The 69865-nt window shown below is 49.9% G+C and overlaps 3 protein-coding genes and 1 non-coding gene across 9 annotated transcripts in view; 3 read left to right on the top strand and 1 right to left on the bottom strand.

Annotated features, from left to right (window-relative positions):
* Positions 1-18958, bottom strand: part of Hdac5 (histone deacetylase 5) — a 34902-nt gene extending 15944 nt beyond the window's left edge. Inside the window, exons 1-3 of one of the 6 annotated variants that reach the window (XM_038325053.1) lie at positions 18807-18958; positions 12846-13059; positions 6245-6319 (exon numbers count right to left, since the gene is read on the bottom strand). In XM_038325053.1, the coding sequence (XP_038180981.1) occupies positions 6245-6319; positions 12846-12867 (97 nt within the window). In that variant the 5' untranslated portion in view covers positions 12868-13059; positions 18807-18958. Of the gene's footprint in view, positions 1-1810; positions 1928-5372; positions 5478-6244; positions 6788-12845; positions 13060-18806 lie in introns of those variants that run through there. The other 5 variants (XM_038325054.1, XM_038325055.1, XM_038325057.1 and 2 more) reach the window with 5 other exon arrangements.
* An 841-nt stretch (positions 18959-19799) lies between these two features.
* LOC119813849 lies at positions 19800-19931 on the top strand. Its single transcript, XR_005285294.1, has one exon. It is a non-coding gene; the product is annotated as a small nucleolar RNA SNORA33 (small nucleolar RNA).
* Positions 19932-38618: 18687 nt separating this feature from the next.
* Positions 38619-55533, top strand: Hrob (homologous recombination factor with OB-fold). The gene is made up of 10 exons (XM_038328299.1): positions 38619-38805; positions 40394-40444; positions 44377-45438; positions 47292-47375; positions 48930-49070; positions 49537-49645; positions 50183-50268; positions 50612-50737; positions 52151-52265; positions 55007-55533. The coding sequence occupies exons 1-10, from the start codon at positions 38803-38805 to the stop codon at positions 55093-55095; spliced, it is 1866 nt and encodes a 621-aa protein (XP_038184227.1). The 5' UTR covers positions 38619-38802; the 3' UTR covers positions 55096-55533.
* Positions 55534-60250: 4717 nt separating this feature from the next.
* Asb16 (ankyrin repeat and SOCS box containing 16) lies at positions 60251-69577 on the top strand. The gene is made up of 5 exons (XM_038328701.1): positions 60251-60551; positions 63850-64117; positions 67611-68103; positions 68376-68489; positions 68843-69577. Exons 1-5 carry the CDS (start codon positions 60251-60253, stop codon positions 69026-69028), a joined length of 1362 nt encoding a protein of 453 aa, XP_038184629.1. The 3' UTR covers positions 69029-69577.
* Positions 69578-69865: the final 288 nt, after the last annotated feature.

The following is a 69865-nucleotide window of genomic DNA, read 5'->3' as shown; positions in this document are numbered from 1 at the left end:
GCCCATGACGCCGATGACCCCTCCCCACCAGGGACTGTTTCCCATGATCTATTTCTGTGCTCTTACGTGACTAGAGAGGCCAATTGAGGCTCAACAGGTTCTACCACAATTCAGACAGCATTTCCACATGTGCAGGCCGGGTATGACTCTCACCTAGCAATTTACACAACTCATCGAGCAATGCAAGCGAACACTGTCACGTGATGGTTAAGAGTGAGGGCTTTGGAAGAGGTGGCCCAGGCTCAAGGCTGTGCCACTTGTTAGTCAAGGCTCCAGGCGCCTCCCCATGCTTCCTGCAAGCATCTGCAAAATGGCAGCAGAGTACCTACCTCCCAGGCTGCCAAGCCCAAGAGAATGCTAGGGAGCTTGGCACAAGGCCTTGGAAGATCTCAGAAGAACTAGTCAGGGCTATTATTATTAATGGCTCCTGGCATGTGTGTGCGCACGCGTGTATGTGTTCCTCACTTTGGCAATCTAGCAAAGCCTATAGATTACTACTCAGAGTGTTTCTATGAGCTCAGAATGGGCCATGGTGATAAAGTACTTGCCTAATACATGAGGCTCTGTATATGATCACCAGTACCAAGATAGTAACCATCATCATCATCATCACAAGTAAGTTTCTAAAGTTCAGAAAATAGCCAGGTGTGCGAGTATATGCCTAATCCTAGTACTCAGGGTAGGAGTGGGGCCAACATGAGCTATATTGCCAAACTGTGTCTCAAAAGATCAAAAATATCTCTGTGAGTTCAAAGCCAGTCTTGTCTACATAGTAAGTTTTAGGACAAACAGAACTACATAGTCAGACCCTGTCTAGGAAATAAAACGAAAAAAAAAAAAAAAAACAGTAAATATGATGGCATATACCAACACTCAGAAGGTTGAGGTAGGAGAATCCCTGAGCAACAAAGGTAAGTTCAAGGTCAACCTGGACTACATAGACATTCTCTCTGTCTCTCTCTCTCTGTCTCTCTCTCTCTCTCTCTCTCTCTCTCTCTCTCTCTCTCTCTCTCTCTCTCTCACACACACACACACACACACACAGAGGACTGGAGAGATGGCTCAGTTAGGATCACTAGTTGCTTTTCTAGAGAACCCAGGTTCAAGTCCCAGCACTCACACGGCGGTTCATAACCATCTGTAATTCCAGTCCTGGGAGATCCAGTGCCTTCTTCTGACCTCCTCAGGCACCAGACATGCACATGGTACATAGACATACAAAGCAGGCAAAACAATTATACACATAGGTAAATTAAAATAAATAATGTTTTGTTTTGTTTTGATTTCTCAACAACAACAAAAAAGCACACAAAATAAAATGTAAGGCCAACTTGACAGATCACTTGGGCTGCATGAATACTAGGCTCAGACTTCGGCCACAGTAAGGCCTTAGCTCTCATCCAGGTTGTCTGAAGGTTACTCTGTGGTCTTGTTCCATCAGAGCCCTTCCTACAAACCAGCAGCTAGGTGCCATTGAAAGAGACGAGGTTCTGGGAGCTGTGTCCCCTCAACTCTAAGCATTTCAGGGCTATTTCCTTGGCTTCAGTGCCTGCTTTTTGCAGCTCAGATCTCAGCAGGTGGGATCCTATCCATCCCCCCAAAACATCACCTGGAACAATGAACACAAACTCTGGATCCTGCTTTCAAACCCCGACACTCTGAAGCAGCCTGAAATCCTCCCATCCTTGACCTTACTGTGTCCCACTATATGTGACACCTCTTCCCAAGTCTATTCTCTATCCTCCTGGGGCAAGATGCTGGGAGACCCTCAGCCCTTCCTCCAGCAAGGCAGAAGCAACACGAAACTGACCTCAGAGACCCTCAGAATGTCAGTAAGGAAAAGGCCCAGGAGCTCGGCAACTCAACGCCCCCAGCTGCAGGAGGAGGAAAGTGAGACCACAGAGGGAACAGGCTTGTCCAAGGTCACCTGAAAAGGAGGCAGAGGAGCCAGCGCTTAATCTAGACTCTCCTGGCTCTCTCTGCCCCGCTCCCTACAAAGCAAAAAGGGAAAAGCCTGGAGGCTGGTGCCAAATTTAGTGAGAGATCCAACAAGGAGCCCTAAGGATCAAGCAACCCAGACGAAGGTTACCAGAGCCCAAAGGTAGAAGAGAGAGGAGGACAAATGGAGGGAAAGCTGGAGGCAGGTTGAGACTCTGAACGACCTCACAGGGATGTGGAATCCAAGTGGAGGACACAAGGTATCCCTGGAGGCAGCGCTGATCTTAGGAGGCTATCTAGAAAAGAGGATTCCCACCTCCCCACCATCCCCAAAAATATCTGGGCACAGAAGCTGCAGGCAATTAAAAGGCACAGTAACCATGCAAAACCTGCAGCTGTTGCTGGGACTGTTGGCTCCTACCTGGAGGGAATGGTGGCGGTAGGGGCCCCAGGGCAGGCCTGCCTGCATTCTCCGTGCACAACCCAGGCTTGAGCATCCAGCAAGGCACCCTGTCCACCTGGCTGCTTGCCATCATTCCCCGACCCTGCTCAAGTTCAGATACTTGTTCTTGGCATCTCAAAACATCCCTCTCCAGACTGCCAGGCTGCTGGGAATTGTATTTGCCTGTCTAGGGTAACAGCCAGCCTCCCTCTACATAGGCCCTTCTCCCACCAGGGCCTGCCACTGGACATGAGAGACAGCCCAGACTCCAACCCGCTCTACATCAGAGCCGCCAGAGGAGGAATTTAAATGCTGCCTCCTGAGCTGTGCACAGACTCAGAGCCTGCATCCGAACACATCCCCTTGGCGAATCTGTTGCAATTCAAAGATCCACTGTCTCATAGCTTCCCTGGATTGCCTGCGCTCTCTCCTGTTGACAGTCTGACAGCTGTTACAGCTGTGTGCGGACACGGTTAATTTGATTTCCTGTCTGGCAGCTGTGCAGAAGGGAAGGGACAGCTGAGGGTCTCAAAAACAAGATGAGGTAGGAGGGCATGGGGGCAGGAGAAGGCTGTCTGTACGAGTGGGTGTTTTATTCTGTTCCCAAGCCCTCATCTTCCTTTGAGTCAAAGTGCCTGCAGGGAGAGAGATAATTGGCTAAGTGGTTCCAAGCATTTATAGGGAGAGGAAAAAAAAACAACTCTACTCTTAGACACCCCAGGAGTGGGGCCAGAATGGGCCCTACTCTCTAGGAGCACAATCTTTGGAGGCACACAGCCAGGCCTACCACATAAGATTGTCAAGATTGTATACTGCAGATGGGCACCCAGCTGAAGGGACGAACTGGAGTTAAAACCTAGCCCATGCTCTGGTTGCTAAGTCATAGGCACTAGGTACATGGACACACCCACCCAGACAAAGGACCATTCTTGAGAGAAACGTGAGTAAAAGTTTTTGTGTGGATTTACAATAGCCCCACACAGACAGACCTGAATTCAAATCTCAATGCCTAATGCCTACTTATTCTGTGATCTTGGGTAAGTTCTTTGACTTCTCTGGTCCTTCTCAATTATGGAATGTGGGTTATTAATGTCCTTCTTAAAAGAAACCAGCGAGGAAAGTCCCGGGTGTCCTCGTCACCTCGTGTGTTACAATATTAGTTCCACTCAAGTCCTGCCCTTCCTACCTTCCTGGCATCCCCACACCTACACATTCCTGACACACAGCCATGCTCGGAATGGCCTCAAGAGCCTAAATAAGAACAGCCAGGGAAAGCCCCAGTTTCCCATGGGACTTCCCAACATCCACAGCATTCCTTCCTTCCTGGCATACGCCAGATCCATACCTTCCTCAGTGGGCTGAGAAGTTCCCTCTTCTGCCACTCCTTCTCATAGTGTCCAGGACTCAGCTCAACCAGAAAGGGACGGGAAAATCAGAGCCCAACTCTGGGTCATTGGGAATCCCACAGTGGAGCTAAAGATCCCAGGATCCTCAAGCTAGGGACAAGTGGAGGTGCCCATTGTGCACGGGGCAGTGGCAGGGTGGCTAGACAGACACTCTTCTGTCAAGAGAGGCCGCCAGTCACCAGCAGTGGAGGCAGAAATTGTCTCCTCATCCCTTCCTTAAGCAGGAAGAGCAGAGTGTGTCTGGCCCTCTTGAACTGATTTACCCTTAGGTGCCCACCGTAGCTGTCTCTATTCAGCCACCAGGTCAAGACCCAGAATAGCGCCCGGGCATCCTGCCAAAAGGTTGGGCCTCCGCCCCCTCACGCAACACTCATTCATCTAGGTGCCACCCACTGTGCTGGGTGCTGGGTGTTGGCAGCCAACAAGACAGCACAGGGAGCAAAAGCTGCCCCCAAATAAGAATTCCCAGGACTTGCTGCTACAAGGGACAGAGAGGCAGCAACTTGGAAGAGTTATTTCTCCAGTCCCTTGGGCTGGGGAAACCAGAAACACCATCCAAGAAAGCACCCTTGGAAACCAGCTTTTCAGTCTTAGGTTTTTGCATCTTGTCTGGAGGCTGCTCAAGAAATCGGAAGAAGAGGGTGTAAGAAGGGACAAGGGACAGAAGGGAAACACCAGGATTCTGGGCCCTCATGGCCATGTTTATCTAGGGTGGATTTTTTTTTTCTTAACCCAAAGGTTAAAGTGTTTCTATTTGAAATGTCTATTTACATTCCAGAGTCCAAAAAAAAAAAAAACAGCCAAGCTCCAGGCCTATATCTGTCCCCAGCAGCGTCACAGACACAGCATCAGAGCTGCTCAGGGGGAACATTCTCAGCCCTCTCCCTGAGCTGCCTGGGTGACTCACACCTCCCTCCTGCCAGCAGGGACTGTGCCATGGCTCAGAAGGCAGGTTGGGGATCTGGAGAGAGGGATTGGCTGGGGTATACTCAGGGACAGAAAGAACATGGTCCTAAACTTTCAGGATTTCTGGGGTCCAATTCAAAGACAAGTAAATAAGAGGGAACTTGGGGTCATCTGGTAGCTCAATGCAGAATGGGTGGACAATTAGTGGCTACCCTAGGTGATGCTCTACAGACATTCCTTCACCTCCCAGCAGCCCACCTTAAATTAACACCTACAGGCCCAGGTTTGGGCGCTGAGGACAGGGGCTGTAGCTCAATCAGCCCTGGGCAAGAACCAGCCTTTGGAGCACCATCCCAGAGGCCTGGTGGGCACACTGCTGGGCTGGTCTCCACAACTATGCCCTAGAAGAGGAGACTAAGTGGACATCCCTACCCCATGTCCAGGCAGACAGCAAATCATGTCCCAAGGAGTTTCCGAATCTTCTCAAAACATCCTGACATTTCCCAAACCTTCTGCAACCTTATCCCTGGATAGCTGAGAGCCAAATCATCCAAATCACAGGTACCCAGAGAGGCATACAGCTCCCACCTTCTAATTGGACCCTTCAGATCCACACCCACATATCCAGAGTCAAGGGCTCTAACACTCAGACACATATATTCTCTCTCTCACACAAGTACCAAGCCAGTCAATGCCAGGAGGGGCCAAGCGGGCATGGGTCCAGCAGGTCCCTCCCTGGAGGAAGCATCTTGTGGTGCCAGCCTGGTGGGGAGGCTGTACCAGAAGGGCCTGATGCTGCCAACAGGTTCCTGGGAGTGAAAGAAGGAGTGGCCAGCTCTGGGGTGACTCCACCTCCCACCAAGGATCAAAAAAGTTTCCCCAGAGAAGGTGGCAGGGCTAGGAATCCCCAAGCTTACGTTAGGGCATCTTCAAGCACACCTGAGTCAAAGTACTACTTTTCTGTCCTCAGGAACTGGACGAGACAGGAGGGAGCTAGGAACTACGGCAGCCACAATCCTTCAACATCCCAACTGCTAGTCTCTGCTCTATCCTATCCCATTGAGCCTCCTCCTTAAAGGTCCAATCGCAGAAGTCTCCTGACCAAAAACTTGCCAAAGTCACTGTACCCTGACCAGGTCAAACCAAGCCACAAAAGCCAGGACATTTCTGATTCCTATAGGTACCCCCAGGTGCATGCTTCTTCTGCTGCTCAATTGTGGGGAGCAGACAGCCTGAACATAGGTCACTGACCCACTTCCTCCCCTCTGACCATAATGCCAACTAGGCCAGAATCCTCTAGGAAGCCCCAGCCCCTCACAGCTGAGCTGATCTGGCTGGAGGCGAAGGCACCGGAGGGACGCAGCAGAGGTGGCTAGGAGGCAGGGTGAAAAGGAGGGGAGAAACTGCCCTATAAGCACAGCTCTTCCAATCCATGAACTCTCAAGAAAGTCTGAAGCAAGACCCCAGTGGAGCAAGACTCATGGTAAGATCCTCAATCCAGGTAGACGGATGCCCGAGAGCTGAGGACAGGTGGGGACACAGAGCCACTTACCTGCCACAGGGATGCTGTGCAGAGGAGTCCGTGGCAGGATTTCCAAGGATGGTTCCCGGCCTGACATGCCATCTGCTGAGAAACAGGACTCGGTCTCATAGATGGTTTGCAGCATCTCCACGAGCCCCTGTGCCTTGGGCACCAGCAGCATGCCAGGGAGGGGCCGCCCGAGGCGGAAGCCGGTGAGGGGAAGGTGGTCAGCCGGGCCAGCTGGCTGCTCAAGGACTCCCTCAGGCCACTGCCGCTGGGACCCACAAGGCAAGGAGGCGCCTCATCCGGCCTGGGCGCTCTGGAGGCAGCAGAGGCAGGGAGGCTAATGAGGCTGTAGGCGGGCTCTCTACTACAGGGGAATGGACCAAGGCCCGTCCAAAGGTTCCAGGAGTTGGGCTATGGCTGGGTGCTCAGGGGACAGGAAGGGGAGCTCAGTGGGCAGGCAGGCTCTCTGTGTTCCCTCCCAGCGCCACCGGTGACAGCTCTGGGCCTGGCTCCCTGCTCCTCCTCCCCGAATGAGCCGCCGGCAGCTGGCAGGAGACTGAAATAGCAGTTGGGGGAGGGCCCTGTCTATAAATAGGTGGAGCATGCTCAGGGAGCCGCCGGCTGGCTGCCAGGAGCCCAGGCCTGGCGGAGGCCCCATGGGGGGGAGGCGCGTTCCACCCCAGGAGGAAGCGCCAGTCAAGGGGGAGGGGGGACTGGGGTGGCCTGCACTCAGGGCCAAGGCCACAGACCTGGGTGGCCAGTGGCTGGACTGGTGAAGGGTGCAGGCAGGGAACCCAGCATCTGGGATCAGCTCTGGTTACTGCTGTGGGCAAACAATGGACCGGACACCAAGAAGCCAGCCTGGATCTGCTACTGTCCCCCTTTCTGTGCAGAGCAAGGAAAGGAATCAAAAAGACTAGGGAGAGGTGACAGACAACCAACCACCTGGTCTAACCTCACACCTCCTCCTAACAGCCTGTGGAGTTTGTTTAACTGCTGCCTTCCCACAGAGCTGGGAGATGCCTCCCTACACTCTTACTATCAGGGGGACCCTAAATAGCAGGAGGGTGGCAGCTCTCTCCCACCCATTCTAGAGTGCCACCTCTGGTAGTCCGTTGGGCTTTCTGGGCTTCCATTCAGAGAGCCGAGAGACTCTCTGGGCAGGCCTTGCTCAGCCCTGGCAGGGGGCTGGACAGCACCTGCCCATTCTCAGCTCAATCAATGTTTTCCTGGCAGGGTACCCAGTGCCCGTTCTGAGGGCATCACAAACACCATTGCCTTCAAGCTAACAATGACTTCCAGAAAGAGGCCAAGATGGGGGAAACTGAGGTACAGCAAGATGAAAGTCACTCCAGTCATAGAGATGCTCCCATGAGAGGGATGGTGTTCTGAGGTTCTGACCACCATACCTGACAGGCAAAGGCATACACAAGTCTGCCCCAGGGACAAGGATCTCCAGAGCCCAAATAGGAAGCCTTGGGGTTGGAGGCCTTCCAGTTAGTCATAAAACTGTTAGCATCCTGGCCTGGTGGAGTAGCCCCAGCTCTTTGGGCCTTCGTGAGCCATGGAGCCACTGTGCCAAAGTTGGTGCCACCTGCCAGCACTCCCCGCTGCTGACCTGCCCCTTCTCCCCAGGTTGTGCCTCCTACTGACTTGGCCCCCTGACCTCACTGGAACCTTTTAATAGACTGGTTATTCCTGGGTCTATATCCTCCTCCCCTTGTCTGACGTCACAGTTGCTATTTTGGACCCCTCTTGGCCCCTCCTTGCCCCCCACTCCAGGCACGGAGCCAGGGACACCTGTCCTCTCTCTGGACTGGATGACCTCACCCTACTGTCAGGAGCCTGGGAGAAGCTGTCTAACCAAGGACACGGTGGCTGTGGCTCCCAAGCTTCTGCCAGGATAGCAAGGGCCTCCTCCCTCAGGTAGGAAGATCATAGATGAGGATGGTAGAGGCAAGCTTTCCCAAGCAGGGTGAGAGGCAGATGCTGCTGGGGACAGGGTTTGGTTCCCAGAGGTAGACCAGGAACCAAACTGGGAGGGGTCTGATGCTACAGCCAAGGCAGATTCTAGAAGAAAAGGCAGTAGAGCTGAGCAACCCAGGTGCTTGGCGCTGGAAGACATCGCCTGTGGACCACCCGTTCCCCAACTGCATCCTGGCCAACTAGGTCCTCTCAAGAACAGGAGGGAAGACCAGGGTTTCCTCCAAGAAAGCCACAGGCAGCAGACACAAGGGAGCCCAGAAAGCCAGGGGCAGCAGCCCCTCCCAGCCGGCACTCCACCCACCCACGCTGGGAACAACCAGAAGGGCTGGCTAGCCCTGTCCTGGCTCCCTCTACCTGCCCCAGGCACAGGAGAGAAGCAGGGAGTCCTGCTCAAGGGAGGTCAGCAGCCATGACAACCTGAGAGCAAGGCCCTCAGACTCTAGATTAGCCTGATGTCAAAAATCAAAGAGGACTCCCTTTCTTCTTCCTTCTGGAGGCAGGGTCTCACTCAGTAGCCGAGGCTAGCCTCAAACTCACACCGATCCTCCTGACTCAGCCTTAACCCCTGCCGGGACTCCAGGTTTAATCTATTGAACCTGGTAACAAGGATTCTCTTCTTTACCACATGTGGGCTCAGGGACAACAGTCAGCACCACCGTGACTTCTGTTAGGAAGAGAAATGTCTTCAATGCAATACCCAAAATCCTCCAAGGAAACATGAGACAGGTCTAGCGGGAGGGAAGACAGGCATCTTTCTTCTTCCAAGATGGAGACAATGTAACAAAGTCTTCCTAATAGTTAACCTCAACCTTCATTGCTACAATGCCCCTCTTTCTGCTTACATCTCCATTCCTATCTCCAGCTCCGAAGTCCTAGCCCACAAATCTCACCAAGTACTCAACTAAAGATGTGGTCCATGAAACATATCCAAGCCGAGTTTGGGCTATAGAACCAGCTCTATCCTCCCCAACAGCACTACCTCCACCCCCTCCCTCTAAGGCTACACTATGGTCTCCAAATCCTCTAAAGCTGGGGCAGAGGGGAGAGCCCAATGCTACCTTCTTGGGCTCTTCCAGCTCACTCCCTTGGCCCAAAAGCTGGCATGGAGCCCTGACTGAATAGGCAGAGAAGTACTGCTTCGTGCAGTCCAAAAGCCTAAGGCTGGCCCTGAGACATGTCCCGGAAACATCAACCCTGCCTACTACCCTCTAGTTTTATCCTTTGAGCCCAGTCATGCTGGGACCTGTCATTATGGCCTAGGAACTACCGTGAGCCAGGTCCATGGTTAGGTACTGGAAGAATCTTCTCATTTAAAACCAACTGCAAGAAAAATGTGGATATCTGCTTTGGCATCTACTGCCCCTCTGGGTTGATCCTGTCTCCTCTCACCATCCAGTCCTAAGCCTTCAATACCTCTGGGTATTGAAGCAAGGCAGACAAAGAAAGAACAGATTCCAACCTGTCAAGGCACCTCAGGAGAGAAGGGAGACCAAGGGTCTTTTCCCCAGACCTCTGCCCAGGCCAGCACTGACCCACTTTCTCCTTCTGGCTGGCTGGCTGCCCTCCCAGGGGCTCAGAAGCAGAGCCTGAGGCAGGGAGACAGGACGCCAAGGTTTCTGGCTCCACCCCACACCCATGCCCCAGTTTCTCTGGTCACCCCAAAGGGAGGGGGCAGCCGCCCTCCCTCCTGGGAAAGGGAAGGAGAGAAAGTGTAGAGGGTGCGAGGAGGTGCTGGGCAGACAGGTGTTATCGTGAGGCTCATCTCCCTCCCACGCTGGGCATCGGGAACCTGGATGCCTCCTCCAGGGCCCCACCAACAAACACCCAGACAGGATCACATGGCAGGCCACATTCTTGTCCCTCTCTGAGCAATGGCACTGAGAACAGGGTATGGCCAGGGCAGTCGAGGTCCTAGGTCCCAGGGAAGCTCCTTCAAGCCAGTGAGGCCAAATCAGACTGCTACGGATTCGATCAGTCTTTAACCCCATGGAAGAGAATGTATAGACAGCACTGGGTCCAGAAAAATAAAGAATGCCTGACCACAAAAAGAAAAGGTGGGGGGGAGGAAGGAAAGCTGGGCAGCGATGGCGCACGCCTTTAATCCCAGCACTCAAAGGCAGAGGCAGGAGATCTCTGTGAGTTCAAGACTAGTCTGATCTACAGAGTGAGTTTTGGGACAGCCAGGACTACACAGAGAAACACTACCTAAAAAAAGAAAAAGGAGAGAATGCCTCAGCCTTTGCACCCTCCTCTGCCAAAAAAGAAAGGTAGAAAGGTAGACAGGAGCAGAGCGGCCTCTTCTGGGAAGCAGAATCCTCAGATGAACAGAGAGGTAGATGAGGTCAAGCGTTGGCATGCAGCCCAGCCCAGGAGTATACAAATTGAGTGCCCACTGCCTGAAGTGGTGGGCCCAGAAGCAGATCACTTAATCTCCACCTGCTACCCCTCAGCAGTAACTTGCATGCTGACTTACAGGCTGGGATGACAGGGATGGACTATTTCCTGGCTTCTTGCTCTGTTCCACCACAGTCCAGCCTCGTTGGTGATGCCAAGCAAGGACTTGTCAAACCAAAAGTTCTTATGGTGAGAGAAAGCAGAGGACAGAGAGAAAGCAAACTGCTGTACCCTACCCTGCATCTGACTGCCCTAGGGAGAGGAGAGCAAGTAAGGCCAGGCTGTAGGGAGCGATGGGTCACACTCATCACTCCTTCCTGTCTGCTGCCTGTCCTGGGGCTCCAAATCTCTCTTTCTTGGGGGGGGGGGGGACTTCTGCAAGATGTCCACAGGGAACTGGACACCTAGGGGCTCTGGTTACAAATTGGGGTTTCACTTTATTTCTGTGGAATTCCAAGGCATGTATTCTCAGCTTCTGCCAGCCTCTGGGCATCAGCAGCCCCAATCCAGATGCCAGTTGAACTCAGAGAACAGATACTGAGCCCCTCAAAGAGGAAAAGCTGTGCACAGACTGGCTGTCTCCGTGGCAGAGGGCAGCTGGAGCCCACTAGAGTAGCCAGCCCCGGAACTGTAGGAAAAACTATGGGAAGGGCCACAGCAGTTTACCTCTTGCCGTAAGCGAAGACCCCTGTTTTGATGCCTCTCACCGGTCCTAAAAAGAAGTTCTATATTCTGTGTGTCCCCCCCTTCTCTCCCTCCCTCCCATACATGGAAAAGACAGCATCTCCCCCTGCTGGGGGCAGCTGGAAAGCCAGCCAGGAGGCATGTCACCAAGAATGCCTATCCTGCCAGAGCTGGTGCACACCTGCCAGCTCTGGGAGGATGGCAGGAGGAGAACCTGGACCATCAGTGTCTAGAATACAGCCTGGTAAATATCTCACCCTGAGTGGATTACGATAACCTTCCACTGCTAGAGAACAAAACCCTACTTACTGCTAAGAAATGTCCTTCCCGAGCCACCAACAGATGTCCCCGGGCAGCTTCTGTGCCCCTGGTCAAGGGTCAGCTCGCAACCCCCATGTGAAGCAGATATGAAAGTGGCTCAGAGAAAGGAAGCAAGCAGCATTATTGCCAGTCACGCCTGACGTGCAAAGAGCAGAACTGAGGGACCGGTGAACAGTCATCGGGCCTCTTCCATCCCTCTCACCATCCAGCCCAAAAGGATGAGACAGGAAGCCAGAGCTCTAGAGCCTGCCTGGTGCAACTCCTAGGAGCTGAACAAAGGCAAGAACAGGTTGACCCCAGGAGGAACCACAAACACAGAAAGAAGGTGGTTAGAGATCGAATCTGGGGTAGGATTCCTCCCTTCTTCTTACAGTTCGGTTTTTATCCAATGCCCTTAACTTCCCTTAACTTCTAAGAGGGAAAATATTCATCTATCCATGCTTGCAGAAAACGATACAGGGACAGGGTGTGCTGGGAAGGACTGAAGCTGGACAGGATAGATGCAGGACTTGTCACACTGCAGGAAGAGATAGCTGAGGACAAAAGGCAGCTACTACTCTGACCACACTAACCTGTAACCTCCTGGGAAACTCTGGAGGGTCCAGCTCAAGACATCTGGATATATCCTCATGGGCACATGTCCGGACACACCCAAACATAAAGCTACCTAGAGTCCCACCCATAGACTATTCCTGGAAGCACTGAGCAGGGTCCCAACAGAGAGGAAAGGGAGCCATGAGAAGAGGGTGATCTATTTTGCACTCAGCAGAAGGCCAAGACTTCCCCACAATGTATACCCAAGCCTAAGGCATAAGGCCCTGAAAGGCTCCACCAGAAAAAAGGTATGGAACAAGAGACACTCCAGCAAGGGAAAAAGCCACCACCACAAGAAGTAGCATGAACATTCAGCTGGATCCAGGGAAATGCTTCTAACACTGTCCCAGGCTACCCAGAGAGATTCACATCACCATCTCAGGTACCCAAAGCTCTCATGTTGAAGGCAGGCATGGGGGCAGAGAGAGACCCAGGCCCTTCCAGAGCCCAGAGCCATCGATTCCCAGGTCTGCCTCACAGTTGGCCTCTGGCCTTTTTTTATTTTTTTGTGAGTTCTCCACTCTTGACCCCTTCAATCCTTGACAGCTCAGACACTGGCAGTCAGCTAGCCTGGGCAGGAAACCCACACAGCCCATTGTATCCAAAACTGCCCCAGGAGGCTCCTCTCCAACCTCACAGCTCTTACCAGACTTGTTGGGAGAGTTCATGCCGGCTCTGGGCCTGCAGGAAGCTGGCGTTGGGGGCTGGGACGGGAGGGGGTGGAGCTGCGGTGATGTCAAGAGAGACAGACGATAACAGACAGACGGACGGACGGGACAGGAGCCCGGGCCGCAATGCCTCTAATGCCCATCCAAGGCCATCCTTCGGGGTGAGGCAGTCAGGCACTCAGAACGGCATCCCTGGGGAGAGACGGAGCAGGGTTAGCAGTCCCTAACTCGGGACTCTGAGAGCCAAGGGAGACCTTGGAGCGGTCAGCTTGTACCTGGGAAGAAAGGGAGGGCCACCTGACCAGGGCACACAGGAAAAACAGAACTGGACTAGACTCTTATTTCTTGTCTTCCTAATTGATACCCAAGGGACAGGAAATGGCCACATCAATCTCTGCAGGCATCATAGTCCAGTGCCAGGTGTGGAGCCCTTACAGACTCCGGAAGGTGCCTAAGTCACCAATAATGTATAGGAAGATTCTGGCCACAATTTGTGGCAATGGGAAAGAATGAGATGACCTGGGATCCCTCACAGAAGCTCAGGGAGAGAGCTACTGGGTACCTTGGCATATGCCTTTAGTCCCAGAACTTGGGAGGATCAGAAGTTCAAGGTTAAACTTGACTACGTAAACTTAATACTAGCCAGGGCTACTGGAGATCCTACCTCCAAAAAACACCAGGCAGGGCCAGTGAGCAGGCTCAGCAGGTAAAGGTGCTTGCTGCCAAGCCTGATGACCAGAGTTCAATCCTACCCACATGGTAGAAGGAAAGAATCAACTCATAAAAGTTGTCCTCTGACCGCCATGTATTCATTGTGCCATCTACGCACCCACACATACACATCTACACATTACAAATAAATGTAATTAAAAAATATTAATAAGCTGGGTGGTGGTGGTGTACACCTTTAATCCCAGCAGAGGCAGGTGGATCTCTGAGTTTGATGCCAGCCTGGTCTACAGAGCTAGTTCACAAAGAAACCCTGTCTCAAAACAACAACAACAACAACAATAAGAGTAATAGTAATAATAAAATGTTTAAAATTCAGCTGGGTGGTAGTGGTGCACGCCTTTAATCCCAGCACTCGAGAGGGAGAGGCAGGCAGATCTCTGTGAGTTCGAGGCCAGTCTGGTCTACAGAACTAGTTCTAAGACAGCCAAGGCTACACAAAGAAACCCTTTCTTCAAAAACAAAAACAAACAAACAAACAAACAATTTTTTAAGTACAGGAAGGAACTGACACCCAGACCAGCAGTTCTGGGACTCTCAGGCCAGGCATCTTCTCCATGTGTTCAAAGCCTTTGCCACCCATCTCTGGAAATAAAACATACTTTCTTGTCTTCCCAACACCAGAATGAGTCAGGGCACAAGAGTGTGTCTTATGAACTGGGAAAGTCAAACAGGCCCAGCACTCGCTGTACATGTGCTAAAGTTTCTGGGCCCCAACCCAGGGCTTTGTGTATTGCTTGGGTTGTGCTCTGTGGAAGCAACCATGAAATCCAGCCTGTGTACTGCCTGTCAAACAATGACCTTACATGTACTGACTATCCCAGAACAAGGGACACCTTTTCCCAGTTTAGACAAAGGCACCAAAAGGCCCAGAGGTAACCAAAGTCAACGGAGTAATGGAGAATGGAGTAAAGAGCCATGAGTCCACACCCTAGCCCCATAGTTAATCTTCAAGCCTTAGACACTAGGCAGCACCCACCTGGACCAATCCCTAAACAGCCCTCAATGAACCCAGACATGATCTCATTCATTTGCTTCCAAAAGAAGCCAGGCTCTCCAATGCCCTATGAGAGCAAGTGTCAGGAAGCGACCAGAGCTGCCAACCTTAAAGCCCTAACTCTGCTCCCCAACCCCAAGCAGGCAATCAGCTCTATCTCCCAGACAGCCTCTCCTCCTGCCAGTATTAAATCTCTATAAACCCTCCATCCTCATCAAAGATTCCCAAGGGTAAGGTCCAGTTGGAGCCTAGAAGCCCCCAACCTTCTTTGACAGGGCCACAAGAATGCAGGCAAAGACGCAGGGCTCCTGGGCCCACTGCTCCCTGCTGTTTGGGACTCTGTGGCTACAGAAAGGTATATTCGGATCAGGATTCAGGACTGAAAGATGGAAGGTGAAGACAGAAGAACCTGCACAGCTCTGGGACCAAGTTCAGGAATGCAGCAGGTGGGGCTGCTGGTATCCTGGCAGGGCCCGCGTGGGCAGGCCAGCTCAGCCCGAGCCCACACCAGGGCTGGCGCCCAGTCCCGCTCACACCCTTTCCCGTGGGTTGAGGAGCACAGGTTCAGAAATTCCCACGAATGGCAGTAGCCTAAGTAGCACAGCCCATCTATTTAGTGAGAGAAACCTCCAAGGCAGGACACTCAAGAGGAATAGCTCCCTAGGGGCCCATTACTGGTGACGCTCAGCCCTTAACCCCCTCATCCTCACCTAGCACCACTGTGGAAGGAGACAACCCCTTGGACTCACACAGTGGGCTCAGGGTGGACTTATGTTCTATTGCTCCTCACAGCGTGGGACCCAGGGGCCCTATCCACCTGCAAAGGGCATCACCCCAGTTCACAGGTCTTCCAAGTGAACAAGAACCACCAGCATGACTTCCTGGGAAACAAAGAAGCCTTCGCAGCCCGATCAGGACAGGCCTAGCTAGCTTCTTGTCTAGGGCGAGGGAAGAGCGGACAGCCTGAGCCCTTCGTGCCTCTTCAGAAGAGATGTGGCCCACTAATGTCACATGAAGGTCTCTGTAGGTAGTTGGGGGCCAGGAGCTCTGTCCCCACCACAGGGACAACAACCCAGTGTACGCCTCCAGCACCCCCAAGGTCCTGCTCCCCTCTCAACTCTGTCCTTTTTCTTGACTAGTCCAGGGTCTGAACCTACCTTGTACTCCATCCAGGGTACTGGGGCAAGGAAGAGTGCAGGGAAGGGCAGAACCTCCACTTACAGGCTCTGCTGAGGTGAAGAAGGCAGAAACCCTAGGGAGGCAACCCTACTTCAGTCACTCGCAATAAAAACTCCAGCGTAAGGTGGGAGGTCGAGCACACAGGAAAAGGTGACCAGAGCCGTGCAATGTCCTGAGGGCCACAAGTTCACTACACCTTCCTACAGAGATCCTGTCCCTCAAACAGCTCCTTCCAAATTCCCCTCCACAATCACCATGCCTCCCACTCCCGATGCGCCAACTCTGAGCTTGAGAGAGGCTTGAACTCCCAACCCAGGGCCACTCTCAGGTCAGGGGCCACACCCTACGTCATAGAGAACAGGGCCCAGCAGTTTGAAACACAGCCTCTGCATCCAAGACAGGCTTCACTTATCCCAACCCTCACTGCCTGGCAAAGCTCAAAGCCCAGCCGTATCCCACCCAAAGGCACCAGCAGTTTCTCATCTCAGCTCCTCCAACTCCAGCCACGGTAGACAACTACCCCCAGCCTCCTCCCAAAGCTTCCACTGCCCTGGGCCTCCCACCTCCCAAGATGAGCCAACAGAAGTCCAGGAGGATGGAAGCCATGCAGGCCCCAAACTAGAAAAAGGAGGAAGGCAACAAGGGAGGGAAAAAAGACACCAGGCTGACAAATTCATTTTTGCAATCGGCCCATTTCTGTTTGTCTGCTCAGACGCAGCTCCAGGCATCTGCACAAGCCAGATGGAGGAGGCTGCTATTTCTAGAAAAAAAAAAAAAAAAAAGAGGGGGAAGGGAGGAGACAGAGGGCATTAGACAGGGTCTGTTTGCCCTAAAACCTCAGACAGAATGATGATACCCCCGCCCCAGCACTACCAGACAGGGCTCCCATTCAAGAAAGGGCTGAGGCTGGGGCTGGGGTGAGGTGGGCAGGGGGAGAAGAAAGGGAGAGAAAGTTTAATTAGCCAAAGTCAGCTACAATAGGCCCCTCACGGGCTGCATCAGGTTTTCATTCATGAGCTAGCAACATGCTCCAAAGTGCCAAGAATTGCCGCCCCCCCCCCCCGCACTGTCTCTTTCTCACACCACCCCCAACAGGAGTGAGTCCTCTAGCAGGCTGGCTGAGCCTGATGCTGTGTTCCAGACATCCCTCCTCAAAGGGATGTGAGTAGGAAGAATTCATTATTAAAGAGCAGCTGGTACTTCAGCTCCTAAGGCTGACCCCCCTCCTCTGCCATACGGAAACAACAATGGCCCCCCATCCCCAAGCTCCCATATCTAAGCACACCGCTAAGATATCACCCCTAAGAAACGGAAAGCAGAGCTCTTATCTCTGCAGAGACTTGGGGTGGGAGGTGCATGTGACACCGTTACCCCCTCTCCAGATTTCATGTTCCTTGGAGGACACACTGAGGAAGAGGAGGGGCTGGCCCAGACCAGTCATTTTCTACATGCCTGCCCCCCTCCCCGGAACGTGCATCTGGGACCTCTTTGGCCCCCAGTGTGTCAAGACATGCTAGGAGCCTACTCCTTTAATTCAGCTATTCTTATCTCTGACAAGACCTAGTCCAGATCCAAGTCTAAGTGGAAGGAAGGAGAGAGAAGGTTTACGAAAGAAGGAGGAAGCAAACCAAGTTCTCCCCGAGCTTTGTTGTTCAAGGAGAGAAAGGAAAGGAAAGGAAAAGAAAGGAAAGGAAAGGAAAGGAAAGGAAAGGAAAGGAAAGGAAAGGAAAGGAAAGGAAAGGAAAGGGAAGGGAAGATTGGAAGGAAAAAGCAGGCAGCCCCCAACATGGCTCATCCATAGACCCATCTCAACACCCTGCATGGGCTCCTGGCTCCCAGTGTTATCGGGCTTCAGAAACTGAGGCGCCTTCCTGCCTACAACCTTAGCACCAAAGTGGAGAGCCAACAGGACCCAAAGTCCTCAATCTCCCACCCCCTGCTTTCTTTTGTTCCTAGGATCTGGCTCTATCGTCCTCTCCCACTGAACCCTAAACCCCTCTTTTCATTCCTATCCCCAAGATCCAAAGCTAATCCCAGGTCCCAGAAGCACAGTGGTCACTGTCAAAGAGCTGAGTCCCTTCCGCACACCCCAAAATCAACTGCAGCCTCTACCCTTCCTCTTCAGGAACAAAGCTCATCTTAAAAGGGCCAAACGCAGGGACATCAAGTGGTCACCTTCTCCCCGAAATGAAGCACACCCTACTCTCCGCCCCCAGCTCCTAGATTAATTACTTATCACCCAGCCAGTTCTCATCTTCCTGAGGGCCTCGGGGATGGGTGGGGTGGGGAAGCCGACTCCCCCAAGTTAACAAGGCACTATTAGAACCCCTGCCCCATGAGAAACAAACCCAAGATGAAAACTGGGTAGGGGGGAGGGATCTACTCTAGCCAAGGAAGATGACAATTCATCTCCCAGCTTTTTCCTGAGCTCAAGGGTGTCAGACAGAAGAGGGTGGTAATAAACGCAGTAACGCCTCACAGGCGAGGGGGTGAGAATAATGGCACAGAGAAGTAAGGTGGGCCCCGCAGTCCCCTTTCACCTGCATGGACGTCAAGGGCATAAAATCAAGCGTATATTCTTAGCCACTTGGAGAAGCACGGTGGGTGGGCTGCGCCCTTCACCCCAAAGTAACAAGAATGGGGTGTCCAGTGAAAAGAGCGTCTGCTCAGAAACCAGGTGCAAGGCTCAAATCGCTGTTGCAACGGATTATGAACTGCCAGGGAGGAGACAAATCAGACATTCCCCGCTGGTCTGCGGGCCATTTGGGGGCGCGGGGTGCGGGAAGATCGGCCCCTCCCTTACCTGCAGAGGAGCCCTGCAAGGGAGGGGTGGGGAGAGGCGCGCGCGGCGAGTCAGAGGCGACGCTCCCCGGCCCCGCGACACCCCCTGGGGGTGCGGGCTGGCTCGGCGCGCGCGCCTGGAGGAAGGACAGGGGCGCAGGGAGCCCGCAGGCAGCGACGGCGGGAGGACCGAGCGCGGCTGGGCGTCCTGGGGCCACGGGAGGTAAGGTCCCGGCGGATGCGGCGCGCTCACCCGCTGCGGCTCGAGCTCCGGCTTCGCGGGCGGCGGCGGCAGCAGCGGCGGCAGCAGCAGCGGCAGCGCCTCCTCGACGGCTCCTCCATCTTTGCGGCGGCTCCTCCGGCTCCGCTCGCCGCCGCCACCAACAACAACATTCAGAGACGTCACTCCCGTCACGTGATCCGACCCCGCGCTAAAAATAGACCCAGACCCCCCCTTCAGCCACGAACCCCTCCCCTCCCAGTTGGCCCTCCCCCCAGATGGGCGGGGCCAATAGCGCCACCGTGACAGCTCCTTAAAGGGCCGGTACTCAACCCAAGGTTAGGCTGGGGCGGAGGTGGCCAAGAAGGGACCCGACCTCTACACCAAGTAATGAAATGAGTGTAACCCGGATCCCGGCTGCTGCAGGACCTGGATGTGTGGATCTATGATTTTGTTCTCTGCGCTTTGTCGACTTCCTTTACAAACAGTGGATGGTGCAATCTTTGCTAGCCTGAGCTGTTCCCTAACACGCCCTTCCCCTGCTAGGGGGAGGGTATGGAGTTGGACAGGGGTGGAATCCTAGGGGCTGCCAGGGAAGTGGAAGACCCTGCAGGGGCAGCGAGGCTGGAAGCTTAGCTTGAACAGGTCTCTAGCCCACCATGCCTAAACCGCAGCAACGCTGCATCTTGATGAAGAAACTCTTGGAGAAAGCCAGCATTGGTTGTTAACTGTCTCTGGCCTTCAAAGGAGCAAACCAAGAACCTAAAAGACTGCTGGTCTCCAACTTTGGTGCCATCCTCAGTACATGCCAATAGGACATGGCTGTGTTTTTAAACCTACAGAGTTTTTCAATGACCTAGCAATTCCCCTAGCAAAAATGTATTGTCAGGAAATATTGCATAGAAAGAGATTGTTTATAATAATGTGAACTGTTAGAAACAATCTAAATATCAGGTAAGTATCTGCAAATAAACTAAGAGACGTCCAGTCAGCGAACTATCATCCAGATACTAAAAATTATATGTAAAGCCAGCAATTAATCTGCTTATCTGAACATGTTTCTGCAAAAATTTAGAAAGAGCTGGCAATAGTGTTGTCAAGTAATGAGCCTTAAGGACAAGTGACTGTCCTTATGATCCCTAAAAACAGCCTGGAGCATATCTTAGAAGTAGAACATGTGGTTAGCATATGAGGCCTGTGTTCAATACACAGCTATAAAAACAAGACAACATAGTTACACTGACATGTTCACACACACACATATACACACACATTCTAAAGCAGAGGGTGCAGGTGAATGCCTATAGTCTCTGCCCTTGCTAGGCAGAGGCAAGAGGATCTCTGCAAGTTCAAGGCCAGCCTGGTCTACTTAGCAAGTTCCAGGACAAACAGAGCTTCCTAGAGAGAACTTATCTCAAAAAGCCAAATGAGAGAGAGATAAAGATACCAAGACCATCCTCTACTATAGTGAATTTGAATTCAGTACCAGCCTGAGCTTCACGAGATCCTTTTTCAAAAATAAAAAGATATATGGGGGAGGGATCAAAGCAAGACCCCACAAGAATATTGATTTGTTTCAATAGTACCAGTAGTATATGCAAAAGCAAACTAAATTCATAGATCTGAGTCGATATGCATATAAAACCTTAGGAAAAAAATCAACCAAATGTTTACTTTCTTTGTGGTCTTTTTCTGTACCCCTGAAATCTGAAACCACCATGTATTAAAGTAAAAGACATGCATAAAAAAAAAAAACTTGTAATAGCTGAGTGGTGGAGGCACATGCTTTTAATCCCAGCACTCAGGGGGTAAAGGCAGGTGAATCTCCTGGAGTTCGAAACCAGCCTGGTCTATAAAGAGAATTCCAGGACAGCCAGGGATACACAGAGAAACCCTGTTTTGAGAAACAAAAACAAAAAACCCTGTAATAAATGGTAAAGGATTTTCCTATAAAGCATGTCATGAATGTCCCACGCCCATATATCTCCATCCCCACACTTGGTCCTTAGCCAAAGGGCACCTTACCTGAAATGCCGTAACTGCCTCCTGGCAACGACTACCCTTCCTGCGTCCCTCTCGCCTCCTCCAAAGAGACAATTTATAATGCAAATCTACTGAAGAGCAGTTTTGAAAACAATTCTGATTTTGTCACTTAAACTTGTCACCAGTCCAGGAATGTGTACAACTCGCCAGAGAAACTTGCTCAGAGATGTTCATTCTTGGGCACCCCCACCCCCAGTGCTTGTTGTTCAGAACGGGAAAGAGGCCCAGAAATCTTCATATTTAATACAAACCCAGGAGATTTTGCCACAGCTGGTCCTCTCCTGGATCTTGGAAAACTACCAGCCCAAAGCTTGAGCAGGACACGATCCCTGCCTCCCCAGCCTCCCGCATAAGCTTACCTTTCCCTAGTCTAGCTCTGTACCCTTCTCTCCCGTTCTTGAAGAATGTGCCCCTTGCTCTTCCCGGCCTTTACACAAACTTTTTTTTCCTTCCATTTTTGATTTCTGGAATGCCCCTCCTCCCTTCTCTTTGCCTCCAATGCATCTGCCAGAATTCAATTAAATATTACTTCCCGAAAGAGGCCATTCTCTGTCTTTTAATTTAAACTAGATCCCCTTGTTATATATGCTTTCACTGACTCTGATAATAATTTATAACCATGTAACATTATCTTTAGTGTTATTGGTTCATTGTCTGTCTTCTTCTCTAATATAAGTTCTTTGTGGGGCGGGTGCTAAGTATGAAACCAGGACCTTACACATACTAAGCACAACTTCTGCTACTGAGCTCCCCCCCCTCCGAGCACTAAGGAAACGAGGGTCTTGAACACAGAATCTGCACATCTGCAACGGTGTTGGAGAGACTTGATGGACTCTGACGACTGATATGGATGAGGGTTAAGAGAGTAAACAAGGTAGTGTCCTAAGACTGGACCATGGACTCTGAGCAGAAAGGCCACTCCAGTGTAGACATCCCACATGGCTTTGAGTCAGGGGTCCTCTAGCCTTCTTCCTGTAAACCAAACCCATTGCGCTGGCTTATATTATATCAACTTGACCACAAGCTAGAGTCATTGGAAAGGAAGAAGCCTCAACTGGGAATATGCCACCATAAGATCAGCTGCAGGCAAGCCTGTAAGATATTTTCTTAATCAGTGATCCAGGTGGAAGGGCCAAACCCTTGTAGGTGGTGCCAATTCAGGCCTGGGCGTCTTGGTTTCTATAAGAAAACTGACTAAGTCATGGAGAGCAAGCCAGCACTCCTCACAAAGCCTCCTTGGATTATCAGCTCCTGCCTTCAGGCTCCTGCCCTGCTTGAGTTCCTCCTGACTTCCTTCAATGGAGGAACAATGATGTGGAAGCGTAAATCAAATAAAAAGCCCTTTCCTCCTCAAGTTGCATTGTTTGTGGTGCTTCATCATAACAATAGAGACCCACAACCGCAGTGGCTTTAATCCCAGCACTCGGTGAGTTCAAGGCCAGCCTGGTCTACAAAGACAGGCTCCAAAGCTACAGAGAAACCCTGTAGAGAAAGGGAGATGACAAGACCCTACATCCTTTTGCCTTTCTAACAACATCTAGGCTCTCACCTCACACAATCCTGGGTGCCAAGTACAGGCTGAGGACCTTGTATGACAGAAGGCGGCCAATAGACTATCTCAAGGAGCAGCTTGGCCAGTCATATCTCATTCTATACATGAAAGAACCATAATGAGAACAGGTTAAAAATAGCTGCCAAAAGTTATGCTGGGATTCAAACCCAGATCTCTGTTCTCCACACACAGGGAGCCAGGATTGATGGAAAGCAGGGCTCTCAAGCTCAAAACTCTAGGCCTCGCCTTTGAAGCGCTCTGAGATCATTGCTTCTGGCTCCCAGCAGCCAAATGCCCCAGAAGTCACGAGAATTTGCCATATGGGAGGTCGAAGGGTAAGCTCAGTGGCAGAACATGTTTATTTTATACAAGGCCCTGGGTTCAATCTTCAAGGTCCTGGCTCAAAAAAACTTTATATATATATATCAAGCATGAAGCATGATGGTGTGTGCCTATAATCCTAACACTTGAGAGTTGATGACAGGAGTGGCAGAAGTTAAAAGCCAGTCTCTCCCACAGCAGGCTCAAGGCTGCCTGCGCTAGAGGAAACTGTCTTAGAAGGACTCAAGATGGGTTTGGCTGCACACACCTTCAATACCAGCACGTTGGAGGCAGAGGCAGGTGGAGCTCTGTGAGTTAGAGGCCAGCCTGGTCTATATAGTGAACCCATCTAAAATAAATAATAATAATAAATAAGGTTTTTTTTTAATGTGCACTGAAGTATTGCCACGGGTGTTGGGTCCCCTGGAACTGCAGTTATAGACAGTTATGAACTGCCACGTGGATGCTGGGAATTGAACCCCGGTCCTCTGAAAGAACAGTCAGTGTTCTTAACCCCTGAGGAGCCATCTCTCCAGCCCAATAAGTTTTTTTTTTTAATATTTTATTTATTTATTATGTATACAACATTCCTTCCATGTATGCTTGCATGCCAGAAGAGGGCACCAGATCTCATTAAAGATGGCTGTGAGCCACCATGTGGTTGCTGGGAATTGAACTCAGGACCTCTGGAAGAACAGTCAGTGCTCTTAACCTCTGAGCCATCTCTCCAGCCCATAAGTTTTTTTTTTTTTTTTTTAAGAATGTACCATACTGAAGATAAATCTTCAGCTCTCCCATTCTCAAATGAGTCAATGCTGAGTAACTCAGCATCCGTTCTATGCATGCTCCTTTCTGGGGAGACAGAAATGCTTCTTTTCTGGTTCTTACAGAAAACAGATCTGTCTGCTGTGTTCCTAGGGTAGGCCGGAACTCTCCCGGCCCATTCACCCTAGAAACCAGAGTTGAGTCTCTTTAGCCACTCCCTCCGTTTCCCCAGGTAGAGTGAACCTGCAGCTGACTGGGAAACTTCCGACTGTGGGAACCAATGGTGAATTTGGCTTCTTGGTAGAAGAAAATATGTCTCAGTGGAAAGCCACACATGTAATGTAGAGCCCAACAGGTAGTGGCACATCTGGACTTTGGACAGGGGCTGGGAGACCGATGGGGAGCAGTTAAGTGTCGTTGCTAGGGGCTCACCAGTTGCTGCCCTCCTATTTGAAATCAAGAAAATGTTCTGGCCATGTCTTGGGGCAGGAGGTAAAGCCATCTTCCTCCGTGATCGAAGGTTAGGAAAACCCACATTCTCGGTACCCCTCAGATGCCCTGGGTATCTGAGGAGTAGGGTTGGTATTACCTGGAAACAAACAGGGTACCCAGCTTCGATGTGCCTTCATCTGTAAACTATCACCTAGAATTTTTCTTAGGTTAAAAATATCTTTAGAGCCGGGCGGTGGTGGCGCACGCCTTTAATCCCAGCACTCGGGAGGCAGAGGCAGGCGGATCTCTGAGTTCGAGGCCAGCCTGGTCTACAAGAGCTAGTTCCAGGACAGGCTCTAGAAACTACAGGGAAACCCTGTCTCGAAAAAACCAAAAAAAAAATATATATATATATATCTTTAGAGGGCTGGAGAGATGGCTCAGCAGTTAAGAGCACTGCCTGCTCTTCCAAGGGTCCTGAGTTCAATTCCCAGCAACCACATGGTGGCTCACAACCATCTGTAATGAGGTCTGGTGCCCTCTTCTGGCCTGCAGGTATACATGTAGACAGAATATTGTATACATAATAAATAAATAAATATTTTTTAAAAAAATCTTTAGATCCACACTCAGGATTCCAGAGGGCAGAGAGTTCTAGCCCGTGGTTCTGGTCCCTGGTGGGACCATATTTGAGTGGTCCCCTGAGCCTCCAAAGAATAGCTGTATTCTGAGTGACTGCAGTGGAAACAGTATGGTTCTGCTCAATACGGTCGCAGGCAGAAACTAATCCAGAATGAGGAAGAACTGAGCAGGTTAACCCAAGCAATGGTCATTTATTAGATATTTATCAAAGACAATCCAGAGCTTTCATCAACTGCCAATAGCGTCTTGCCCACAAAGGCATCTTGTACATATTCCATTCCGCAAGACTTCATCGAGAATATTGAAAAGTCCCAAAGCCAGTGTGATGCTAAACACTATGGAGGACTATAGAGAAGTCCAGAAGACTTGAAAGGCCAGGAGGTAAAGGAGCCTAGAGCCTTTGAATCACAGTGAGATAAAAGGTAGACGTAACTTCCCCTCAGGGTCTTGGTCTCCTTATCTGGAAAACAGGACTTTTGACTTCTGTTCTCTGAGATTTCTTTCAGTCCTGACATTCAGTAAATACAAAATTAGATATGTTGGCAGATACGACAATGTCCAGCACAGTTATAAGCTTTGAAATTTATGGCATACCTTCATCTCAGGTTGCTTAAGGCCAGCCTTGCCTCAGGACTATTTACAATAAACTCTGGAGCTGGAAGAAAGTTTATGTCAGGGGCCAGGATGTGGCTCAGTTAGTGACATGTTTGCCTAACGTGCACAGAGTCCTGGGTCTGATCCTCAGCGCGGGAGGTGGAAGCCAGGGCTGCAGAAATTCAAGGTCGTTCTCTTGGCTACTGTTGAGTTTGGGAGCCTGGGCTCTATGAGACCCTACTTCAAAAGGAAGGGAGAGATGTGCTGTGTTATTCATGACTAACAGCTGCAGGGTACACTAAAACTATCCCCAAGAAGCCTAGGTTTGGCAAAGGTCTCACCGTGTGACCTTACACAAGTCCTTTAAGATCTCTGAGTGCTCCCTCCCTCCCACTTGGTTTCTTTCTTGGGGACCTGAGTGTTGTGTAACAGTTTCCTCTGAGATCAAAACACTCTATGCTGAATGGGAGCTTAGAGAACTCTCTGAAACTGACCAGATTCAGTAGGCCCCTCCCTGCCAGAGTCAGCAGAGCCCAGCTGCAAAGAAGACTCTCTCCGAGAGGAGCGGCATGATGTAGAGCAACTGAGGCACCTGGGAAGGACGCTTGCCAGCCTGTTAAACCACCTACAAGCCACACTGTGAGCTCTGCCTTCCCCAGCTTTGGGAGCTGTCACCCATGCTGGGGTGAGCTTTGGTGATGCAGCTGTCTTTGAGCCATTTCTGCCCCTCACGCACATTCCTGTGAGTAACCCCAATAAAACTACTTGGCTCCCCAAGTTAGAGTTGGGTGGGATCCATACTTTAATCTGCTCCCTGTCTGGGATGAACAGTGTGTTGATCTCCCCAGGAAAAATTCTGGGTCTGTCACACAAGAGTGAGGAGGGAGTTTCTTTCTCCCTTTCTCTCACTTTTCTTTTTTCTTTCTTTCTTTCTTTTTTTCATTTTTTGTTTGTTTGTTTTGTTGTTTTTGTTTCTTGAGATAGGGTCTTAGGGTCTCTGTGTTTTTTGGGTGTTTTGTTTTTGTTTTTTTGTTTTTTGTTTTTTTTCCAAGACAGGGTTTCTCTGTAGCTTTGGAACCTGTCCTGCAACTAGCTCTTGTAGACCAGGCTGGCCTCAAACTCACAGAGATCCGCCTGCCTCTGCCTCCCAGAGATAGGGTCTCTTTGTATATAGCCTTTCTGTCCTGGAACTCACTCTGTAGACCAGTAGACCTGTCTGGCCTCGAATTTACAGAGATCTGCTGGGATTAAAGATGTGTACCACCAATGGGGTATGAATGGGACCATCTGTTTGCCTATCTATCTATCCAATCATTTGATGAAAAAGTTAGACTAGAGTGTGTGGGGGAGATGCCTATGATGTATGCGTAAGTGCGGGTTATGTATTTGCCACAGTGTGTGTTTGGTGATCAGAAGATAATTTCTGGGAACTGGGTTTTGCTTTTCATCCTGTTTTTGCAGCAGGATCGCTCTCGTTTCTGACACTTTGCCCCGTATTCCAGGCTAGTTAGCCCATGAGCTTCCCGATGACTTCTCTGACTGTTCCTCCCAGTTGCTAGAGATATATCGACCTTGAACTTCTGATCCTCTGACCTCCACTCGATGAGTGCTGGGATTACAGGAATGCATCACTCTATGTCCAGTTTATGTGGCACTAAAATGAACCCAAGGTCTTTCCCTTTCCTCCTCATCCCTAGGGCCTTCACCACAGAATGAAGCCCAGCATCTTACACAGTCACACTTGATCTTACAAACCTTGGAGAATGGTAACAGACAAGAGCCTTAGGTAAATTACTACCCTGCTGGGCCTCAGTTCCTGGGGCTAGAGAGATGACTCAGAAGTTAAGAGCACTGGCTGCTGTCCTTAGTTCAATCCCCAGCACCCACATGGTGGCTCACAACCATCTGTGAGATCTGATACACTATTCTGATGAGTAGACATACACTGTATATATAATAAATAAATCTTTTCCCCCCTTTCTTTTGTTTTTTGTTTTTCAAGACAGGGTCTCTCTGTAGCTTTGGAACCTGTCCTGGAACTAGCTCTTCTAGACCAGGCTGGCCTCAAACTCACAAAGATCTGCCTGCCTCTGCCTCCCGAGTGCTGGGATTAAAGGTGTGCGCCGCCACCACCACCCGGCTATTTTTTTTTCATGGTTTTTCGAGACAGAGTTTCTCTGTGTAGCCCTGACTATCCTGGAACTAGCTCTGTAGATTAGACTGGCTTCGAACTCACAGAGATCTGCCTGCCTCTGCCTCCCAATTGCTGGGATTGAAGGCCACCACCACCCAGCTAAATAAATAAAGCTGAGGCAGGAGGATCATGAGTTTGAGGCGAGCCTGGACTAAAGAGTGAGACTCAGACATACGGCAGGGAGGAGGGGCGTGATGGTTGGATAGATGACATTGGTGTCTGAGCATGTCCCTTCCAGCTAGCTCTGGTCTGGAGTTGTAATTGAAAGCAATCAGACAACAACAACAAAACAGGAAGCATGACTAGTGGTGTGGGCCCTGAGTCACTCCTTGCTGACAGCGTTACCTATCCTTTGACACCTGTGTACCTTCCCAGGTCTCCTGCCTCCTGCCTTACGGACCTGCAGACTGGGGGCAGGTCACTGTTGCTACACTCAGTAATGACACCACCTAGGGAAAGCCAGCGCCACGAGTCCTACAAGTATTGTTTAAAAATAAAGATTACTCCAGGCACAGCTGCCACCCATCGGTCATAGCATCTCAAAAACATAATGATTTTTAAACGTATGTCCAGCAACAGGGCAAAGAAGGGACTGATAAAGTACAGGTGCACGTTGATGGAGACCCTTTCTCAGCTGCCCGCCACTGGACAGGGGCTAAAAGAAGAGCAGGTGATTAGAAGACTTCAGCATGGGCTGGACCCTGGGAGGGCTGGACCATGGGATGAGGTTTCAGCATCCAGCGCTCTGGGAGGCACCTGGAGGGAACTACAGGGAGCCTGCTTACGCCTCCAGCAGCAAGAAGAGCAGAATCCAGCTGACTGGGAAGAAAACCTGTTTTTCTACACCCCCCTGCTGGTGCCTGGAGCTGGGACCAAGAAGTTCCTGGAGTGTTCAGGGTCCCCCCTAACTGTGTAGGAGTCCAAGCCACATGAATGAGACATTGCAAGTTATGAGCTATTGTCAGAAGTGTCCCTCACGTCATTTGTAGTATCTTCTCTGTGCAGAGTATGCCCCAAGGACACTGGAAGAGGGCAGAGGGTGTAAAAGCACCTTTTCTTTTTCTTTTTTTTTTTTTTTTTTTTTTTTTGTTTTTCGAGACAGGATTTCCCTGTAGTTTCTAGAGCCTGTCCTGGAACTAGCTCTTGTAGACCAGGCTGGCCTCGAACTCAGAGATCCGCCTGCCTCTGCCTCCCGAGTGCTGGGATTAAAGGCGTGCACCACCACCGCCCGGCTAAAAGCACCTTTTCTTGAGCAACTTGCCATCCTATGGAAACAAGATAGCATGTCCCCTGTATGACAAAGATCACCTGACTATGGAAGTTCAAGCAAATCGCTTTTCCTCTCCTTTTTCCCTCAATGATTAGATTTTCTCAATGATTTTGGAATCTTGATGTCATAAAACAATGGAGAATTAGACCCAATAGACTGAACGTCCTACATGGAGATGTATGGACTATTTTTTGTGTGTATGTGTGTGTGGGGAAGACGTGGTCTCTAGGTGTAGTCCTAGCTGTCCTAGACCTTGATACATAGACCAGGCTGATCTCAAACTCACAGAGATCCTCCTGTCTCTGCCTCCCAAATGCTGGGATTAAAGTGTGTCCTGAGCGAGGTGGTGGTGATGTATACCTGTAATCCCAGCACTCGGGAAGCAGAGGCAGGCAAATCTCTGTGAGTTTGAGGTCAGCCTGGTCTACAAAGCAAGTTCCAGGACAATTAGAGCTGTTTCACAGAGAAACCCTATCACAAAACACCAAAGATAGATGATAGATAGATAGATAGATAGATAGATAGATAGATAGATAGATAAAAGTGTGTCCCAACATGCCAAGTCTATGGAGAATAGGGACTTTTGAGTCAAAAAAATTGGCCCCAAGTCAGATGGGGTGGTTCATGAATAGAATCTTAGAACTTGGGGATCTGAGGCAGGAAGATGGTAAAATCAAGGCTAGCTTGGGTTATTCTTTGAAATGCTACCTCAGAAATAGTCAAGCAAACAAACATTGCCCAAAGCTTTCTCTCATTCTGCACTCCTTTCCATGAATATCTACTGAGATGTTTGTTTATTCTTTGTTTTTCAAGACAAGGTTTCTCTGTGTGCAGCCCTGGCTGTCTTGGAACTCCCTTTTGTAGACCAGGCTAGCCTTGAGCCCACAGAGATCCTCCTGCCTCTGCCTCCCAAATGAGATTAAATGAGATTAAATGAGATTAAATGTGGAGATTTTTTTTTTTCAATCTGGAGCTTGAATCCAGGGCCTTCTACAGGCTAGTCAGCTGCTTCACTTCTGAGCCATATCCCCAGATCTTCTTACTGGAGACAGGGCCTTGCTAAACTACCCAGTTTAGCCTTAAATTACAATCTTTCGAGGCTGGAGAGATTGCCCAATGGGTTAGAACCTTGGCTGCTCCTCCAGGGGACCCAGGTTTGAGTCCCAGCACCCATGTGACAGCTCATGCCATCTATAGCATCTGTGACTCTAATCCTAGGGGACTCAGTGCCCTCTTCTGACTTCCCTGGGTACCATGCACAAACACAGTACACAGATATATGCAGGCAAAGCACCCATACAGATAGAACAAAAGTAATTTAAAGAGTTTATTTAAAACAAAAACAAGGGGAGTAGAAAAAGACAAGATCTCCTGAGTAAGTTGGGAGCATGGGGACCTTGGGAGATGGTGGAAGGGGAGGGGAGAAGCAGGGAGGGGAGCAGAGAAAAATGTAGAGCTCAATAAAAATTGATAAAAAAAACATACACAAAAAAGTAAAAGTTTATTTTTTTTAAACATTTTTTTTGATTTATTTATTATGTATACAACATTCTGCCTCTATGTATGACCACATGCCAGAGGGGGGTGCCAGATCTCAGTACAGATGGTTGTGAGCCACCATGTGGTTGCTGGGAATTGAACTCAGGACCTCCGGAAGTGCAGCCAGTGCTCTTAACCTCTGAGCCATCTCTCCAGCCCAAAAAGTAAAAGTTTAAAAAGATGAAAACACAACGAATGCTGGAAACAACAAAACCTCGCGCTCTCTCGCCTCAGTTTCCCAAGCAGCGCGCACTACAGGCGCACGCTACCACGCCCAATTTTAAGACTTTGTAGTTGGACACGGTGAGAAAAGCCTTTACTCCCAGCACTCGGGAGGCAGAGGCAGGCGGATCTCTGTGAGTTCGAGGCCAGCCTGGTCTACAAAGCAAGTTTCAAGATAGCCAGGACTGTTACACAGAGAAACCCTGCCTTGAACCCCATCTCCCCGCTCCCCCCCAAAAAAAGGAAAAAAAAACGAGAAAGGAAGGTTTTACACAGTTCCAGTGAAGATGATTTATTAGGTAAAGATCTCCCCCACCAAGTCTGATGACCTCAGGACCCACACGATGAAAACAGAAAACTAACTCTGCCGTGTGAACTCTGACCACTGCATGTGCACTGTGGCACAAGCAGACACACACAAAAAATGATTTAAATTACAAAAATAAAATAAAATAAAAATTAGCCTGTGGTGGTGGCTCAAGCCTTTAATCCCAGCACCTGGGAGGCAGAGGCAGGTGAATCTCTGAGTTCGAGACCAGCCTGGTCTACAGGAGTTCTAGGACAGCCAGAGCTATACAGAGAAACCCTGTCTCCAAAAAACAAAACCATAATAATAACTACGCCTACCCTGAAGAGCTGTTGGAAAGATTAACACAATGGTGTGGGTTATCTGTTGTTCTTTCTCTCTATGGTTGGACACATATATGTTCAAGGTCCTGTTGCCTGAGGATGAAGGAACATGTTCCAGATTCCTTGAACGGAGGACTTTTGTCTGGGGAGTCCCACATCCTTGTGAATGGAAGAAACAGATAATGGTGATCTTGGCTCTTGAGGGGAACCCCTTCAGTCTTGGGGAAGACTTGCGGTGGTCCTGGGCTCTTCTTTGTTTTTTTTTTTTATTTATTTATTTATTTATTTATTTATTTATTTATTTATTATGTATACAATATTCTGTCTGTGTGCATGTCTTCAGGCCAGAAGAAGGCACCAGACCTCTTTATAGATGGTTGTGAGCCACCATGTGGTTGCTGGGAATTGAACTCAGGACCCTTGGAAGAGCAGGCAATGCTCTTAACCGCTGAGCCATTTCTCCAGCCCCTGGGCTCTTCTTTGAACAGCAACTCACTGATGACTCGTCTATCTCGGAACTCCATCTCTGTATCTGGAAGGTGGAGCACATGCCGTCTATCCTTCTAGAGTTGCCACGAAAATAATCAGATCTGTGGCAGAGCCTTTCAGAGGAAACATTTGCTTTCCACCCAGTGGCCACCAGTTCCCAGCACTCACGTTCCGTGGCTCACAACTGCCTGTAAGTCCAGCTCCAAGGGAGCCACTGCCCCTGCCCTCAAGGAGATCTGTGCCCATAGCCTCACACAGACACATATACATGCACATAATTAAAAAAAACTCACTCAGTTATGAAAAATAAATTAAAAATAAAAATTAAACGTTATGTATAATGTACATAACATGAAATTTGCCACTTTAAGTATATAGTTTATAGTTTTGAGTGAGTTCACTGAATTGCACAACCATTACCACAACCCAGTTTTAGAACATTTTCATCGCCACCAAAAATGGCCCTTACAGTTAATTCTCATTACTGCCCCCACAGATGACTTTGATGACTTTTCTTTTTTTTTTTTTTTTTTTTTTGGTTTTTCGAGACAGGGTTTCTCTGTGGCTTTGGAGCCTGTCCTGGAACTAGCTCTTGTAGACCAGGCTGGTCTCGAACTCACAGAGATCCGCCTGCCTCTGCCTCCCGAGTGCTGGGATTAAAGGCGTGCGCCACCACCGCCCGGCACAGATGACTTTTCAAATGCTTACTAGGTTGATTTTTTTTTTCTATAAAAAGTCATGAACTCATCAGGCAGTGGTGGCGCACGCCTTTAATCCCAGCACTTGGGAGGTAGAGGCAGGCGTATCTCTGTGAGTTCAACGCCAGCCTGGGCTACAAGAGCTAGTTCCAGGCGGGCTCCAAAGCTACAGAAAAACCCTGTCTCAAAAAACCAAAAAAAAAAAAAAAAAAAAAAAAAGTCATGAACTCTGATTGTAAAAAACTCTTGGGGAAGGGGAGGGACCAAGAAGATACAAAGGGAAATACAAGCACTCCTAAATCCATAACCCAAAAGAATAATTGTTAACAATTAGCTACTTTTCTAATCTTTTCTCTACTCACTTTTTATTTATTTATTTATTTATTTATTTATTTATTTATTTGGTTTTTCGAGACAGGGTTTCTCTGTGGCTTTGGAGCCTGTCCTAGAACTAGCTCTGTAGACCAGGCTGGTTTCGAACTCACAGAGATCCACCTGCCTCTGCCTCCCGAGTGCTGGGATTAAAGGTGTGCGCCACCATTGCCCGGCTTCTACTCACTTTTTAAAAAATAAGATTGCATTGCACTGCATATATTATTTGTTCTGTTTTTTAATTTTTTTATTTTATCTGTGTGTTTGGTCTACATGTACACATGTATGCCTACATGAAAGCCTGGTGCCCATGAAGGTCAGATGATTGCATAGAACTGGAATTACAGATAATTGTGAGCCACTCTGTCGGTGCTGAGAACCGAACCCCAGTTCCAGGAGGTGCTCTTTTTTTGTTTGTCATCGTTGTTGTTGTTTGAGACAGGGTTTCTCTGTGTAGCTTTGGCTGTCCAGGAACTAGCTCTGTAGACCAGGCTGACCCTGAACTCACAGAGTCTGCTTCCTGAGTGCTGGGATTAAAAGTGTGCACAACCACCGCTGGTGCAGCAGGTGCTCTTTACCACCAAGCTGTTTCTCCAGGCCTATCTCCTCCTCCTCCTTTTTTTTCTTTTTTTTTAAACCACTGAGCTTCAGGCCCCTGCTCATTTCTAGTGGGCTTTGGTTTAGTGATGGGGATGTATTCCTGGGCCTCATGCATGTCAGACAAACATTCTATCACTGACTGCTCTTTCAAAGCTGACTCAATAAGAGTCATAGGACCCAGTAGTCCCAGGGACCTCAAGTAATGTCTGGTCCAAGAGGGGAAAGATGAAAGTTGCAGGGGAAGGGATGTGCAAAGGAGAGAGGCCACTAGGTCCCAAAGATGGTCAGGCAATGGGGAGAAACTATGTGGGACTTCCTGGGGAACTAGAGGAATAAAGCTAGTTCTGTCCCTGTACCTTACTCCTCACCAGCCACAGGGGCTCCAGGCAGCTCCCTCCCTCCAGCCATGTTTGTCTCCATGATCCTCCTAAGCAAGCTAGATGCCAAGTGCCCGGGACCATCCAGCTGCAATCCACCCCAAACCCTGGCTCACCTGCACACCCCTGACTGGGTTGGCTTCAAGGCCAAAAGGAACCTTCCCGCCCCTAGCATCCAGTTTCCCTTCCTGCCCCCGCCCTATTAGACCCACTGAATTCAGTCTGGGGAGGTAGGTGTTGGATGGGTCTCAGAGGATTGAGCTAGATGCTGTCCTCGAAAAGGGCGATGTTGTGATGACTCACATGCCACCCGAATGGAGAGGGAAAGAGGGGCTAGGGGATGAATGGATTGCGAGTCGACGGGAGGGGCGGAGGAGAAGCGCTCCGGTGCCTCGATTGGCCCGCGTCAATTTCTTCCCAACATCTGCAGTGCGTGGGGCTGAGTGATCCACCCAGGGTGGGGGTAGGGCTGCGAGGCTGGCTGACGTTCGCTTCCCGCCTGCTGGGCCGGCTGCAAGCGGTTCATGAATGACTCACAGCATCGTCAGGCTGATTCACTGCTCCGCTGGGGACTTGAAGAGGGGGGGCTGCAGCCCTCTCTCTACGTCTTACACACGCGCGCTCACACGCATATGTGCGCAGGTAGGGCGCCGGCAGGGCTTCTTTTGTGCTAAGGTCAAAACTACATCCTGATAAAGGGAAGACGATCTGCATCAGCTGGGGTATTGGAGAAGAAGCTTGGGATTTCGGTCTACTAATATCCCTGAGGCTATTTCCATGAAAACAAGAGAAATTAAATACCATTACATCTTCAGTTCCTTAGTCAAGCTAGTCACATTTCACGTGCTCAATAGCCGTGAGGGGACAGCGGCCACTCGAATGGACAGTGAGTTTATACAGGGTCCATTTCCATCAGCATCAAAAGTTCTATGGCACAGCTGGTTTATATATAGAGAGAGCACACTAACTGAATCCACCATCTTCTCACAGAGCCACACAGACAGAGCAGCCCTTCCCCCGGCTCCCATATGTGGCCCATAACACACATTGACTTCCACACACACATTTAACATGCAACACCCACCCACCAAGACAACACAAAACTCTGTATGTACACACTGCCTCTCCCGTCTGTCACTGTCCCTAACAAGGCATATACACATGCATCACACTGGCTCACGTACGACTGTTCATATGATACAAACATGAATTAGGGTGAAATGCATTCGCAAACGTGCCGAAACAGATGCAAACTCAAGCCATGTGGTTCCCATAACAATCCCCATACAAGTTTGCAAACTCCAGGAGGGGGGAAGGGACTCCATATTTGCCTAGGCCTTGCCAACATGCCAGGCATGAAGTTAGCCACTTCAATGCAGTTCCACTTAATCTCCCAGAAACCCTGCAAAGATGAGGAATTCTGATTTCACAGATGATGCAACAAAGGTTCTGAGAGGTAAAGGAACTTACTCAAGATCACATGCCACTTAGCAGGACGCTCAGACATATTTTTCTAACTCCATAGCAAACACGGCAAACTGTCTTCAAGCCCCACTCCATACCCTGTGTGTGTGTGTATGTTTATATGTACGCTTTTTATTTGTAATTAAGTGAATCTCTTTCACCACCAATGGTAGTTATTCATAGAAGTGGGCCCGGATCTGCTCACTTTTCTGGCAAAGCCATTTCATCATTCAACAAATGCTTGTACAATGTCTTCTACTCATTCACAAAAGATAAACAAGCTGCAAAAGCCAAGCATGGTGGCACACACACATAACCCCAGCACTTGGGGAGGCTGAGGCAGGTGGATTGCTGCAATTTCAAGACCAGCCTAGGCCAGATTTGAGGATCTTGTTTCAACTTTCCCCTCTCTTAAAAAGAAAGCAACAAGACCTGACCAAAACAAGCACACAATTCATCAAGGAGTGGAAAAGACCCCAAAGAAAATACAGGGCACACAGTAGACATCCGTTACAATGGAAGTACGTCTTGAATGCAGGGAGCTGAGGACAAGAAAATGTGGGTCTCTCTGAGCAGTTAAAAATGGCTTCCATGGCCGGGCGGTGGTGGCGCACGCCTTTAATCCCAGCACTCGGGAGGCAGAGGCAGGCGGATCTCTGAGTTCGAGGCCAGCCTGGTCTACAAGAGCTAGTTCCAGGACAGGCTCTAGAAACTACAGGGAAACCCTGTCTCGAAAAACCAAAAAAAAAAAAAAAAAATGGCTTCCATGCATTTAATCCCAGCACTCGGGAGGCAGAGGCAGGCAGATCTCTGTGAGTTTAAGGCCACTCTGGTCTGCAGAGTGAGTTTCAGGACAGCTAAGACTGTTACACAGAGAAACTTTGTCTCAAAGGAAAATAAAATTGCTTCCTTGAAGCTAGGTGGTGGTGGTACACACCTTTAATCCCAGCACTCTGGAGGCAAAGGCAGGTGGATCTCTGTGAGTTTGAGGCTAGCCTGTTCTACAGAACAAGTTCCAGAACAGTCAAGGCTACACAGAGAATCCCTGTCTAAGAGGGTGTGGGGGGGGGCTTCTTGGAGGAGGCAGGATCCTGAAGAATGAGTGTGATCTAGCAGGGTGGGTCCTGATTGGTGGAAACAGGAAAAGCTAGGAAGCAGGTTCCAGATCACTGAGACCTTGAGAACCTTATGAGCCATTCTCCAGTAAATGGAGAGGGATTAACAATTTTGGGTCTTGTATATGCTAAGCAAATGCTCAACACTGAGCTATATGCCCGGCCCTAAAGAATTTCTTCAGCAGAAAAACCTGGGTGTTCTTTGTATGTTAAAGCTAGGCCTGAGTGCTGGGAGTGTAGTTCAATGGTAGAACACTGTACTAGCACGTGCAAGGACCTGGGTTCCATCCACAGCACACACATACACTGCACATAAGCAAAACACATAGACAAAAAGCCTTGGAAACTAGGGGGACCACTAGTTACTGCAAATGGCCATTCAGGAACTGGAAGCTAAGGTCTGGTTTAAGACATCTAGAGAAGCCCGAAGGAAGAGGTCAAGAGAGAGAGGGTGTGTGTCCTGTTCCTCAGAGCACAACAGCCTCCTGACCCATAGAAATCTGACTAAAGAGATGGATTCTTCCTCAGAACAAAGCACATATGCCCAGACACATGATGTTTTCCACATAATTATAGGGGATTGTCTTCCCTGAAGCCGCGGGTTAGAAACTCAGTTCCCTGGAATTCTAAGAAGCAAAATGACATAGCGGTTAAGCTGAAGTATCACGACCTTGGTCACGGGCTCTCAAATCCACCTCCTCTAGCTACGCGAGGTGGGCCAAGACCTTGATAGGAAAAACGGTGCCAGGAACACACACAGTTGTTCAAAATCCAGGAATTTTGGCGGTTATCATTTTGTTTGTTTGTTTTGCTTGTTGATTTGTTTGTTTTTTGAGACAGGGTTTCCTCTGTACCTTTGGAGCCTGTTCTGGAACTCGTTCTGTAGACCAGGCTGGCCTCGAACTCACAGAGATCTGTCCACCTCTGCCTCCCAAGTGTTGGTGGCGCCAGGCAAGTTTACACTGTTTTCAAACCCGTTATTAAAGAGTTTAACATAGCCGGGCGGCGGTGGCGCACGCCTTTAATCCCAGCACTCGGGAGGCAGAGGCAGGCGGATCTCTGTGAGTTCGAGACCAGCCTGGTCTACAAGAGCTAGTTCCAGGACAGGCTCCAAAGCTACAGAGAAACCCTGTCTCGAAAAACCAAAAAAAAAAAAAAAAAAAAAAAAAAAAAAGAGTTTAACATATACCACGTGATGGCATACCCTCAGTCCCAGCTTAGCACACTTGCCTCTCTCTCTTCCCTGCCTCCTCTACTGCCTGCATCCATCCCTTCGACAAGGTCTTACAGCTAAGGCTTGCCAAGAACACTCACTTTTCACTCAACCTCCTGAGTGCTGGAATTACATGCATGTAAGTCCATGCCCAACTAATGCCCCCTTTCAAAAAGAAAGAAGATGATGTAGGCCTGCTTACCATGAAGACCCTGCTTTTTCTCTTGGTTGAGATGGCACTGTTAGGAAAAGGAAGACATTGGATATGGAGGTACTCTGGAGGGGAGACAGGAAGGATCCTTGCCAACTGCGGAATCACAACACACAACCTCCTTACTATAACTTGCTAGCCCCTCCCAAAGACTCCATCAATGCTGGAGTGTGGCTCTGTAGTAAAGAGTTTACCTAGCAACGGCAAGGACCTGGGTTCCATCCCCAGCACCACGAAAATCCAGCAGTGCCCGTAATCCCAGCTATTCAGAGGTAGAAGAAGGACAATCAGGAATTAAGATTATTTTTAGCGGGGCTGGAGAGGTGGCTCAGAGGTTAAGAGCATTGCCTTCTCTTCCAAAGGTCCTGAGTTCAATTCCCAGCAACCACATGGTGGCTCACAACCATCTGTAATGGAGTTTGGTGCCCTCCTCTGGCCTACAGGCATACACACAGACAGAGTATTGTATACATAATAAATAAATATTTTTTAAAAAAGATTATTTTTAGCTACAAAGTGAGTTTGAGCTCCTGCGCTGCACCATCAGCTGGGTTCTGGTTCTGCTTCTCTCAAATCACCAGTCACTAGTGTGCTCAACATAAAAGAAGTGGGAAAGAAGCTTAATTGTCCAAACCGGTGGTGGTGGTGGCACACTCCTTTTATCCCAGCACTCGGGATGCAAGAGGCAGGCGGATCTTTGTGAGTTCGAGGCCAACCTGGTCTACAGAGTGAGTTCCAGGACAGCCAGAGCTACACAGAGAAACCCTGTCTCGAAAAAAACAAGACAGACAAACAGACAAGAAGGAAGGAAAGAAGGAAAGAAAGAAAGGAAAGAAAGAAGGAAGGAAGGAAGAAAACAAAAGAAAAGAAAAGAAAAGATTGATTGTCCAAGAGTTCCCAACTTTGTTCTCACTTCAACGCGGCAGCCGACTGGACTCGAGAGACCGCTTGGGGGCGCCCGAGAACCCATAGTTTTCCCTTTAAGGCAGAGGCGGAAGACCAGAGGGAGAAGGCCTTTGTGTCGGCCGGATTAAAAAAAAAGAACCTCCCCTTTAAGAGGGCGGAGCCACTGTTATGGCGGCGGCTTCGAATACCTGCCTGGGCGCAAAGACGTAGTCTCTCGGCTTCTCTCAGCTTCCGCTGTGGTCTTAAAGACGCTTCTCTCAGACCTGCTTCGGGAGTACGGTCGGCCACAGTGCCCCACTTGCATCTGTTTCGAGCTGGAGGTGAACCCCTTGAGTCTGACACGGCCCGGCCAATCCACCCGCCCGAGCTGAGCCGTCGTTATGGTAATGCCGCGCCCACGCAGCCTCGTGGGGAGGGGGTCCCAGCTGCAGGGAAGCCAGACTCCGGGTTTGGGCTCCGTCCTCGGTGAATCTGCTCGGATGGGGTCTGTTCGGGAGGGGCTGGGTGTAGTCTGCAGACCTGGGCCCTTAGGAAGGGCACGCACGCGATGGAGACCCTCCCCCGACAGACAGACCTACAGATACTCGCACCCACCTCCTTCCTTCCCCTCTGATTACTTTCTTTGGAGAAATAGTGTCCCCAAGCATCACTGCCTTTTGGAATTGTTCCTCCAATCCTCGTGACCCTTGAACATCTCCCCTACTCCTCTCCGTCCCACCTGAAACCCCTGAGTGTAGGTTTGACACTGGTCTGAACCTGCCGGATGGAAAGAAGAAACCATAGACTGAGCATCCACCCTCATGGGAACTTAACTTTTGGGCTTTGGACTTCTGTAGGAAGAAACCACTGACTCGATTCTTAGACACAAGAGCTCAATGCCAGGATCTCTGGTACTTTCTTGTGTTGGACAAACCTTTGGCTGGGATGTTGTTGCAAAATCCTCAGGCCTGCCTTCCCGGGGTGGTGCAGGCACTGTAATCCCAGCCCTTCAGAAAAGAAAGGATCAAGTTCAAGGTCAGGATCTGGGGAGATGGCTAAGCAGGTAAAGGTGATTACCTCTGATGGACTGAGTTCCATCCCTAGATCCACAGGGAGGGAGGAACTGACTCCCTCCAATTGTCTTCTGATCAATACACCCACACAGTGGTGTTCCCCCCACACTAAATAAGTATTTTTATTTTTATTTATTTATTTTGCCTTTTCAAGACAAGGTTTCTCTGTAGCTTTGGAGCCTGTCCTGGAACTAGCTCTTTTTTTTTTTAAATTTATTTATTTATTGTGTACACAGTGTTCAGCCTCCTTGTATGCCTGCAGGCCAGAAGAGGGCACAAGATCTCATTACAGATGGTTGTGAGCCACCATGTGGTTGCTGGGAATTGAACTCAGGACCTCCGGAAGATCAGCCAGTGCTCTTAACCTCTGAGCCATCTCTCCAGCCCGGAACTAGCTCTTGTAGACCAGGCTGGTCTCAAACTCACAAGAGATCCACCTGCCTCTGCCTCCCAAGTGCTGGGATTAAAGGCATGCACCACCACCACGCCGCCTGGCTAAATAAGGTTTTTGTTTTGTTTTGTTTTAAGAGTTGAATATTACCTTTGTCAACATAATGGATTTAAGGCCAGCTTGGGCTACTTGAGACCCACTGTCTCAGCAATAAAAATTGACAATCACTTGGGCACAGCGCTGACCTTGAAGATCTGCCTTTGCTTCCCTTGGCAGTCCTCTCTTTTCCCATTCCCCCTTTCTAGGAGTAGTAATTCAGATAGATGGTTATATTTTTTTTACATTAAAGTATTTTTAAGTCTTTACCCAAATCAAATTTCTTCTCTTTCCTCCTCCAGTACTAGACAAACAAAAAGCAGAAAAACAGTACCCTTGATGGTCTCGTTAGAGCTGGGGGAAAGATAATGAATTCAGAATGTTCTTGCAGTGTTTCTCCTCCAGCCTTAATTGCTTTGTTTTCCTTTTCAGACGTGTAGTTTTCAGAAGCTGTTTGCTGTGGAGGAGGAGTTTGAAGATGAGGTAGGAAAATGTTGCTGATCAGAGAGGTTGCAAAGAGGCCCTACGATGGAAACACCCACGCTCAGAACATTTGGAGCAATCCCATTGGCAGATATATCTCTTTTATATCTATGAGAAGCTGGGGATGTAAATAAATATGAGCAACCATCTAATTGGTGCTATATGCTTGTAGTTCTAGTGTTCAAGAGGCTGACGCAGGAAGGCCAGCCTGGGCTGCATAGAGAGACTGTCTAAGCAACAACAGCATATTTAACTTGTTTTTTGTTTGTTTTGTTTTGGAAACAGGATATCTCTGTGTAGCTCTAGCTCTCCTGGAGCTCGCTGTGTAGACCATGCTGGCCTTAACTCACAGAGATCACCTGTCTCTGCCTGCCTCCCAAGTGCTGGGATTAAAGCCTGTGCCACCACTGCCCAGTTATATTTAACTGTCTTAAAGACAAAACAAGTCAGGAGTGGTGTTACATGCCTTAATCCCAGCAGGCAGATCTCTGTGAGTTCGAAGCCAACCTGGTCTACTTAGTGAGTTGCAGGACAGGCAGGGCCCTGTAGAGAGACCCTGTCTCAAAAAAAATTAAACAAAACAAAGGGGCTGGGAGTAGGTACAGGTGCCTGCTCATCTTGAAGCCCTGACCTCAATCTCTAAGCTCTGAATAAAACCAGTAAACCTGTAATTCTAGCATTTATAAGAGGTCGAGGCAACAGAATCAGATGTTCAAGGTCATCTCTCCTGCACAGAGAATTCAAAGCTCTCCTGGGTCACATGAGATCCTGTCTCAAAAAAAGAAAAGAAAACAAAAAACAAATTAGCTCCCTAATTGCAGCCATCATGTTTTTAATTATAAGGGCCTTTCTGGGAGCTGTCTCGAGGGTGATTTCATTCACTCTCAGAATAGCGTACCTGAGGTGGGAAGGGTTCATGGAGGACCAGAGTGGAGGAGGACAACACAGCCACATGGCTTGAGACCCGAGGCAACAACTGGCATGTGAACCATGGCAGATTGTTTCCTAGCCTCCCACCGTCTCAGAAGATAAGAAATTGAAGGAGATACAAAGTCAGCATTGGATTCCCTCATCACTGTGTAAGCTGTACCCCATGCCAATTAAATGAGATTTCTGGCAGGGGGATTTCATTAAGTCACTTACTGGCCATGTGAACCACGGTAAATCCTTTTGTTGTTCTCTGGCCTTCATGGGCCATTCCCAACAGGAGCCTTTGCTTTCCTTTCATGGTGCTACTAATCAAACCACATCCCTAGCCCTTCCCGAAGAGCTGTTTCTGGGTTTGTTCTTTGTAGACAGGGTTTCTTTGTGTAGTAAAGACTTGCCTTGAATTTGAAACCATCTTGCCTCAACATCCCGAGAGCTGGGTTCACAGGCACGTCACACTGTGCTTGACAACAGGTACTTAAAGTCCAATCAGAGACTATCAAGACTAGTCTTTATAACTGTCTTCATGCTCAGAACCAGTGGATATAGTCTCATCTAGGACGAGGACATGGATATTTCTATCTTGATTTACCTGCCCTTGCTTCTTGAGTGCATGCCAGGGTTCAAAGTTCACACTTCACATGCAGCAGGAGCCACGTTTTGCTTCTCAGTTCCTCTCCTAAAGTAGGGATAAGGGTTCAGGTGGGTTCTCACCATAGTTCTTGACTAGTCCAAGTCTCAAGTTCTTCTTTTTCTTTCTTTTTTTTTAAATTGTATATATGTGTTTTAAAGGGAGACTGCTTGTTTGTTTCTCAACTGCCCAGACCCAAATAATCACACAGAAATTATATTAATTATAATACTGTTTAGACAAAGCTTAGGCATATTTCTACCTAGCTCTTATATCTTAAATTAATCCATTTCTATTAATCTGTGTATCACCAATGGCTGTGGCTTACCGAATAAGGTTCTGTTCTGGTGTCTTTCTCCTTTGGCAGCTACATAGTGTCTCCTTGACTTTACCTACTCTCTTTTTTTATCTCTGGATTTTCTGCCTGGCTTTTCTCTGCCAAGCCATTGGCTGAAACAGCTTTCTTTATTCATCAACCAATGAAAGCAACACATATACAGAACGACATCCCACATCATCATGCGTGTGCGCATGCACGCGTGCAACGTGTGTGTGTATCTGTGTGTGTATACTATATGCTCACGTAGATGCCATGGAAGGCAGAAGAGAGCATTGGATCCTCTGGAGCTGGAGTAACAGGTACTTGTGAGTCCCTGGACATGAGTGCCGAGATCTGAACTCAGGTTCTCTAAAAGACTAGTGAGCACTCTTAACCACTGACCCATCTCTCCAGCCACAGCAAGTCTCAGGTTTGTCATCCATAAAATGAGGATTATTCATAGGATAATCACAGTACCTATGTATATAGGGCCATTATAAGAATTCCTTGAGAATGCTAGTAAAATACTTGTCTGGCACCTGACATCCAAGTATTTATTGATTTTGTAATATGACAACTTCAGCTTTGTATTTGAAAGTGTTGATATTCAGTTACTTTTTTTTTTTTTTTTAGACCAGGCTGGCCTCGAACTCAGAGATCCACCCGCCTCTGCCTCCCGAGTACTGGGATTAAAGGCGTGCACCACCACCGTCTGATTCTGCTTTGTTTTTAATGACAGTCTCAGCTTGGTCTGACCCCGAATTGCTGTGTGGCTGAGGATGACCCTGAACTCCTGATCCTCCTGCCTCCCTCCCATCTGCACTGCTGGGATTGCTGTGTACCGTCACACCCAACTTTGTAGATTTTTGCCCAGCACTACCGGCTTTGTCAAGATGTGTCCCTGTCTTTAACTTTCGGTTTTGGAGATGTGTCATTAAAGGCTAAAAGGGAACTGTGAAAGTGACCCTCTTGGGTCATAGCAGGTGCCAGGGAAATAATAGAATTAGGAGAAATGATTCTGACTGTTCGTTTTTGTTCCTTGGAAATGACAGACCAGTCCCTTTCTCATTCAATGTTACAGCTTAGTGTCAGCTCTGTGGGATGAGGGGGACCATTAATCCTCGAGGTGATGAGGATCCTGCCATTCTGATTTTTGTTGTTACTGTGGTCCTGAGACGGTGTGGCTGGAGTGTGGCACTCTTGATGAACATCTGAAGCAGGAAGAACCTCGCTCTAGCCCAGACACACCAGAGCAGCAGCAGGGGCTGGGGGTGGATAACACCTTCGTGTCACTTAACCAGCAGTTGTGACTCAAACACCCTCAGGACAGGTCTGGTGCTCTTGAAGGTGTCAATCTCACCTTGCTTCCCAAATGCAATCCATACTTAATATAACTTGCCTGAGAAGCTATATTTAACTTCTGTCTATTTGGCTGGATCCAGGGGCTCTCTGTCATACCAAAGACTGTGGGTGTGGGTGTGCTTGGTGGAGGCAGGGAATGCACTAAGGACAGGCTGCAGGGCCGACAGGTTAGTTCCCTGAACACTAGCCAATCTCCATCAGATGGGTATGTGACCTTGGGAGGTACCTTCAGCTTCTTGGTGCCCTAGAATGGTTTTCCTGTTGCTTTCCTGGTAAGCCTCCTCCCTGAGACTGAAGAGAAATACCTGAAAATATAACCTTAGAATGCTTCTGACAGAAGCCTGCTGGCCTACTGGCTCATAGGAGGATCATAAGTAGTGAGAAATGCTATCATTGCCTTTCACGTCTTGGTTTCTTGCTTGTGTGTGTATCTGCATACATACATACTATATGCTTAAACAGTAAAAGTAGAACTTATTTTTATTTATTTTTTGGAAGCAGTTTTAAATTCCTAGATGCAAAGACCCTGCACATGTGGTAGCGCTGGCCTGTAATACCTTCTTGTGGGAGATGGAGACAGAGTCAGGAGTTCAAGGTCATTCTCCTCTACATAGTCTGAGCTCCGTGAGATACTGACTCAAAAACAAACAAAGCCCTGACGAAAGGCCTGCTTTCTCTGTTTCTTTGTTGTAGGACTTCTTATCTGCTGTGGAGAATGCAGAGAACCATTTGGCTGGTGTGCCATCCGGGAATGCCGGACACCTGATGCCTGTGTCCTCCAGACCGCAGCAGGAGGAGACTCCACAGGCACCGTCAAGACTATTGCCGTCATACCCCACTTCTTCGAGACAGCCAGTCCCAGGACTCCGTCTCCCCACTTCCAGCCTTCCCCAGACCACCAGGGACTCAGATTGTCCTGGAGCAGTGTCGCTAAGACCCATCTCGATATCTAGCGGCGTGGGCAATCAGCAAAGGACGACACTAACGAAAGTCCTCCAGGAGTCAGCAGAACCCCGGCCCTTGCCCTCGGCCACACACTCTGGGTTTATCTTTGGAAGCCATCAGCAGGGCATTGGTGGCTTTGAGGCACCCAATCAAGATGAGTTTGACAAGACCCTGCAGGGAGCTGACTTGGAGCTAGAACTTGGAGTTGACACTGGAGCCACCCAAACCCTGCCTGCACAGCACCATGAGGATCCAGTATTGGTGAAAAAGGCCAGAGTGGCTGACCTGAGTGGCTCTTTCCAAAAGAGTCCCATTGTCCCCTGCAGGAATCCAGGGCTTTCCTTGAGACCTCGAGCCGCAGGCGGCCTTCCTCTCACATCTGCCTCAGCAGTTCCCCATCAAAGAGGCTCCCCTGTTCCTGCACCTCAGCCTCCCCAAGTAGGTGGGAGGCCCATTCAAAACAGCCCGCAGAATCATTTGCCTGGTCAGCCATTTCAGTCTCCCAGAGCCTGGTCAAGTGGCACACCCCGCTTTCCTGGGCCTCTACGTCCTCACTGCAGCTCTGCAGCATTTCCTCGGGGACCCTTGCCTTCCCGAGCCCCAGTATCTTTGGTCAAATCTCCTGCCAGCACTCCCAGAGGTGCCTCCACCCCAGTTCCTCAGCCAGCTCTGCAGACACCTCTAGTCACCAACCACCTGGTTCAGCTTGTCACTGCTACCAACCGGACACCCCAGCAGCCCTCACGCCCTTCCATTCGAGCTAAGACTCGCCGCCGCTTCCCTGGCCCAGCGGGACTTCTGCCTCACCAGGTGAGTGACCACTTTTCCAGGACACTAGGATCCAGGGGAAGACAGTGGTTCAGTCTTAGATGCTATTCACTGCTGGGAGAAGGCATTTGCAAAGGCTGGAGCAGTGGTTCAGTCGATACAGTGCTTACCGTGCGAGCATGGTCTGCAGAACCCATGAGAAACACGAGACAAAACTGGGCATGGAGACACATGCTTGTAATCCTAACTCTGGTGAGGAGGAGAAACGATTCCTGAGCTTCACTGACCAAGCAGCCTAGCTTACTGGGGAAGCTCTAAGACAGGAAAAGGCCCTGTCTCCAAAAACAAGTAGGAGCTGGAGAGATGGCTCAGAGGTTAAGAGCACTTGTTGCTCTTTCAAAGGACATGGATTCAGTTCCCAGCCTCCACATGGTGCTCACAGCTGTCTGCTCCTCCAATCCCAGGGGAGCTGACTCCCTTTTCCAACCTCTGTGAGCACCAGACACACGTCTATCCTGGCAAAAGAGCCATAATTATTTATTATTTAATAAATAATTCTAAAAAGTACAAAAACTAGGTAAATGGTGCCTCAGGTCTCCCAAGGAGTACATCTGAGGTTGTCCTCTGGCCTCCACGTGTGTGCACATGCATACACGTGCGCACATATATGTGTACAAAATAAGATCTGCAAAACCATAAAAATCAGAAGTGGGGAAAGAAGAGAGTGGCTCAGAGGTCTGCGTTCCAGCCTCAGCACTGTGGGGTGGGGATGGTTTGCCTATAAGGGGTTTCCTCAGTCAGGTTAGTGGAGGTAAGAAGGTCACCTTAGTTGTGGGAAGGTGGGGTCCTGGGCTGAGTGGAAAAGAAGGTAGACTGAGCACTAGCGTTCATCCCCCACCAATTTCTGATGCTGATACAGTGACTGGCTGCACCAGGCTCTTGCCACTGCGAGTTCCCTGCCATGATCAAGTGTCCCTGTAAGTCAAAGGAAGCCTTGCCTTTAAAAAAGAAAAAAAGTAGACAGGAGGAATACTTGAAAATCTGCCTGTGAATAGTTCCTGTTGTGTGCTAGAATATCTGCTGTGTGCTAGCCCTAGGCAGGAATATCTTCTCACTCATATGAGCCAAGCCGTGGATATTCGGCAGTTTATTTGGAACTGAGAGTACACTGCAGTGGGGTGGAAGAGGTAGGGTGCAGTGTGTGCAGGGGTCTTTCCTCGGCTCCTGAGGGCACACTGACTCTGCCTTGGCCTTGCTCAGTGGCTTTGGGTAGACTAGGAGGATAAAAGGGAGGATGGGTCTGTTCTTGGGGGCTGGTTCAGCAATGGGAAGACAGAGCTCACAGAACCCTTCACTGTGGCTGGTGTTGGGGGCCAACCTGAGGAAGCCGGGGTTGGAAGAGAAGCACCCGATGCTTTGTATGTTTATATGTGTGAGTGTTTATATGCATGCGGTGGTGGAGGGATAAGGTCCCTCAAACTAGTTTTGAGTTAGATCCCAGGTTGCCGGACACTGGAGCTTTGCTCTGGTTGCAGTTGGTATCTTCCTGGTGTGGCCTTCAAGAGAAACCCAGGGGTGGTCTGCTCTTTCTCAAGAAGGACCTCTAGGGAAGCTGCTCAGTAGCCCATCCTAGACCCCTCTCTTTGGGTCACTGCCCCCTTCAGGCGGCACTGGGCCTTGCTTCTGAGCCAGCTCCAGTTTCCTTGCATCCCCAAACTGATCCCCAAAGTGTCTTTTTTAAGCTATCCATGAAGCTCCTGAGACTGCGTTAGGAGCTATGTAATATGTGCTAATTGACCCTGATAGTTTCCTGAGCTCATTATGTAACCCAGACAAGAGGCTGTTCTCGTAAATAACAGCTGCTGAATTTGCTCTCGCCTTCTCTCCCCTCTTAGCTTAGTGGGAAGAATTTGGAGGAGATCATGGTTGCCACACCCCAGACTCCAACTCACGGTGCTGTGGCTAAACTCCAGACTGAGGTAACTTCTTCTATGTAAATCTTCACTTCTTGGGCAACATTTAAAAGTGAGGGGTGGGATTGGAGAGATGGCTCAGTGGTTAAGAGCACCAACTGGTCTTCCAGAAGACCCAGGTTCAATTCCCAGCACCCACATGGCAGCTCACAACTGTCCATAACTCCAAGATCAAGATTGACACCCTCACACAGGCATCCATGCAGGCTTAACACATAAATGCAGATAAACAAGGATATGTGTATACTGTCTCGAAAAAACCATAAAAAGTGAGGCATTCTTGCATGCCTCGGTTGATGCTGCTAGGCCCATACCAAAGGGCAGGTGGGAAAAAGCAGGTGGGGAAGGCAACAGTTTTATAGACATAGAATGAGGCCTGTCCTGATGCCATGGCTCAACCCTCTATTCCATCTGAGAACAACAGGCCCAGCTACCGTATCTTTCCCTGGGGAGGAGAGTGTAATAAGTCTTATGAGATGGTATCTTGGGAACCCTCTCGGGTTTCTAGGAGCTGAGCTGGGAAGGATCTACCCTCATCTTGTCTCCAGGAGGTTCCCTTTCAGTGGGTAGGACCAGTTTCTCTCCCTCATGGGGCTCTAATTGGCTTATTCTGTCTTCAGACCCACCTCTGCTTTTAATTCTCTCAGTGTAGGTTTTTGCTGCAGCTCACCAGGGCTACCTGTTCACTTCAGATCCAAACCTGCTAGTAATCGTCTGGATTCAAAGCCATTGTTGATTTAAGGCAGCTTATGGTTAGAACCAGGGGGCATCTCCGGGAGTGGTGGCACACACCTTTAATCCCAACACTCCGGAGGCAGAGGCAGGCAGATCTCTGTGAGTTCGAGGCCAGTCTGTTTTACAGAGCAAGTTCCAGGACAGCTAGGGCTGTTACACAGAGAAACCCTGTCTTCAAACAAACAAAAAAGAGCCCTTGCTGCTTTTGCAGTGAACCTTTGTTCTGCTCCCAGCACCCACAGCTGGTGACTCACGCCTGCCTGTAACTCCAGTTGCAGGCAAGCTAGGGTCCTCTTCTGGCTTTTGAGAGTAGCTGCATGCACATGTGTACCTACACATACTTAGGCCCACATATTTACCCATAAAACAAATAAATCTTTTGAAATAATAAAAGAAGATGGATAGCCTTTGCTTCGTTGTAGTTAAAGTCAGGACCTGATTCGAAAGAAAAAAAAAAGAGCCAGGTGGTGGTCATGCATACCTTTAACCCCAGAGGCAGAGACATGTGGATTTCTGTGAGTTCAAGGCCAACCTGGTCTACAGAGCGAGTTCCAGGACAGTCAGAGCTGTCACACAGAGAAATCCTGTCTCGAAAAACTAAAGAGAGAAAGACCTTTGTTCTGGCTGCTTAGTGAAAGTGTCAGGGTGCAGCCAGGTCACAGACCACTTTCTGTTCACTGTGGTGATTGAGAGGCATTCCTTCCCCCTCCCCCACCTCAGGAACTCACTTTCTCTCTCACTGTCTGCCCTCTGCCCTGCCTCAGTCGGTGGTCTCTCCCAAGGTTGGTCCACTAATTCAGGCTCCGCTCTGCTCTGTGGTGCCAGATTGTTACTAGTTCCCAGGGATCAGTGGAAGAAGATTTTGGGCGAGGTCCCTGGCTCACCATGAAATCTGCTCTGGGCCTGGATGAGCGAGACCCCAGCTGCTTCCTCTACACCTACAGTATTGTCATGGTGCTGCGCAAGGTAAGGGTCTGGAGAGTGACTCTCTGCTGCCTGCTCCACCATAAAGAGGCCATCTGCCCCCTCTTACTGCAGTCCTGTCCCTGGAGGGCAGCCTGGAGTCCCTTGGGTTGTCTGTCTGCACTGTTATCCACAGTCCTGAACAGTGTTGCAGACCTCTGACTTCAGGTACCAGACCGAGAGACAGAGCTTAAGCACATTCCCATCCTGAGAACTCCTAGTGGTCTCTTATAGACAGATGCATATTGGTACATGTGGCCTACCATGATGGACTGAGCCACAGAAATTGATACGAGGAAAGACACCTAAGAGAGAAAGAAGGACCTGCCAGCTTCAGCCTCTACAGGGAGCAGAAGGCCGCCCTTGTACCTATCTTGGCCTGCCCTGAAGGAAGGCTGTTACCATTCCTTGGTTGCCATGGGGAGTTACATGCAGGCATTGCTCAGTGAATGTGTCTCCTTGTAAGCAGGCGGCCCTCAAGCAGCTCCCCAGGAACAAGGTCCCCAACATGGCAGTGATGATCAAGTCCTTGACTCGGAGCACAATGGACGCTAGTGTGGTTTTTAAGGATCCCACAGGTAAGGAGTGAGTCCTGGTGTCTTTTTTTTTTTTTTTTAAAGATTTATTTATGGGGGCTGGAGAGATGGCTCAGTGGTTAAGAGCATTGCCTGCTCTTCCAAAGGTCCTGAGTTCAATTCCCAGCAACCACATGGTGGCTCACAACCATCTGTAATGAGGTCTGGTGCCCTCTTCTGGCCTGCAGACATACACACAGAGTATTGTATACATAATAAATAAATAAAAAAAAAAAAAAAGATTTATTTATGTATACAACATTCTGCCTTGATGTATGCCTGCACGCCAGAAGAGGGCACCAGATCTCAGTACAGATGGTTGTGAGCCACCGTATGGTTGCTGGGAATTGAACTCAGGACCTCTGGAAGAGCAGCCAGTGCTCTTAACCTCTGAGCCATCTCTCCAGTCCCCTCCTGGTGTCTTTTGAATGACCTCCACTGAGGTCAAGAGATGAGCGATAAACAGCCCACTTCCCAGCTAGGGCTCAGACCCTTTGCTGTGCCCTTGATCCTGAGATGGAGGCCATGTGGTTTTTGCAGGGGAGATGCTTGGGACAGTGCACAGGGTTCTTCTGGAAACACACCAGAATGAGCTGAAGCCTGGCTCGGTGCTGTTGCTGAAGCAGGTAGGGGAGCTCCAGAAGGGACCTGCTGCGGGAAGGAGCCCCAGGGTGTCCTTGCTTAGCTAGCTGCCTTCCCTCCACTGCCAGCCTAGGAGAAGCAAGGCCCTGGTTTGTTGGAGCTGAAAGCAAGCCTCTGACCAGTGGGCTGCTCCACTCGTCAAGGGTAAATGGGGATGGAGAGTTGTATTTGAGGGTGATAGGTGGTTCTGTTGGGGCACCAAGGCTAAGGCAGGAGTGAGTGTGTGAGCTCGGGGCAGAGGACAGGAAGCCAAAGGACAGCTGACTGCTGGTGGTCATCCAGCAGTGCCATGAGCCCCCAGACACTGACTCCCCTTCCCAACTCCAGATTGGAGTGTTCTCTCCTTCACTCAGAAACCACTACCTCAACGTGACACCCAACAACCTGGTCCATATTTACGGTCTAGATTCTGGGGACAGCGACTGCCTCGAGCCACCTCAGCCCTTGCCCAAGGTAAGTGGGGCAGGGTAGACGGTGACCAGCTGAGCTTTCCTGCCTGATTCCTTCATTTCTTCTTTTCCTTGTCCCTGGAGCAAAAGACAGGCACTGTGAAGGGGGCAGTCCTGCCTTTGGGAACAGGAGTCTCTGCTGCCCCTGCTCCAGCCGCCTGCCAGCCACTGAGTAACAATACCTGTAAGAGCAGCTGGCTTCCTGGTGATCCCTGAATGTCTGATGGCAGGCTTGATCATCTGAGAAGTTAGGAGTCACCTGAGAACTAGGCAAGGGCCCCTGGGGGTGGTGGCACAAAAGGATAGAGGGTCAAATCTGTGCCAGATGGCTACACAGAACAGGGAATACAAATGGCCTGTCAGGTGAGCTGGCCCTTGCTCTGAGACTTCCCTCTTGGTCTCTGCCTCTGGCAGGCATGCTCTGGAGCGCAGCCTTCAGGAACTGAGGCGAACATTTGGTGTCTGTGGGAGCTAAAGAAAGCTCCAGGCAAGTTTACCCAGCAGATCCTGGGGACTTCACCTTTAGGTTCCTGGCCTGGAGGAGGGCAGGAGACCTGGGTTTTATCCAAGTTCTGCTGACGATTTCTGCTATGACCTTGGGCAAGCCTTGTTCCTTCCCCTGTTTTTGTACTATCTATAGAACAAGTGTTTGCCTTGATGACCTCCAGTCACTATAAACCTTTATCTCTAGTCTTTTGCTTGTATTTCCTCTTTCCCCTGGGCCATTTTATATGCCCTCACAGCTGCCCCACCTCTAGCCTTCATTTCTCTTTAATAGTCATCCTTCCTTTTTTTGGTGTGTGTGTGTGTGTGTGTGTGTGTGTGTGTGTGTGTGTGTGTAGGGTTTTCTTATTGTTTCTTTCTCTTTTTAAAGACGCATTCATTGTGTTTGCCTGCATGTGTATACATGTGCTATGTGTGTGCTTGGTTCCTGTGGAAGCCAGAAGAGTGCATCAGATCTCCTGGAACTGGAGTTATAGATGGTTGTGAGCTACCGTGCAGGTGCTGAGAATTGAACCTGATTCCTCTAGAAGAACAGCATGTGCTCTTAAACGCTGAGCACTCTCTCTAGCCTTAATAACCACTTATTTTAATCCCAGGCTAGCTCCTCAACACACTGGTGAATGGCTTCTTTACCTTCTGTGGTGGTCACACAGAGTCCCTAAGACACAGACACTGATAGAACCTAGAAAGATGAGTCTAGAGGCCTGTTTTAGTTTGGTTATTGCTGTTGTGGGTGTCTGGTGTTTCATTTCTCTCCCTCAGCTTGGGCCTGGGTGATCCTGGCCCCCACCCCATTCCCTTATTGTGTCTTTGTCCCGAGAGGCCCTCCCTTTGAGATCATCTGGGTAGGGGCACCCCCACCCTAGGGATTTCCGGGGCATTGAGCACCTGTAACCAGATCCACTGTCCTCAGAATCTAGGAAACTTCCATGGAAACCTTCAGCCTGATGTGGCTGCCGAGCCCACACAGGGCCTCAGCACAGCACAGAATCCTGCGGTGTCTCCTGAGGAAGAGCTCCCAGAGGCAGGTAAGGCACACAGCTCCTCAGCATCTTCTGCCTCACTCAGTGAGAATGCTGTGTGGTTAGCTGTGCCTTCCAGCTCCCGCTGTACCTCTGTGGACAGGTACAGCACTCCTCAGAAATCAGAGGCTGTCTTGTTGAGCAAGCCTGCAGCCTTGTTAAGAGCAGCTACACTCTGTAACAGTATGGTAGAGCCATGTAAAGCACACACAATGTGATCCATAGCTCCCCCATTTGCTGGCAGTACCTTAGCTGCAGAAGGAGACATCACCAACCCCTGGGTGCATGGCACAGTTGTGTCCTATTTCAAGTCCTCATGAGCAGATCATGGAGGCAGATTTCCCGCTCTACCCACACTCAGGATCCCCAAGGTGCTGTGTGACAGTGCCAAGGAGTCACATACCCATGTCAGGCCAGGGGGGTGGGGACACAAACCTGAGTGGACCAACTGGATGGAGCTACCCTCATGTCCTGTCACTTCCTTAGCTTTCGATCTCAGAAATTCAATCCTGCATGGTCTGGAGGCAGTAGGATTATGGGTAAGCATCTCAGACCAACCCCATTCACGATATACCAATATGTAAGCCACAAAGCCCTTGTATAGATCCTACATGGGAGAGTCTGCCCCTACTTTTTTGTTGTTGTTGTTGTTGAGACAGGGTTTCTCTGTAGCTTTGGAGCCTGTCCTAGAATTTGCTCTACAGACCAGGCTGGCCTTGAACTCACAGAGATCTGACTGACTGCCCTTTCTGCTGGGGTCTTGTGTTGTCTGGAGTCCTGCACTCCCCTTGTAACAGCTGCTAACCCTGTTGCTGTCTGAGGAAGTTGCTGGTGGTCACAGAGCAAGTGGGCAGAGTGGGCTATAGAACAAGGTGCTCATGAACGGGGCTGAGGACAGATAGATAGTTCCTGCTGTTTGCTGAGATCTAGCTTCACCCTGCTCTTCCCCTTCATCCCAGATGGTTTTCTCCAGCCAGCCATAGCACAGCTCCCACAGGGCAATTTCTGGTGTTTTGTGTTTGCTTGGGTTTTTTTTTTTTTTGGTGTTTTTTGTTTTTTTTTAATATTTTTTAATGATTTATCTAACTTTATCTTATGTGCATTGGTGTGAAGGTGTCAGATCTCGCAGAACTGCATTTTCAGACAGTTGTGAGCTGCCATGTGGGTGTTGGAAATTGAACCCAGGTCCTCTGAAAGAGCAGTTAGTGCTCTTAATGGCTGAGCCATCTCTCCAGACTCCCCTTTTTTGTTTTGTTTTGTTTGTTTTGTTTTGTTTTGTTTTGTTTTTTCAGGACAGGGTTTCTCTAGCTTTGGAGCCTGTCCTAGAACTAGCTCTTGTAGACCAGGCTGGCCTCAAACTCTGCCTCCCAAGAGCTGGGATTAAAGGCATGCACCACCACCGCCCAGCAATTTCTGATGTTTTGAGACAAGAGTTTTCTGTATAGTCCTAGCTGGCCTGGTGCTCACTATGTAGCACAAGCTGGCATCAAACTCACCTCAGTTCTTTTGCCTTAGCCTCCAAGTGCTGGCATTAAAGGCAAACACTGCTATGCCCAGCTCATTAGGCAACTTTTTCCTTGCTGTAAGCAAATACCAGTCCCACCTGCCTGAATACAGTGTTAGTCACCTTAATTAAACTCTGAATGCTCCCCAATCTACCTTCTCCCTTTCCTCCCAGCAGCAGCTACCGAGTGCTTTTGCCAGACCCAGAGCTGGGCTCTTGGGTGTAGTTTACAGTCTGCCTTCCTGGGCCCCATCCTGTCCTGGAAGTGGCAGCAGTTAGAGCCTGAATAGGCTCACTTTGGGCAAGTCACTGCACCTCTTCAGAGCTTGTTCTCTCGGTAAAGTGGGTTTTATCTCAGCAGCCACTGAGATACCCCGAGAAGGTTGTTGGGGTGGAATGAGCTTACAGTGAATGTACCCTCACGTTCATCAGTGTCAGCAGCGTCTCCAGCTTCCGTACGCGCCACATTGGACAGTTTTCATCAGGAGGGCTTTCTCTCTCTTCTTTTTCATTTTATCTATCAGAAAGGCAGGCATGCTGCCACATGTGTGAAGGTCAGGACAACTTGTGGGAATCAGCCCTCCTCTGCTATGTAGGTCCTGGGATTACCTTCTGGCTGTCTTGCAACCCAGGAATGCACATGCCCGCCTCCCAACCCCCACCCCCTGTTTTTTCTTTCAAGACAAGGTTTCTCTGTGTAACCCTGGCTCTGTAGACCAGGCTGGTCTTGAATTCAGAGATCCTCCTGCCTCTGCCTCCCGAGTGCTGGGATTAAAAGTGTGTGCCACCGTTCCTTTCATTCTTCATGCCCACCCAGGCATTTCGGGATTTGGGTGCTCTCCCACTGTCAGTTGAGAGCCTAGGTTGACAAACTGTCATTCCTAACACATACCCCTCAACCAGTGAGGAAGTTGCAATAGGAAACCTCAGACTCCTTCCTGCTCATCACCGCCTCTGGACTGAAGGGAAAGAAGCCACTGAAACGTGGGGAGTTCCCCATTCCTACTAGAACGGTCCAGAGATTGTATCCTGCCTTCTGTTGTGCGTGTGTTTGTAGGGAGACAAGGAAAGGTCAGTCATGCCAGTCTCAGACCCAGCGATATGGGCATAGTGCCCCAGAGGAGCCACATTTCTGCACGTGTAGCCAGGTCAAGGTCCTCCCAGAGGCCGAGGGCTTCAGATCTGAGTTCCATGGAATTCTATGGTTGTTACTGCGTCTACTCACGTCCACTTCCCCCTGCAGATGACCTGGATGGACTTCTGAGTGAACTCCCTGAGGACTTCTTCTCTGATCCCAGTTGGGGCTGTCTCAAGACAGGACACCCACCATGAGCTGGCAGTCTGTCCCCAGGCAAGCTCTAGGTGCATCTGGTCTCATCCAAGGGAGAGAGCACCGGTGCAGCTGGAGACTAGACAAGGTCATGGTCTGCTGCCTCCTCGTGACACCTTTCTGAGAGCCCCGGTGATGAGCAGTGTGCTGCTGTAGCAGCCTGACAGCTTCCTCTGTGTGGACATCCTGGAAATGTGAACAAGGCGAGCTCTCCAGCCTCCCTGGAAAAGTGTGACCCTCCCACCTCATCTTAACTTTAGGATGTTGGGCCTGGTTTCCTTGTCCTTTTACTCTTCAGTCCCCTGACAGATGCGGAGCCCAGAGGAGCCACAACCACAGCAAAGGTGACCTAAGGCTATAGCCCGCGCCCTCAAGGGTGATGGTGGAGTGCAGGCTATTGTACCTAGTTCTGAAATAAAGCAGCCCTTCCTCATCTGCCACCCCCTCCTTCCCACACCTACTTCTCCATTCTCTGCTGGCCAGAGCAGTCAAGCTCCAGCAAGGCAGAGCAAGCATTCAGTGTGTGTATGAGTGTATGTGTGTGTAGTACATATATACACTTTTACCCCCTTGCCTCCCTTCTCCCTCTCTGTCTCTCTTTTTCTTTTCTTAATTTTATTTTATGTGTATGGGTGTTTTGCCTGCATGTATGTCTGTGTACCAACTATTTGCCTAGTGCCCTTGGAGGCCAGAAGAGGACTTTAGATCCCTTCGGACTAGAATTACTAGTGGTTGTGACCAGGCTGGCCTCAAACTCGTAGAGATCCTCCTGTCTCTGCCTCCTGAGTGCTAGGATTAAAGACGTGTGCCACCACTGCCCAGCTTTTCCCTTTGTTACAAGAAGGGGGGGTCCCTTTGTTCTATCCCATCTGCCTGGCTAGCTTACATCCTAAATCACACAGAAACTGTATTCATTTAAACACTGCCCGGCCCATTAGCTCTAACTTATTGGCTAATTCTTACATCTTAATTTAACCCATCTCCATTAATGTGTATCACCACGTGACTGTGGCTTACCGACAAGATTCTAACCAGCGTCCGTCTCAGGCAGGGGATCCATGGTGTCTGCCACTCTGCCCTTCTTCCCAGCATTCAAATTTTATATCAGTCTGGCCTTGAACTCATGGTCTTCCTGCCTCTGATCCCTGATGCTGGTATTATAGACGTGTGCCATGACACATGCTCCATTGATCTCAGTGGACCAATATTGCTACGTTATCATTAGCTATGCTACATACTTTCTCAGGTTTGCTGGGTTTCTCCTCTGTTCTCTTTCTCTCTCTCTCTCTCTCTCTCTGACTCTCTCTCTGAACCCACTTTAAGATCTCGAGGCTCCTCTTGGTTTTGGTGTGGCTTGTCTTGGTGTGGATGCCCTCAATAATGCTGAGAAATATCAGACTTTTTTTTAGATTATTTATTTATTTATTTATTTATTTATTTATTTATGGCTTTTTGGGACAGGGTCTCTCTCCATGTGGCCCTGGCTGTCCTGGACCTCACCCTGTAGACCAGGCTGGCCTCGAACTCACAGAGATCCGCCTGCCTCTGCGTCCCGTGTGTCACTACACCCAGCTTAGATTTATTTTTATTATTCTTATTTGTGTGTGAGTGTGCACACACGCCATCTGCATGTGAACGCCTACTGAAGACAGTGTAGAAACCCTGATGTGTGGGTGCCCGGACTCTGCTGAGCCATCTCTTTAGCCGCCAGTCAAGCATCTTGTCTCTGGGAATCTGTTAGTAAGATGCCATTCTCTTGACTTTTGTCTGGCAGTACTAGGAATTGATCCTAGCCTCTGTTCCATCCTCCTTTGTTCTTTTGTTGGTTTGTTTGTTTTGATCTTTTTATTTTGAGGCAGGATATCACTAAGTTATCTGCTCTGGCCTTGAACTTGGCAATCCTCCTGCCCCAGCCTCCCAAAGAGCTAGGTCTACAGTTTTGTACCCTCAGGCCTATCTTCTCCCCTCCTATCAGGGTAACCATGGGCCTAGGTCACCCTAACTGAGGAAATGTCTGTTAGGATTGTCCTCTGTAAAATGTCCCCTCCCTCTACCCTGTACTGTTTGGAAGGTAGTCTGATGGTGTGTAGCTAACCGAGCATGAGGGAGTTCTTAAGGGCAGATCTCTCATCAACTACGCTGAGTTCTGTGTGGCAGTCAGCTTCTTCACCTGTTCATCGTTTATATTAATACAGACCCGGTTCTTCATTTTACCCCTTGAGCTCTGATGCAACTTTGTTTCTTTTGTTGCTTGGAATCCCCAGTGCTCTTCTCAGCACCAGCTCTCAGACCATGATTGACAAGAGCCTGGGTGGGGCAGAAAAGGTCCCAGTATTCAAGCTGCCAACCCATTATCCTTCCCAGAATGAAGGGCAGAAAGGAAGCAGGTTGAAGAGGCCTGTCTGACGGGCAGCGCCCCCTGCCTCAGCTGTCACTGAGTGACTAGGAGTGAAGGCTTCATGCTTGCACTGCTCAGAGACTGATCCCACGAATCTAGTGATAGGTGGGACCATAAGCAGCTGGAGAGCTGCTGGCTGTAGGGAACCTTGGTCCAAAAGGCTGTTGCGCTGTAGGCCAGAGCAGCATAGGCCTTGTTTTCTGTCCCCTTGCATTTTCATGGCCTCCTCTTCTGCCTAACTCTTTCCATCTTAGACCTGGGCCAGGCCCATCTAGATGTTCGCATTGGGACACCTCCAAGCCCTGGTCCCCCTGTCCAGTCTCAACCAAGCCCCAGACTAAACTCCCAGAAGGCAGACTGAATACCCTGTTCCCTCCAGCTCAACTTCTGGCCCCTGTGGACCCACGGGCAGGCCACCTCTGCCTTAGAAGCTAATGATAAAACCTCCACACTGGTATCTCTGGGGGACAAAGCTACAGTCAGCACTTTCAGGCTTGTGAGGCAAGAAGACAGAGGTTAGGCTATGACTGTTGTATGCCTTAGGGGATAAAGGGACACCCACCACTTTCTCCCTTCTTGGCCCCACCTTGCTTTGCCAGATTCCCAACCCTGGGAACTCAGCTGTGGGTGCTCAGCCAGGTCGTCAGCAGGGCAATTAAAATACTGTATGGCTTCCAATAGGATTAATCACAGCTGCATCCATAGAGGGGCCTTTCTCTGAGGATCTTCAAACCCTCGTTGGGCATGATCTCATTCTTTTCTGGGATCCCCACCCTGGAGCCCTACCAACAAGCTGGGGGCCAAGCAGAGAATGCGCGGAGGATGAGGGTGATGAATGTCGGAAGAAGCCCAGGTTGCTGCCACCCACCTGGGCAGATAGAGGAGCGTTTGATCTGGCAGAGAATAGGGACCTTCATTCAATGTTCGGGAGAGGCCAGCCTGCCGTGAGCCAGGTGCTCCTAAAACACCATGTCAGGACTGCTCAAGCCAGGGCCTGCCTGCCCTGGAGCCCACATCCAGCACGGCAGCGATGTCTCTGGGACTGTGGCATCCGGACTTTGCTAAGCCCATCCAATGTCCTTTAGAAATTGAGTAGCTGTTACTGCATGACACTTTGACACAACAGGTTGCCTTGGATTTCAAGCCACTGGGACAGCCAGCAGGAAAGGGTGAAGAGACTGGCGAGGACACCACGTGGTGTGTGTGGGGGTGGGGGGCCAGACGCAGAACTTCCAAGGAAGAGACTGAGCCAGAATGCACAAGTTTTTCAGGAAATGACCTTTTTGGACAGGCGATTCTGGCAAGCAGCAGAAGGTCATGTGGTCCAAGAAAGAGACTCGCAGGCTGGCTTGATCCAGGTTGAAGGTTTTAAGGACCCGAACTGAAGCTGGCGACAGAATGTGGGAGAGACACAGATCCTGTGTGGGCCTGTGGCCAGGAGGAAATGAAAGATACAGAGGAGGGGGAGGTTGCTGGGAAGTCACGGTGGAAGCGGGCAAAAGGAGCCAGGAGGAACCCGCAGTGCACTGTTGAGCTACGGGCCGCCAGCAGCCCAGGAGGCATAGGCTGGCGGACATCCCTCTTCCCTCCCTTAACCAGTCAGACCAGCTGGTGTGGTTTCACAGCCTCATTCCTCCCCCTAGAGGCTCCTGGAAGCACAGACACTTTCTCCGAAAGGGGAATGGGTGGACAGTTTGAAGGTCCCCAGTTCCAAGGTCAACCCTTGGCACACCACAAGCAGACAAGTGGGTCCTTTTAGACACCAGAAAGAAAAACCAGTCGCTGAAAGTAGAAGCCATGTCCCACTTGGGCATGAGGGGATAGGAGAGGCCCACCCAACTGTCTACCCCGCGTGGTAGAGGCCCCTAGAGCAAAGTGCCTAAAGTCTGGGCTACTGGAGTCCTTGCCCCGCCCTCATAAACTACGAGTTTAATCCCAGCACTTGGGAGGTAGAAGCAGGCGGATCTCTGTGAGTTCGAGGCCAGCCTGGTCTACAGAGTGAGTTCCAGGACACACAGAAACACTGTCTCAAAAAAAAAAATAAATAAAATAAAAAGAAAGAAAAAAATAAGCTATGTGATCTTGAGCCAGTAATTTTACCTTGTTAAGTCTAAGTTCCTTAAGTCTGTAAAAGAAGACTGCCCGTCTCAGATGCTGAACTGAAACACTTAGCGTGGCCATCTCATTTCCGGCCCAAATCTGCTGCAATACCTCATTGACTGGTCGTCAGAGTAGAGGTGGATGTGAGAGTGACTGAAATTCTCAGAGTGTGGTACATCAGCGAGTGCTGTTTATTCAAATTCAGGAAGAGTGGTTTCGCTTCTCAGTATCTCCACCTCCCCTGACTGAGGTCTGTGCTCCTTCCTGGGCTCCTGCCCACTTCCCCAGCCAGCATTGCAGAGGCTGCAGGACCCTCATCCTCCCCCTGCCCTGTCCTGCCCATCCATCCCATGGTTGACTGCTTGGACTAGAAGACTCACTCCAGAGAAGTGGGGTCTGGGAATGACCTTGGCTGAGGGAGGACCTGCTGGCCAATGGAAAGGTACCAGTAGGGGCAAGGGCTGACCCAATACTGTCTGCATTAGGATCATGACTCTAGGCAAACTGTTTACCAATGCAGTGAGGGGCCTATTTATAGCCTCAGCTGCTTCTCCAGCTCACCAGGAGGGGGGCAGGGTGACTCCCCAGAGCAAGGGTGCTAGCTGGGACAAGGAACAATTCTCTGCCTAGGCGGTACTGCGCAGACCCCTGACCCGCTCATGGCAGGGGAGAGCTTCCCTTTCACGTCCTCCACACTGCGCGCTCTCCGCCTCCAGAGAGAGTGGCTGGAATGGGAGGACAGGAGGCGGGCTGCCGCTCGGCAGTGTCGAAGCCAGAGGTACCTCTCTAGTCCCCAGGCACGGCTCACGAGGCCGCACCGCTCCTGCCGAGACCCAGCTGTCCACAATGCCCTGTTCTCTGGGGACCTACAGCAAGTTCAAATCCTGTTCCAAGATGAAGAGGCTGCCAACATGATTGTGGAGACGGTGAGCAACCAGCTGGCCTGGTCAGCAGAACAGGGTAAGGAGTACCACCCAGGAGGGCAGAAGAGGGGAGAAGTGTAGGGGTGGGGAAGGGAAGAGTCCAGACCCTACATCTCCTTAAAGACCCTAGTGTGGACTGCTCATCATAACCACCCATATTAGCTCCTTCCTCAACAGTTGAGGCCAAGTGTGGATTTGTTTGCTTGTGGTTATGAGACAGGGTCTCACTGTGTAGATCAGGCTGGCCTTAAACTCAAAGACCTACCCACCTCTGCCTCCTGAATGCTGGGGTTAAAGGCGTGTGTCACCACACCTAGCCTCCGGCCGGGCGGTGGTGGCGCACGCCTTTAATCCCAGCACTCGGGAGGCAGAGGCAGGTGGATCTCTGTGAGTTCGAGTCCAGCCTGGTCTACAAGAGCTAGCTCCAGGACAGGCTCTAAAGCTGCAGAGAAACCCCGTCTCGAAAACAAAAAAAAAAAAACAAAACAAACAAAAAAAAAAAACCACACCTAGCCTCCAAAAGTTATATTCTGATATATACAGATTGTAAATGTTGGTTTTGGTTGACAAACATTGTGTGCACTAGATTAATTATATAGGATACTCATGTTTTATATATATATGTATGTATGTATGTATATATATATATATATATACACACATAAATGTTCATATTTCTCCTATGGTTTTCTCCTATAGAAGATAATTTTTATTAAATCCATATGTAAATTTTTTTACACCTGTTGAAGTTGTGGGGTAGGGAGAAGACCCAAGCACCTCCTGCTGAACCCGCTCACCAGTCCAGTTTTATTTTGGGGCAGTAGGACTGGGCCATAGTTTGAGTGCATATTAATAAGCATCGTCTTTGCCGCTGTGCTCCAACCCAGAGCTTTTTAAATTTTGAGACAGAGTCTTGCTAAGTAACCTAGGCTAGTTTTCAACTCACTCTGTAGGCCAGACAGATTTTGAACTAGTGATCCTTCTGCCTCAGCTTTGGAGTACCTGGGACCATGTGCTTGTCCCATCGGGTCCTGTTCAACTTGTTATTGTCAGTTGTTTTGAAACAGAATCTCTCTGTATGGCCCAGGCTAGCTTGGAACTTAGGGCCTTAATGTCTCATGCTCCTGGGTGATGAGCTTGTACTCATACACCGCCGTATTTGGTTGGTTGGTTGTTTGGTTGGTTGGTTTGGTTTTTCAAGACAGGGTTTCTCTGTGTAGTCTTGACTGTCCTGGAACTCCCTGTGTAGACCAGGCTGGCCTCGAACTCACAGAGATCCGTCTGCCTCTGCCTCCTCCATGGCTGTGCACCACCACCACTCATCCTAAAAAAAAATAATGTTGTTGTTGAGACTCAGCCTTTCTAACATACCAATGGTATCTTATTTTCCAGCTGTAAAAATTCTTCAGTGTTAGCTAGGTAGTGCACTGGCCAGCACATCACAGGCTCAAATCTTTAATCCCCTCAACACTCGTTAGAGCAGAGCACATAAAATCACCTGGATGTGAGGAGGTGGTGGCACACACCTTTAATCCCAGCACTCAGGAGGCACAGGCAGGAGAATCTCTCTGAGCTCGAGGCCAGCCTGGTCTACAGAGTGAGTTCCAGGACACCAGGACTACCAGTGGGACCCTGTTTCAAGTAACAACAAAACAAAAGATCACCTGGACCCGAATGTGAGAGCATTCTGGTTGTGATATCTGTCACCCCACCCCACCCCAGATCGCCAGAATGACTTGCCTGATCTGGCTGGCTGGGATGCTGTGCTCTTCCTCCTTTATCACTCCGTTATCCCTCCTGCTTTCTGTGCAGTCAGAAACCACTTTTCCCAGTAGGGAACCGGCCTTTAGTCAAGGGCATACACGTAACTGCTCCCCTGCTAGAACCTCCAGATGATTGGCCTCGCAGTGCTCTGGTGCCTGCTTTTCTCAGCGCCCATCCCGCATCCCTACGCTCATTGTTCTTTATAACTTTTTTAGATTTATCTTATTTCACGTGTACGAGCATTTTGCTTATGTGTGTGTCTATACACCATGTGCGTGTCTGGTGCCCATGGAGGACAGCAGAGGGCACTGGATTCCCCGCCACCTTTTCCCTTTTTGATTTTTTCATTTTGATTGTTGATTGATTGATGATTGATTGGTTACGGTGTTAAGCAATGGAAGGCAGAACCCACTCATAGGTGAGTGAGACTCCCATTAAGCCATACTCTGGTCCTCTCTGCTATCTTAATTAGCGGTAGGATGAGGACCTTTAGTATGTAACAGATTTCCTGGGATGCATCCCATCTTAGCAAGTTTATCCAAGTTCACTGAATGCTTACCTGAGATACTTGTGAAAACCGACAAGAGATTGCTTCGACCTCAGCCCTTGGACCTGGGGTTTTTTTTTTTTTTTTCAAGACAGGGTTTCTCTGCAGCTTTTTTTTTTTAGAGCCTGTCCTGGACCTAGCTCTTGTAGACCAGGCTGGCCTCAAACTCACAGAGATCTGCCTGCCTCTGCCTCCCGAGTGCTGGGATTAAAGGCGTGTGCCACCACCGCCCGGCTTGGGCCTGGGGTTTTACAGTCCTATGGACGAGCTTATGAGCCCAGGACAGTCAGGCACTGCAGAGTGCAAGACCTGCTCACCTACCATGGTGTCACAATGGCTCTACCAAGCCGTTCTGGCTTTGTCCCAAAGAATACCCATCATCCTCCAAAATGGAACCTGGACTTAGTTTTATTCTTCAAAAACAAAAGCAAAATTTGCTTCACCTAAGATTCAGAGAAGCGGCGACCTTCCTTCCCTGCCGTGCCCACGGTGCCCACTTCAACAGGACACACCCGTGTCCTTTAAACAACTTCTTGACCATTCGTTCAAAGTCCACACCGGTCATCTGATCAACAGGCCCCCCTTTTCGTTCCACACTCCACTTTGAAACTCAGCTCCACACACACCTATGCATAGCTACCATCTCCAAACCCAAGACCAGATGTGAACAGAGAGCGCCACCGAACCCACTAGCCCCCCAAAGACCCAAGCTTCCTTCCCATCAGGGTTTGCCCCTTTGGCCTCTTCTGCCTTCGCAGTTTCGTAGAACTTTTTCTAGGACACATAGTATGTGATATTTTCTGCCTCACTTTCCAGCGCTGGGGAGTGTAGTGTTTTGTTATAGATGGACAAAGGGTCCTCCAGTGTGTACTCCCAGTTCAAGACTTGAGCGAACCCCTAGCCACAGGTCCAGCATGGTCAGTAAGCTAGACCCAGGGAAGGCCAGCATCCACTGCCAGCCATAGACGGCTTCTCTGATGCGTTCTCCCATACAAAGTCCTACAGTACTGCCTGTTCTCCTCAGGATTCTGGGTGCTGACTCCAAAGACCAAGCACACAGCACCTCTTACCATCGCTGTGGCCAGAGGCTACATAGACTGTGCCCGGCACCTTATCCTGCAGGGGGCTGACCTCGATGCCCGGATTGGAGGTCGTGCTGCCTTGCACGAGGCCTGTGCCCAAACCCAACCCGACTGTGTTCAGCTGCTGCTCACGTTTGGTGCCAAGGCTAATGTGCTGTGTGAGGAGGGTATGACCCCCTTGCACCTCTGCACAGCTCCTGAGTCTTTGCAGTAGGTGCCCATGGCCTGGGGTGGTGTTTTGGCAGTGTATGTGTGTCTGTGTCCAGCTCACCTGCATAGGAATAAGAGTGACTTGACTAAGCTTTGTTGTGTGTAAGGCACCCCATGCATTTATGTTTTCACACAGAGATTTATGTCTGTCTGTCTGTATTTAATGTGAACTAGTGTTTTGCCTGTATATACTCTGTGTGAGGGTGTCGGATAATCTGGAACTAGAGTTACAGACAGTTGTGAGCTGCTATGTGGGTGCTGGGAATTGAACTCGGGTCCTCTGGAAGAGCAGTCGGTGCTCTTAACCACTGAGCCACCTCTCCAGCCCTCATTGTTTCATTTATGTGTATATGTGTGTGTGCACGTGTGTGCATGTGTATATGTGTGTGTGCACGTGTGTGCATGTGTATATGTGTGTGTGCACGTGTGTGCAGGTGCCTCTAGAGGCCAGAGTAGGGTGTCGGGTATCCTGGAGTTGGAGTTACACCACGGTGTCTGGCTTTCCTTCTACTTTGAAACAGAACCTATGTTTCTGAGGCTGGCTTCACACTCATGATCTGCCTACACCCCTGCTCTGCCTCCTGAGTATTGATATTACAGCTGTACACCACTATGGCCGGCTCTCTCCTCCCACTTAATTTTTAAGATTGATTTTGTATTTGGTTTCTCTATATACCTGGCTGACCTGGAACTTGCTGTTTATGCCAGACTGACCTCAAAGTTTTGGTGATCCTCCTGCCTCTGCCTTCTTATTTAGTTTTGTTTTGGATAGAATCTCATGTAGCTTGGAAGAAAATGACCTTAAACTCATGACCCTCCTACTGCTACCTCCTAAGTGCTGGGAATATAGACATGCACCACCATGCTCAGAAATCAAAACTGGGACTTTGTATATGCTGGGCAAGCACTCTCTTAACTGAGTAATATCCTTAACATTTATTTATTTGTTTGTTTGTTTGTTTTTTGAGATAGGGTCTCTCTCTCTCTCTCTGTAGCTTTGGAGCCTGTCCTGGCACTTGCTCTGTAGATCAGACCTGGCCTCCAACTCACAGAGATCTGCCTGCCTCTGCCTCCCAAGTGCCTACACTGCCCGGCTTTTCCTTAACCCTTTTTTTTTATTGTTGTTTGCTTATTGGTGATAGGGTTTCACTCTGTAGACCAGGCTAGTCTTGAACACAGAGATCCGCCTGACTCTGCCTCCTGATTGCTGGGATTAAAGGTGTGCATCACCACCGTCCAGCTCGAACCCTTGAATGATCTTCTTGGACCAGTCTCTTTGGCCCCCTCCCCCCGAGACGGGGTTTCTCTGTGTAGCCTTGTGTTGAGGCAGCTGGCCCAATCCCTGCGTTCAGGGGCGTGGCTGCCCCAGTGAGGTAGGATACCCCTTAAATAACATCGGGGCACTGGGAGGAGCCCCTTTTTCTCTCCCCCGCGTTACCTTCTGCTCCGCTGGACCCTTGGTTCTGTAAGTTCCCTTATTTCCCCTTTTATTAAAACTGATTTATTATAAAAGGACTATCTGGGGGCTGGAGAGATAGCTCAGTGGTTAAGAGCATTGCCTGCTCTTCCAAAGGTCCTGAGTTCAATTCCCGGCAACCACATGGTGGCTCACAACCATCTGTAGTGAGGTCTGGTGCCCTCTTCTGGCCTGCAGGCATACATGCAGACAGAATATTGTATACATAATAAATAAATAAATATTAAGAAAAAAAATAAAAAATAAAAGGACTATCTTGGTTATTCCCTAACCCCTCTGACCGCCGGTACCGCTGGTACCCGCCGGTACATTTCCACCGGTGCCCGCCGGTACAGCCTTGGCTGTCGTAGAACTAGCTCTGTAGACCAGGCTGGCCAACTCACAGAGATCCACTGCCAGTGCCCAGCTTGGGCAGTCTTCTGACCACTGGGATGGCAAGCATGACCCGCCACAGGCGCAGGCAGCACCCTTTCGCTTTTCTCGGGTCAGCTGTCTGGGACTCCCTGCACGGTGGCACTCACTCTTTTACAGATGAGTTCAACACACTCAGCTGGCAGGTAAGGACTCAAGACAGCCAGCCAGAGACCTGTCCCCACTAGCTGTAGATCAGTGATATACCTCAAAGGGATCTAAATTCAGGAGGCTGAGGCAGGAGGATTGCTAGTACCTGGCCAGCCTGGGCCAGTGGGACCCTGTCTCAGTAAACAACATTACCAGCCCTTTCCCTGGTTCTTAGGACACAACTGAACACCTAGGTAGCTGCGCACAAGTGTCTTTCCACTGTGTTTGTCCTTTTGAATATAACAAGAAGGGTCCTTTCCCGGAGCCCTGCAGAGTGAGCTTTTTAAAGTGCGTCTTACATTCGCTATAAGTCAAAATATGGCAACAATTAGAATTTACTGCAGAATTAAACTCAGCAGTTTGTCAAAGTGTTTACTCAGGTCTTGGCCACAGAGCCCTTGTATCCGTGATCTGTGCTGTATCTGGGGGAAGGATCTCCAATTATGGTTTCATTAACGTGATGGGCCCGTGCTGTTCCAGCAGCTGCTATTGTCCCTTTCCAGCATACATTACACTGGCTGGGCTGAGAAACGGCTTGGCTGTTTAAAGACTAGGCTCACAACCAAAGCCAAATCACCATTGGTTTCGTTTCATTGGCAATTTAGTGGTGCTCTTGTCCCGTCTCCGCGGTAGGTAACAGCACATTTGCTTACAATGGTGTGCTGGCCTGTCATTTTTCCAGGAATTCAGAGACTGTGAAGAGGTTCCCTCTAAAATGTTTTGTTAGGTTTTGCTTGTTTTCTCTAAGGGAAAGCAGAGTAGGGAGGTCCCTGGATGCTTTTCTGGACCCAGTGACCGCAGTCTGTTTGGGAAGAGTAGTGTAGTCTATTTCTGCACGCACACATTTTAATATTCTACGCGGCAAAGTGCACACAGGAGTGGGTTTCCCAAATCTTGCCCTATCAGAATGTTGGGAGATCAGGAGTGTGGGTCGTGGCTCAGTTGGGAGAGTGCTTGCCTACAAACATGTGTGGGGGCTTTGGCTTTGATTCCTGGTGCCACAGAAACTGAGCGTGTGGTGGTATAAGCCTATAATCCTAGCAAGTGGGAAGAGGAGGCCGAAGGATCGGGAGTTCAAGATCGTTCTCTGCGACGCAGTGAGTCTGAAGCAGGGCGCTGCTCAGCGATAGCTTGCTTAGATTGCCTGGGTTTCACGCTTTGCACAAAGTAAGTGCGTCAGTTCAATTCAGGATGGATTGATTAATTGATTAATGCTATGTGTGCGTTCTTGGCTGCATCACTAGACTGTTTTGGGCTTAACTTTTTCATATGAAAATTGAAGGTGCTTCTGGCGGCTTCTACTGGCCCCATAACCCTAGTGTTTGTAATGCAGCTTCTGTGATCAGGTGGAGACACTAGGCCAGGCCTCCAGATAGAGGTGTGGGAAGGAAATGAATGGTGATAGCGGGCCTTAGGGTCTTCAGGATTTGCCCGGGCCTTGCACCCTCTTCTTAGGTGTGCCAAGTTGCTGCTAGAGGCTGGAGCATCTGTGAATGAGGCATCACGAGAGAGCGAAGTCACGCCCCTGCATGTGGCTGCAGCTCGCGGCCTGGAACAACACGTGACTCTCTACCTGGAGAACGGTGCAGACGTGAATCTGCTCACCAGCCAGGGCGAGACTGCACTGAATGCGGCCTGTGCTGGCGCAGAGGGGCCGGGTAGCTGCCGAAACCACGAGGCGGCAGTGAGACGTCTCTTGGAAGCCGGGGCTGATCCCAGGGCTGCCGGTCGCAAGCGCCACACACCACTGCACAACGCCTGTGCTAATGGCTGCGGAGGCCTGGCCGAGCTGCTGTTGCTCCACGGAGCCAGAGTTGGCGTCACCAATGGGGCTGGCCACACACCCATGGACTGCGCGCTGCAGGCGGTACAGGATGCCCCCAACTGGGAGCCCGAGGTCCTCTTTGCAGCACTGCTGGACTATGGGGCCCAGCCCGTTCACCCTGAGGTGCGCTGAGAGGGCCTGAGGAAGGAGGTGCCAACTAGAAGGGGGAGCCTGGGACAGAACTTCCCCTACTAAAAGGGCCTCCCTCTGTGATTGGAGGTCCGCCCTCATCTTGGCAGAGGGGATAGGCTAGCCAAAGGAAGAGTCAAGGAAACCGGGGCCAGAAGCTTAGGGCAGGTGTGGATGGGGCAGACTGATGCATGAGGGGGTGTGTGTGGCCAGCTTGCCTTAGTTGGGGCAACATGGAACTCCTAGGCCCCTGTTTTAATTCCCAGATGCTGAAACACTGCGCCAACTTTCCTCGGGCCCTGGAAGTCCTCCTTAATGCCTACCCATGTGTTCCGTCCTGCGACAGCTGGGTGGACGCAGTGCTTCCGGAACTGTGGCAGGTATGTCTACTCAAGGGCGAAGCTTTTCCCTAGCGGGCTAGAGAGGCTATAGAGGCCCCTCTCCTTTCAAGCTTCAAGACCAGCTTCAGAGAGGGAAGGTAAGCCACAAAACCCTGGGTTCCAGGCTTCTGTCCACAGTAGCCCACGCAGGTCTTTGATCTTCCATACTGCGCGCAGCCTCTTGCTGACAACCATCCACTTACCAGTCAGCTCTGATTCGGTGGGAATTCTACCAGCATGTCTGGGGTGGCAGTGGCCACGAACATGACTGAAATCCAGTCCCCAATACCATGGCATTGGGTTATCAAACTCAGGGGTATTGGGTCATCCGATCCTCCCTTCTTCTGGCCTAGGAACACGAAGCCTTCTACAGATCAGCCCTAAGCATGGAAAACCAGCCAAGACGGCTGCAGCACCTGGCCCGCCTGGCTGTTCGTGCTCAGTTGGGTAGCAACTGTCGGCAGGCAGCCACCCAACTCCCATTGCCCCCACTGCTCAGAGACTACCTGCTGCTGTGTGTGGAGGGGCAAATCCGGTGAGCTCCGAGCGGGCCACTTATACTTCCATCCGCTCCTACACCCGGCGCTGAAAAACCAACCACTGGCCCTTCCTTTGCACTTTGCCTGCCTCCAGGACCGGGTTGTCCCTCCACTGACACTTTGAGCCACCTGCTGATCTTCAGGCCGTCTCAGCCTGTCCCCAACCCTCCACTCCCGTGCTTACGTAGGTAGATGGCCTCTTTATCTACCCAAGCTACAAATGATCCACCGTGCAGCTCTCCGCTGGCCACCATATGTCTACTCAGCCCTTCATAGTGACAAGTCCTTCGTTGGACTTGATAGCCTATACCTCTAACCCCAGTACTGGAGGCTGAGGGAGTAGAACTATGAGGTCAACACTAGCAAGATCTTGGGGGGAGGGTGTACCCTGCTTCTTCGCCTTCTTTCCAGCACGACTCTGGATAGAACTAAAAGAAAGGGCTGCTGTGATTGTTGTTCCCCCAGCATGAGGCATGGAACCCGGGGATGGGTGCATGCTAAGCAAGTGTCCCACCACAGAGTCCACCTCTGTCTCTTGATGAAACCCGTGTCTTGAACGGATGCTAGAAACTCTTTTTTTGGTTGGTTTGTTTTTTGTTTTTTGAGACAGGGTTTCTCTGTATAACAGCCCTAGCTGTCCTGGAATTCTCTTTGTAGACCAGACTGGCCTCAAACTCACAGAGATCTGCCAGCTTTTGTCTCCTGAGTGCTGGAAATAAAGGCGTGTGCCGCCACCACCTGGCCACCTGAGACATTTCTGATGTGTTCTCCCTTACTCCCCAAGTGTTGCGTGGCCTCTTAATTGGCAGTCCCTCTAGAATGGCTTCTGGGGCCCAG

This window comes from Arvicola amphibius, chromosome 4 (assembly GCF_903992535.2).
Source record: "Arvicola amphibius chromosome 4, mArvAmp1.2, whole genome shotgun sequence".
Taxonomy (NCBI): domain Eukaryota; kingdom Metazoa; phylum Chordata; class Mammalia; order Rodentia; family Cricetidae; genus Arvicola; species Arvicola amphibius.
The sequence above is the reverse complement of the archived record's forward strand: the minus strand, read 5'-3'. Positions and strand labels throughout refer to the sequence as shown.

Bases quoted from the DNA above. Each gene is read 5' to 3' on its own strand.
- Asb16 (XM_038328701.1), top strand. From the start codon at position 60,251: ATGGCAGGGGAGAGCTTCCCTTTCACGTCCTCCACACTGCGCGCTCTC. The intron at 68,104-68,375 runs GTGCGCTGAGAG...TTTAATTCCCAG, and splicing joins CCCAGCCCGTTCACCCTGAG to ATGCTGAAACACTGCGCCAA. The intron at 68,490-68,842 runs GTATGTCTACTC...CTTCTGGCCTAG, and splicing joins TGCTTCCGGAACTGTGGCAG to GAACACGAAGCCTTCTACAG.
- Hrob (XM_038328299.1), top strand. The intron at 45,439-47,291 runs GTGAGTGACCAC...CTCCCCTCTTAG, and splicing joins CGGGACTTCTGCCTCACCAG to CTTAGTGGGAAGAATTTGGA. The intron at 50,738-52,150 runs GTAAGTGGGGCA...CACTGTCCTCAG, and splicing joins CACCTCAGCCCTTGCCCAAG to AATCTAGGAAACTTCCATGG.